Source organism: Hemiscyllium ocellatum, chromosome 1 (assembly GCF_020745735.1).
Source record: "Hemiscyllium ocellatum isolate sHemOce1 chromosome 1, sHemOce1.pat.X.cur, whole genome shotgun sequence".
Classification (NCBI taxonomy): Eukaryota; Metazoa; Chordata; class Chondrichthyes; order Orectolobiformes; family Hemiscylliidae; genus Hemiscyllium; species Hemiscyllium ocellatum.
In genome coordinates this window covers 146,150,871-146,214,937 of record NC_083401.1, presented here as the reverse complement: position 1 = coordinate 146,214,937, position 64,067 = coordinate 146,150,871, and the positions used below count along the sequence as shown (strand labels likewise).

Genomic DNA, 64,067 nt, shown 5'->3' with positions numbered 1-64,067 from the left:
CCATCTGGTTGACTAATGTCCTTTAAGGATGGAAACACCCATCCTCACCTGGTCTGGCCTACATGTGATTCCAGACCCACAACCAATGTGGTTAACTCTTAACCACCTCTGGGCAATTAGGGATGGACATTAAATATTAGCCCACACAGCAATGCCCTCATGGTCAAGAGTGTGGTGCTGAAAAGTACAGCAGGTCAGGCAGCATCCAAGGTGCAAGAGTATCGATGTTTTGGGCATAAGCCCTTCTACAGGAATGAGGCCAGTGGGTCGGGGATGAGAGATAAATGGGATGCGTAGGTGGGATTGGGGGTAGGTAGCTGGGAAAACGATAAGTGGATGAAGGTAAGGGAGAAGGTAATAGGTCAGAGGGGGCAGTGATAGACGGGTCAGGAGGACGGTGCCGAGTTGGAGGCTTGCGACTGGGGTAACATGGGGGGAGGGGAAATGAGGAAGCTGTTAAAAATCCAGATTTATTCCATGTGGTTGAAGGTTCCCAAGGCGGAATATGAGGCTTTCCTCCTCCAGGCGTCAGGTGGTAACAGTTTGGCGGTGGAGGAGGCCCAGGACCTGCATGTCCTTGACGGAGTGGGAGGGGGAGTTGATGTGTTTAGCCAGGGGGCAGTGGAGTTGGTGGGTGTGGGTGTCCTGGAGATGTTCTCTGAAATGATCCGCAAGAAGGCGTCCTGTCTCCCCAATGTAGAGGAGACCACATCGGGTGCAATGGATGCAGTAGATGACATTGGTAGAGGTACAGATAAATTTCTGATGGATGTGGAAGGCTCCCTTGGGGCCTTGGATGGATGTGAGGTGAGTGGTGTGGGTGCAGGTTTTGCACTCCTTGTGGTGGCAGGGAAAGGTGCCAGGAGTGGGGTGTGGGCTGGTGGGAGGTCTTAGAGGTGGGAGAAGGGGTCCTGGTTTGTGAAAGAGATCCACCGGCACCACTAGATTCCCTAGCACAGACGCTATACCTGAACGTCACTTCCGCCCCCACAGTTGCTCCTGTGGCAATCACTTCCAGCCCACTGGAAGGCTGTATCGTTGACTCACTTCTGCCACTAGTGACATCAACAGCCGAGTACCTAACCGAAACGGTGTCCTCACTGCTCGTGATGCCACTTCTGCCCCTGTTAACATAACCATAAGCATTACTTCTTCCCCTTTTGTGTCACTTCCATTGGTGACGTCACTACTGACCCTATAACCACCCCGCTCAAGCAACTACCCCTGCCCCCACTTTTAAATCCAGTCACACTCCAGGTCCTAGCTTCCATCCCTGCCGTGTCTTCACCATTCCCCCAGAACTCCCCCTCACTGAGGACGAACGTTTAGTCCACAGTAAAGGCTTCACCTTTGTCCCTCTATGCTCCCAGTTTAATGAGTCTGACACACGCTGCGACCTTGAATATTTCTTCTGCTGCCTCCATCTCCATACCAACTTTTTTAACCAAGACTCCTGCCCACCACCCACCGAGGACCCCTTCTCCCGTCTCTAACACACCCCATCTACATGGACACCCATGCCGGTGTGTGACCTGCTCTTGACCTCTTCATTTCAAATTGCCACCATGACATCGACTGCCTCAACCTGTCCACCCACTCACCAACTACAACCTCCCACCCTCACAATGCGCAGCCCTCCATTCACTCCAACTCCAATCTCACCATCAAAGGCAGATTCAAGGGGGTGCAGTAGTGGTGTTGCGCACTGACCTCTACACCGCTGAAGCTAGGTGCCAACTCACAGACACCTCCTCCTACTGTCCCCTTGATCATGACCATACCTCTCATCACCAAACCATCATCTCCCAGACCATCCACAACCTCAACACCTCGGAGGATCTCCCATTGACAGCCTCCAACTCATGGTCCATGAACCTCGCACTGCCCAAATCGACCTCCTTCCTAAGATTCACAAACCTGACTGCCCCAGTTGACCCATTGTCTCAGCCTGCGCCTGTCCCACTGAACTCATCTCTTCCTACCTTGACACCTCCTATCCCCTTAGTCCAGGAACTTCCCATCTACATTCGTTACATCGCTCATGTCCTTCACCTCCTCCAAGTTTTCATTTCCCTGGTTCCCAACGCCTCACCTTCATCATAGACATTTAGTCCCTGTACACATCAATCCGCCATGACGAAGGTCTCCAAGGCCTCTGTTTCTTCATCTCATTCCATCCCAACCAGTACCCTTCCACTGACACCCTCATCTGCCTGGCTGAACTGGTCCTCACCATCGCCGAAAGTGAGGACTACAGATGCTGGAGGTTAGAGTCAAGATTAGAATGCAACTTCTCCTTCCACTTCCTCCAAACCAAAGGGGCAGCCAGGAGCACCTGCATGGAACCCAGCTATGCTTACTCGTTTGTCGGGTATGTGGAACAATTCAGCTTCTGCAGTTACACCGACACCAGTCCCCACCCGTCCCTCCGCTGTATTGATGACTGTATCGGTGCCACTCCCACGAGGAAGTTGAACAGTTCATTTACCAACATCTTCCACCCTGACCTCAAATTCGCCTGGACCATCTTGGCAACCTCCCTCCTGTTCCTGGTCCTCTCCATTACCATCTATGGCGACCGACTAACTGTAGACATATACTACAAGCCCACCGACTCCCACAGCTACCTACAACACACCTCCTCCCACCCTACCTCCTGCAAAAGCACCATCCTTTATTCCCAATTCTTCCGCCTCTGTTGCATCTGTTCCCAGGATGATCAATTCCATCTTAGAAAGTCCCTGATGGCTTTCTTCTTCCATGATTGCAACTTCTCTTGCCATGTGGCTGATGATGCCCTCCCGTGCACCTCCTCCACTTCATGCACTAACACCATTGAACACCACCCCACCCAATGCAACAAGGAGAGACACCCCTTCACCTTCCACTCCACTAACCTCCGCATACAAAGCATCATCCTCTGACATTTCTGCCACCTCCTCACAGACCCCACCACTAGAGATATATTTGGGCGGCACGGTGGTTAGCACTGCTGCCTCACAGCGCCTGAGACCCGGGTTCAATTCCCGACTCAGGCGACTGACTGTGTGGAGTTTGCACGTTCTCCCCGTGTCTGCGTGGGTTTCCTCCGGGTGCTCCGGTTTCCTCCCACAGTCCAAAGATGTGCGGGTCAGGTGAATTGGCCGTGCTAAATTGCCCGTAGTGTTAGGCAAGGGGTAAAATGTAGGGGTATGGGTGGGTTGCGCTTCGGCGGTCGGTGTGGACTTGTTGGGCCGAAGGGCCTGCTTCCACACTGTAAGTAATCTAATTTCCCTCCCCACCTCTCTCAGCCCATACCCTTTGCGACTCCCTCGTCAGCTGCACACCCCACACCAGCCCAAACCCCACTCCCAGCACCTTTCCCTGCCGCAGCAGAAAGTGCAAAATGTATGCCTACACCATTCCGCTCACCTCAACCAAGGCCCCAAGGGATTCAGAGAACATCTTTGGGACACCCTCACCCAGCAACCCCACCGCCTCATGACTGAACAGTTCAACTTCGGCTCCAACTCCATCAAAGCCATGTAGGTCCTGGGCCTCCGCCACCACCAAACTGTTACCGTCCAACACCTGGAAAAGGAAAGCCTCATATTCTGCCTTGGGACCCTGCAGCCAAAAGGGATAAATATGGATTTTAACAGCTTCCTCATTTCCCCTCACCCAGTACCAATTCTCCAAGTTGGTACCTCCCTCCGGATCCGTACATTTCTGCCCCCTCTGACCTATCAACATCTGCCTTACCTTCATCCACCTATCGCTTTCCCAGCTATCTACCCCCTCCCATTTGTCTCTTAGCCCCGACCCACTGGCCTCATTCCTGATGAAGGGCTTCTGCCTGAAACATCGATTCTCCTGCTCCTCGGATGCTGCCTGACCTGCTGTGCTTTTCCATCCCCACACTCTCGACCATGAGGGCATTGCTGTGCGGGCTAATATTTAATGCCCATCCCTAATTGTCCAGAGGTGGTTAAGAGTTAACCACATTGGTTGTGGGTTTGGAATCACATGTAGACCAGACCAGGTAAGGATGGGTGTTTCCATCCCTAAAGGACATTAATCAACCAGATGGTTTTTCTGACAATGGAGTCTTGGTTAGACTCTAATTCAAGATTCTTCATTGAAGAAATTCTAATATCTGCCATGGCCAGATTCAAACCTAGCAGACCAGAACACTCTCTGGGAATTAATAATCCAGTAATAATACCAGTAGGCTGTCACCTCCCCTGGTGGACAACTGATGCAGAGGTCGCAATCACCTGACTGCTGCTTGCCACCTCTTCCAGGCCATTGGTACACCACCAATTTTCTTCCACTTTTCTTTTCATTCACAGGATATGGGCATTGTAGGATGGACCAGCATTTTATGCCAATTCTTAAATGCTCATGAGCAGCAGGTGGTTGTGGGAGATGCCTGTAGCTGCCTCCTGGTTCTGCTAGCAATTTCTTTGGGAAGCCATGCTGTCACCAACACTTCTTACAATACTAGTCTGTACGGCTTGCTAGGTTTAAATGGTGAAAGATTAACCAGCCACAAGATGAGTAACAAGAAATTACTTATTCCATAGTCGTAATGTAACAGATTACCATTAGTTTAAGAGTGAAAAGTGGGGCACTGGAAAAGCATAGCAAGTCAGGCAGCATCTGAGGAGCAGGACAGTTGATGTTTCGAGCATAAGCTCTTCTTCAGGAATGTGGATGGGACGCAAGGGGGCTGGGGGATAAATGGGCTGTGGAGGGGGATGGGTCTGGGGGGAAGGTAGCTAGGAAGATGAAGATAGGTAGATGAACGTGGGGGTGGTGGTGATCGTGATAGGTTGGAGCAGAGGGTGGAGCAGCTAAGTGGGAAGGAAGATGGATGGTTAGGACAGTTCAAGAAAGTGGTGTCGAGTTGGAGGGTTGGATCTGGAATAAGATGGGGGGAGGTGAGATGAGGGAAGTGGTGAAATTGAGAGCGATTCTTTGTGGATGGAAGGTCTCAAATCAGAAAATGAGGTGTTCCTCCTCCAGGCGTCAGGTGGCTAGCATTAGACAGTGGAGGAGATGTAGGACTTGCATGTCCTTGGTGGAGTGGGAGGGGGAGTTAAAGTATTCGGACACAAGGTGGTGGGGTTGTTTAGTGCATGTGCCCTGGAGAGGTTCTCAGAAATGTTCTGCAGGTTGGCATCCTGTCTCCCCAATGTAGAGGAGACCACAGTGAAAACGATGGACACAATAGATGAGGTGTTTGATGCATCTACCACTCTCTCTGTAAAGAACCAGCCTCTGGCATCTCCCCATAACCTTCCTCCAAAATAGCCAGATGGAAATGGAGAAACAGACTTGTAAGGAAATCTCAGTTATCTGTAAGAATAATAGGGTAGTTATGGTAGGGGATTTTAACTTTCCAAACATAGACTGGGACTGCCACAGTGTTAAGGATTTAGATGGAGACAAATTTGTTAAGTGTGTACAAGAAAATTTTCCAATTCAGTATGTGGATGTACCTACTAGAGAAGGTGCAAAACTTGATCTACTCTTGGGAAATAAGGCAGGGCAGGTGACAGACGTGGCAGTGGGGGAGCACTTTGGGGCCAGTGACCATAATTCTATTCATTTTAAAATAGTGATGGAAAAGGATAGACCACATCTAAAAGTTGAAGTTCTAAATTGGGGGAAGGATAATTTTGATGGTATTAGGCAAGAACCTTCAAAACCTGATTGGGCACAGATGTTTGCAGGTAAAAGGACGGATGGAAAATGGGAAGCCTTCAGAAATGAGATTACGAGAATCCAGAGAAAATATATTCCTGTTGGGATGAGTGAAAGGAAAGGCTGGTAAGTATAGGGAATGCCCGATGACAAAAGATCTTGAGGGTTTGGTTTAGAAAAACAAGGAAGCATATGACAGGTATAGACAGGATAAATAGAGCAAATCCTTAGAAGAATAGGAGTATATTTAAAAGGGAAACCAGGAGGGCAAAAAGGGGACATGAGATAGTGTTGGCAAATAGAGTTAAGGAGAATCCAAAGACGTTTTACAAATACCTTAAGGATAAAAGGGGAACTAGGGAGAGAATAGGGGCCCTCAAAGATCAGCAAAGATGGCCTTTGTGTGGAGCCGCAGGAGATGTGGGAGATAATAAATGAATATTTTGCATCAGTGTTTACTGTGGAAAAGGACATGGAAGATATAAACTGTAGGAAAATAGGTGGTGACATCTTGAAAAATGTCCATATGACAGAGGAGGAAGTGCTGGATGACTTGAGGCACATAAAAGTGGATAAATACCCAGGATCTGATCCAGAACTCTATGGAAAGCTAGGAAAGTGATTGCTGGGCCTTTTGCTGAGATATTTGTATCATTGATAGTTATAGGTGAGGCGCAGGTAGACTGGAGATTGGCTGATGTGGTGCCACTATTTGAGAAGGGTGGTAAGGACAAGCCAGGGAACTATAGACCGGCGAGCCTGACATTGGTGGTGGGCAAGTTGTTGGAGGGAATACCGAGGGACAGGATGTACATGTATTTGGAAAGGCAAGGACTGATTAGGGACAGTCAACATGGCTTTGTGCATGGGAAATCATGTCTCACAAACTTGATTAAGCTTTTTAAAGAAGTAACAAAGAGGATTGATGAAGGCAGAGCAGTGGACGTGATCCTATATGGATTTCAGTAAGGCGTTCGACAAGGTTCCCCATGGGAGATTAGTTAGCAAGGTTAGATCACATGGAATACAGGGAGAACTAGCCATTTGGATACAGAATTGGCTCAAAGGTAGAAGGGTGGTGGTGGGAGGTTGTTTTTCAGATTGGAGGCCCGTGACTATCGGTGCTGGGTCCACTACTTTTCACCACTTATGTCAATAATTTGGATGTGAGCTTAAGAGGTATAGTTAGTAAGTTTGCAGATGACACCAAAATTGGAGTTGTAGTGGACAGCGAAGAAGGTTACCTCGAATTACAATGGAATCTTGATCAGATGAGGCAATGAGCTGAGTAGTGGCAGAGGGAGTTTAATTTAGATTAGTGCAAGATACTGAACTTTGGGAAAGCAAACCTTTATGCATTTAATGGTAAAGTCCTAAGGAGGGTTGCTTAACAAAGAGACCTTGGAGTTCAGGTTCACAGCTCCTTGAAAGTCGAGTTGCAGGTAGATCGCGTTGTGAAGAAGGCGTTTGTAATGCATTCCTTTATTGGTCCGTGTATTGAGTATAGGAGTTGGGAGGTCATGTTGTGGCTGTACAGAACATTGGTTCAGCCACTTTTGGAATAATGTGTGCCATACTGGTCTCTTTCCTATCGGAAGGATGCTGTGAAACTTGAAAGGGTTCAGAAAAAATTTCAAAGGATGTTGTCAGAGTTGGAGGATTTCAGTTATAGGGAGAGGGTGAATAGACTAGGGCCTTTTTCCCCTGGAGCATCGGAGGCTGAGGGATGACCTTATAGAAGTTTATAAAATCATGAGAGGCATGGATAGGGTAAATAGACAAGGTCTTTTCCCTGGGGTGGGGAGTCCTGAACTAGAGGGCAAAGGTTTAGGGTGAAAGGGGAAAGATGCAAAAGAGACTTAAGGGGCAACTTTTTCATGTAAATGGTCATGTATGTGTGGAATGGGCTGCCAGTGGACATGGTAGAGGCTAGTACAATTGCAACATTTAAAAGGCATCTAGATGGGTATATGAATAGGAAGGGTTTGGAGGGGTATGGGCCAGATGCTGGCAGGTGGGGCTGGGGTTGGGAATCTGGTCGGCATGGACAAGTTAGACCAAAGGGTCTGTTTCTGTGCTGCACATGTCTATGACTCTGTGACTCTAAATACCTTAAAATTATGCCGCCCTATGGTAGCCACTTCTGCCGTGGGAAAAATTCTCTGTCCATGCACTCTTTTAATGCCTCTCATTGTCTTGTACACCTCCATCAAGTCACCTCTCATCCTTCTTCATTCCAATCAGAAACCCCAAGCTCCCTCAAGCTTTCTTCTTAAGACATGCCTGCCACTCCAGGCAGCATACTGGTAAATCTCCTCTGCATCCTCTCCACATCCTTCCTATAATGAGGCAACCAGAAGTGAATGCAATATTCCAATATTCCAAGTGTGGTCTATGCGGGGCTTTATAGAGCTGCAGAATAACCTTGTGGCTCTTAAACTCAATCCCCCTGCTAATGAAAGAAAACACATTGTACGCCTTTTTACACAACCGTATCAATTTAGGTGGCAACTTTGAGGGATATATGGACATGGAACCCAAGATCACTTGTTCCTCCACACTGCCAAGAATCCTGTCTTTAATCTTGTATTTAGCATTCAATTCAACCTTCCAAAATTCATGACTTCACTCTATTCCAGGTAGAATTCCATCTGCCACTTCTCAGCCCAGCTCTGCGTCCTGTCAATGTCTGTTGCAAACAATAATAATCCTCGACACTATCCACAACTCCACCAACCCTCATGTCATCAGCAAATGTACTAATACATCCTTCCACTCCTTCTTCCATTTCATTTATAAAAATCACAAAAAACAGAGGTCCCAGAACAGATTCCTGCCGAACACCACTGGTCACCAAGCTCCAGGTTAATACTTCCCATCCTTTCCCAACCTGTCTTCTATGGGACAGCCAATTCTGTATCCAGACAACCAAATTTCCCTGTACCCCATGCCTTCTTGCTTTCTGAATAAGCCTAAGATGAGGAATCTTATCAAATGCCTTGCTAAGATCCATACACACCTGATCCATTGCTCTACCTTATTCAATGTGTTTTGTTACATCCTCAAAGAATTCAGTCAGACTTTTGAGGCATGACCTGCCCCTCTCAAAGCTGTGCTGACTATCTCTAATCAAATTATGCTTTTCCAAATAATCATAAATCCTATCTCTGAAAATTTGCCCACCATTGATGTAAGACTGACTGGTTTGTAATTCCCAGAGTTATGCCTATTCCCTTTCTTGAACAATGAGATAACTGGTAAAATCTACATTGATCCCAAGTGGCTGGAGGATCCCAAGTCAGAAGATGGGGCATTCTTCCTCCAGGCATCGGGTGGTTAGGATTTGGCAATGGAGTAGGCCCAGGACCTACATGTCTTCGGCAGAATGGGAGGAGAAATTAAATTGGTCAGCCAAGGGCAGTGGGGTTGTTTCGTTTGTGTGTCCTAGAGATATACATTCCCCCTCCTCCCACTTTGTCCGACATCGAAACTTCCAAATTGGCACTGCCCACTTGAACTGACCTACCTGTCCATCTTCCTTCTCACCTATCTTCTCTACCCTCCTCTCTGACCTATCACCTTCACCCACACCTTCATCCACCCATCGCATTCTCAGCTAACTTCCCCCTAGCCCAACCCCCCTCCCATTTATCTCTCAGCCAACAAGCCTCACTTCCAATGAAGAGCTTATGCTCAAAATGTGGACTCTCCTGCTCCTCGGATGCTGTCTGACTGGCAGTGCTTTTCCAGCCCCACACTCTTTGACTTTGATATCCAGCATCTACAGTCCTCACTTTCTCCTGTATCCCGTCCTGCCCAGGAGACTTACCTGTCTTCATGTTTCTAAAATTTCCAGCACATCCTCCTTCTTAACATCAACCTGTTTAGTGTATCAGCCTGTTTCACACTGTCCTCACAAATGACAAGGGCCCCCTCATTAGTGAATACTGAAGCATTGTATTCATTAAAGACTTCCTCTACCTCCTCCAACTCCAGGTGCGAGTTCCCTTCACTATCCCTGATGGGCCCTACCCTCACTCTGGCCATCCTCTTGTTCCTTACATAAGTGTAGAACGCCTTGGGTTTTTCCTTAATCCTACCTGCCAAGACATTTGCATGCCCCCTTCTAGCTCTCTTAAGTCCATTCTTTACCTCCTTCCTGGCTACCTTGTACAGGCTACCTCTGGAGTCCTGTCTGATCCTTGCTTCCTTGCCCTTAAGTAAGCTTCCTTCTTCTTCTTGACTAGATGTTCCACATCTCTTGCCATCCTTGACTAGATGTTCCACATCTCTTGCCATCTAAGGTTCCTTCACCTTACCATCCTTTCCTTACCTCAGTGGACTGTTTAGCACTTGTGGCAAGTACTCCCTAAACAACTTCCACATTTCTGTCATGCTTATGGGCGGCACGGTGGCACAGTGGTTAGCACTGCTGCCTCACAGCACCAGAGACCCGGGTTCAATTCCCGACTCAGGCGACTGACTGTGTGGAGTTTGCACATTCCCCCCGTGTCTGCGTGGGTTTCCTCCCACAGTCCAAAAATGTGCAGGTCAGGTGAATTGGCCATGCTAAATTGCCCATAGTGTTAGGTAAAGGGGTAAATGTAGGGGAATGGGTGGGTTGCGCTTCGGCGGGTCGGTGTGGACTTGTTGGGCCGAAGGGCCTATTTCCACACTGTAAGTAATCTAATCCAAATTTCCCCAAGAACGTCTGCTCCCAATTTATGCTCCATAGTTCCTATGCAATAACATGTAATTCACCCTCCCCTAATCAATACTTTCCCATACACCATCTGCTTCTATCCCTCGCCATGAGTATAGTAAAGGTGAGGGATTTGTGATCACTATCACTGAAATGCTCTCCCATTGAGTGATCTGACACCTGACCTGGTTCATTGCCAAGTAACAAATCCAATATGGCCTCCCTTCTAGGTAGCTTATATACATATTGAGTCAGGAATACTTCCTAGACACACCTGATGAAATCTGCTCCATCTAAACTATTTGAACTAAGGAGGTTCCAATCAATATTAGGGAAGTTGAAGTCACCCATGAAAACAACCCTATTACTTCTGTACTTTCCTAAATCTACTTCCTAATCTGTTCCTCCATGTCCCTGTTGCTATTGTCTGTAGAAAACTCCCAATAAACTGACTGCTCTTTTCCTGTTTCTGACTTCCACCAAATACTGACTTAATAGACAAACCCTCTTTGGCCACCTCCCTTTCTGCAGCTGTGGTGCTATCTCTGATTAACAACGCCACTTCCCCACCTCTTTTCTCTCCCACCCTATTCCTTTCAAAACATCTAAACCCTGGAGTATCCAAAACCATTCCTGCCCCTGTGATATTCAAGTCTCCGTAATGGCAGCAACATCGTAGTCCCAAGTAGTGATCTTTACTCACTATGTTCAACACACTTCTTGCATTAAAATTGGCACTATGTAATAGTGCAGTGTTAGCTAACTGGATTGTCAGTGTTTTGATTTGGAAAAGGCATCCTTCCTATTTTCTTTCATCATTCACTCTCCATACTACCTGACGTATTTGCTAAGACATCCCCTCCTCCTTAAACACATTGATGTGCCACTGCCAATTCTTTTCATTTCAGTCTGGGGTGTTACTTTAATCATTTAATTTACCTGTCTTTTTTAACTACTCTGTATGGACCATTGAGTCATGCTTTCAGTGACTCATCTTGTAAAGACAGTAATATGAGCACCTAATGCCCAAATTAAAGTGTTCGGTCATAAACAAACTGAACAGGAATGAAACCAATAGATTCACTTGGTCAATCCCATGTGACAAACAAAAGAAGCTCCTCTCTTTAAGCATGAGGATATTCATGTAGGAAGCTTGGAAAGTTAAAATGCAACTTATCACTGTCAGCATGATAATATAAAGGGTAAATCATGTTTGACTAAATTACCAGAGTTCTTCAAAGATAGGTGGTTCAATAGTAAGCACTACTGCCTCATGTTGCCAGGGTTTAATTCCAGTTTTGGGTGACTGTCTGTATGGAGTTTCTGCATTCTCCTGTGTCTGCATGAGTTTTCTCTGGGTCCTCCAGTTTTCTCCCACAGTCTAAAGATTTGTAGATTTGGTGGATTCACCATGAGAAATGCCAGGTTACAAGAATGGGATGCAGAGATGGGGCTGGATAGGATATTCTTCGCATGTTTGGTGTGGCTTCTATGGGCGAAATAGCTTGCTTCCACAATGTAGGGATTCAATGGGGGGCTGTAACTGTAGCATGTATGGGCTTCCAGAAGGCATTTAGTAAGATGCCACACAAAATATTAATACACAAGGTAAGATCACATGGGGTTGGGGCTAAAATGTTAGCTTGGATAGAGGATTAACTAACCAATAGAAAGCACAGAGTCAGGATAAATGGGTTTATTTCTGGTTGGCAAGCTGTAATTAGTAGGGAGCCATGGGTTTGATCCTTGGGGCCCAACTATTTACAATGGATATTAATAACTCAGATGCAGGTTAGAACATACTGGAGCCAATTTTGTAATGACACTAAATACGTCAGAAAGTACGTTGCACTGAAGAAATAAGAATTTTACAAATTGATATAGATAGATTAGGTGATTAGGCCAAAATTTAACAGGAGGAATTAAACATGAATAAGTGAGAAGATTGTCCATTTTAGTTGGAAAAATAAATAGGGGTAACTTATTACCTAAATGGAAAGAAACTTCAAAACAATTCAGTACAGAGCGACGTCCATACAGGGTGCAGGACGTTCGTATTCAGTTACAGCAGTTATAAGGAAAGTAAATGAAATTTTAGTGTTTATTGCTACATGAATGGAGTATAAACATAAAGACATGTTTTTGAAATTGGTGAAATTGCAAATAAAAAGAAGCATTGGTGAAACAATATCTGGAGTACTGTGTACAGTAGGAAGTAAGGTGTATGGATGGCGACATTCTAGTTGCATTATTGATAACCTATTAATCTCATGACCCTGGTCATGTTAGAGTCATAGAGATGTACACCAGGGAAGCAAACCCTTTAGTCTAACTCGTACATGCCGACCAGATATCCCAACCCAATCTAGACCGACCTGCCAGCACTCGGGCCCATATCCCTCTAAACCCTTCCTATTCCTATCCCCATCCAGATGTCTTTTAAATGTTACAATTGTACCAGCAATTGTACACTTCCTCTGGCAGCCCATTCCACACATGCACCACCCTCTGCGTGAAAATGCTGCCCCTTAGGTCTCTTTTATGTCTTTCCCCTCTCACCCTAACCTATTCTGGACTTCCCTACCCCAGGGAAAAGATCTTGCCTACTTTTCCTATCCATGACTCTCATGATTTTATATACCTCTATAAACTCACCCCTGAGCCTCCAATGTTCCAGAGAAAACAGCCCTAGCCTATATTCTGGGGATTTGGTTCACATCATGCCATGCAGGTAGTGGAATCTGATTTCAATAAAAATCTGGAATTAAGAGTCTACTGATGACCGTGAAACTGTCACTGGTTGTTGGAAAAACCCATCTGGTTCACTAATGTCCTTTTGGGAAGGAACCTTGTTATCCTTAACTGGTCTGGCTGACATGTGACTTCACAGCAATGTGTTTGCCTCTTAATTGCCATCTGGTAAATCAATTGATTTACCCCAACACATGAAAAAGCTAAAAGAACCTGATTTGTGTTTTTGCTGGAAGGAACAAGGCTTAAGGACTGTAAATTAATGAATGCCATGGACAATGTAGTTGAGTCAGTAATTTAGTTCATGGCATCAATTAAAACTGAAAGGACATTTTTGCAGATTAGCATGTCTGAACCAAGAATATTACTTTCTTACACAAAGTATATTTGTGAAATTAACTTTGAAAAATAAACAATAAATACTGTATTCATTAACTCAGAAAGAGTTGATGTCATATTTACTTTTCAATAGGATTTGAAGGCTACAATGATAAGTTAACACAGGAAACTGTTAAGAAATTGATAGAGCACAATAATTCTTGTACTTTTGTGATTATGGAAATGATATTCACAAAATAAAATGTTCACTGATCAAAATATAACTCAATAATGAGTAACTTTGAAACAGTTTATCTTGCAGGTCTTCTATCTTACTGAGTATTTATTGTGATTCTTCTTCACCATATTCGTTTGGTCTGAATGCATAACTTGTACCATGTATGTCAGAAATAATATATTTATTGAAGCAGGCCTTCATTGTATCCTTCTGATTTTAAACTGCTGCATTCAGTCACTAACTTCCTATAACTGGGCCTTGAAGGAAACCCTCTGTTGATGTTCATAATCTAAGAAAAAGAAATGGTTGTGATATTTCTTGTGTGGATAGGTGATCAACTGTTACTCTCTCTGCAAGGAGAAAATGCACAAGACTGGTGCAATCATTGCACTTGTGAAGGATTATAACGTAACAATCCACCTGTACAAAAAAGTTGCAGGTGTTTGTCAAATGAAGCTAGGCTCTGTGTTTGCAATTAATCCATGGAGGGGGAACCTAAAACAATTGCTGATCTTGGGAGAAGATGTCTATGAGAAGGGTCAGGCAGATATTAACTCTCACAATGGTTGCCTTCACTGGAAGAATTGGTCTATCATGGCCTCCCATTAGAAAGTTTAGAGATTACTGGAATATAATTTCCCTTTCATAAAGGAGTGCAGTCTGGAAAGCTAAGGTTGGAAAAGCTTTACAAGACACAGTTATGAATGTGTCACCGTTAACTATTTGCAATATTCTGTGTTCGCTCAGATCAGTATAGTGCCTCAGGAGATAATTGTCAGACAATGTAGGAAGGACCCATGTCTCTTCCACCTCATCCCTTTCCACCTATCTTTAAGGGCATGGCCCCACAAATGATCCCTGACCAGAAGTCTCAGAGCTGCATGTGGTCATCACAGACCAGTATGTGAGTTAGAGAGAGTGAGTCAGCACAGTAATTTTTATTTGGGGAGTACCGCTTGCTATGTTGGAGTGGCCAGACTCCATGCACTGTGCACCATGCATTCATATAATAATCGGCATTACTGAATGTTGGAGAAATTACTCAATTGAACAGAGACGACACACGTGTGGATCGGGTGAAATTGACAAGCTGTTTATTACAAGCGATATCGCTGGAAGAGAAATTGGCGAGGCTGACACAGAACTGACAGTCTGTTCCCCGAGCAGTTAAGTGCGGGTAGTTTTTATAGGAATACAGTACAATGGTGTGAATTACAGATTGATCAAGAGAAGAATGGAACCGATGGGAGAACAATCAGCTGTCAGGGAGTAGCAATCAATCCGTAATTGAAACAGGAGATTCCGATCCTGTGTCAGAGTAGGTGCAAATGTCTTTTTTCTTGGCCTTGGTGGGTTTCCATTGTAGCTTGGTCACTGGTGAGTTACCTTGGTGCATCTCAGCCTGAGCACCCTTTGTTGAGTTCCAGTATGTGTGAGGAGCCTGGTTGCCCTGAGGGCTTCAGGAGCAGTTGTATTTATTGAGGGCTATGAAGTCTATTGTTGGGCTGTCTCGGGAAGTGTATTCCCCAGTCTGGAAGTGACTTGAGGCATCTCCTGTCTGCTGCCTGGTGTCTTAGTTAGCCTGTTTGGTCAAGGCTGAGGCATTCTGGGTAGTTTCTGTTGTGGCTTAGGCAGACATTGTTCCTTGTGTTCTTTGTGGCCATGTGGGTGGACAGGGAAGCAGATTTACACCCACACTGAACTAGAGAACATTGGTCCTGTATGAAAGCAAACAGAAACTATATGTGGCACCATTCAAATCTGAAAGATTGCATACCCTTTTCTTCATTGTGTTGCCCAATTATCACAAAGAGGCCAGTGTCATTGCAGCGGGAAGGGTAATGCCTTCAGACCCTGGTTGAGGATAGTGTGTTTGAGTGGTCAGCAGAATCTGCCCACAGTGACCAAACAGGCATGGCAGGAGATTTCCATCACTGAAGACAAGAGGTGAACCACAAAAGATCTTGGAATGAGCTCTGTAAGGGCCTGCTGTTCTCTGCCAAGACACATGGTTCTGCAGAAGCACACAGAGTTCCAAGCAATGGCTAAAGCTGAATAGACAATAGACAGTAGACAATAGGTGCAGGAGTAGGCCATTCTGCGCTTCGAGCCTGCACCACCATTCAATATGATCATGGCTGATCATCCTTAATCAGTATACTGTTCCTGCCTTATCTCCATGACCCTTGATTCCACTATCCTTGAGAGCTCTATTCAACTCTTTCTTAAATGAATCCAGAGACTGGGCCTCCACTGCCCTCTGGGGCAGAGCATTCCACACACCCACCACTTTCTGGGTGAAGAAGCTTCTCCTCATCGCTGTCCTAAATGGTCTATCCCGTATTTTTAAGCTGTGTCCTCTGGTTCGGCACTCACCCATCAGTGGAAACATGTTTCCTGTGTGTAGAGTGTTCGATCCTTTAATAATCTGATACGTCTCAATCAGATCCCTTCTCAGTCTTCTAAACTCAAGGGTATACAAGCCCAGTCTCTCCAGTCTTTCAGCGTAAGGTAGTCCTGCCATTCCAGGAATTGACCTCATGAACTATGCTGCACTCCCTCAATAGCCAGAATGTCTTTCCTCAAATTTGGAGACCAGAACAGCACATAATACTCCAGGTGTGGTCTCACCAGGGCCCTGTACAGCTGCAGAAGAACCTCTTTGCTTCTATACTCAATCCCTCTTGTTATGAAGGCCAGCATGCTATTAGCCTTCTTCATTACCTGCAGTACCTTCATTGACTGGTGTACAAGAACACCCAGATCTCTTTGTACTGCCCCTTTACCTAAATTGATTCCATTTAGGTATTAATCTGCCTTCCTGCTCTTGCCACCAAAGTGGATAACCATACATTTATCCACATTAAACTGCATCTGTCATGCATCTGTCCACTCACCTAATCTGTCCATGTCACCCTGTAATCTCCTAACATCCTCCTCACATTTCACCCTCCTACCCAGCTTACTATCATCAGCAAATTTGCTAATGTTATTACTAATACCATCTTCTATATCATTAATATATATTGTAAAAAGCTGCGGTCCCAGCACGGATCCTTGCAGTACCCCACTGATCATTGCCTGCCATTCTGAAATGGAACGTTTATCACTACTCTTTGTTTCCTGTCAGTCAACCAACTTTCAATCCAAGTTAGTACTTTGCCCCCAATACCATGTGCCCTAATTTTGCTCACTAATCTCCTATGTGGGACTTTATCAAAAGCTTTCTGAAATCCAGGTACACTACATCCACTGGATCTCCCTCATCCATCTTCAGAGTTACATCCTCAAAAAGTTCCAGAAGTTTAGTCAACAATGATTTCCCCTTCATAAATCCATGCTGACTCTGACCTATCCTGTTACGACTATCCAGATGTGTCGTAATTTCATCCTTTATAATAGATTCCAGCATCTTTCCCACCACTGAGGTCAGAGCTGAAAATGTGTTGCTGGAAAAGCGCAGCAGGTCAGGCAGCATCCAAGGAACAAGAGATTCAATGTTTCGGGCATAAGCCCTTCTTCAGGAATCATTCCTGAAGAAGTGATTCCTGAAGAAGGGCTTATGCCCGAAACATCGAATCTCCTGTTCCTTGGATTCTGCCTGACCTGCTGCGCTTTTCCAGCAACACATTTTCAGCTCTGATCTCCAGCATCTGCAGATCTCACTTTCTCCACCACTGAGGTCAGACTAACTGGTCTATAATTTCCTGCTTTCTCTCTCCCACCTTTCTTAAAAGGTGGTACAACATTAGCCACCCTCCAATCTGCAGGAACTGATACCGAATCTATTGAACTCTGGAAAATAATCACCAACACATCCACGATTTCTTGAGCCACCACCTTCAGTGCCCTGGGATGTAGACCATCAGGCCCCGGAGACTTATCAATCTTCAGACCAACAGTCTCTCCAACACCAAATCCTGGCAAATATAGATTCACTTAAGTTCAGGTCCTTCAGCCACTGTTACCTCAAGGAGATTGCTTGTGTCTTCCCCAGAGAACACAGATCTGAAGTACCAATTCAATACTTCTGCCATTTCTTTGTTCCCCGTAATATATTCCCCTGTTTCTGTCTTCAAGAGCCCAATTTTAGTCATAACCATTTTTTTGCCTTCCACATACCTAAAAAAGCTTTTACTATTCTCCTTTATATTTTTGGCTAGTACCTCATTTTTTCTCTGCGTATTTCCTTCTTAGTAATCTTCTGTTGTTCTTTAAAGCTTCCCAGTCCTCCGTTTTCTCATTTATCTTTGCTATGTTATACTTTTTCTCTTGTAACTTTATATGTTTTTTAACTTCCCTTGTCAGCCACGGCCACCCATGCCTCCTCCTAGGAACTTTCTTCCTTTTTGGAATGAACTGATCCTGCATCTTCTGCATTATACACAGAAATATCTGCCATTGTTCCTCCACTGTCATTCCTGCTAAGGTATTGCACCATTGAACTTTGGCCAGCTCCTCCCTCATAGCTCCATAGTTCCCTTTATTCAACAGAAATATTGTAACTTCCGATTGTACCCTCTCCCTCTCAAATTGCAGATTGAAGCTTATTGTATTATGGTCACTACTTCCTAATGGCTCCTTCACTTCGAGGTCCCTGATCAATTCTGGTTCGTTGCACAATACCAGATCTAGAATTGCCATCTCCCTGGTAGGCACCAGCACCAGCACCAGCTGTTCTAAGAATCCATTTCGGAGGCACTCCACAAAGTCTCTTTCTTGAGGTCCAATACCATCCTGATTCTCCCAGTCTACCTGCATGTTGAAATCTCCCATAACAACTATAGTAACATCTTTGCAACAGGTCAATTTCAGCTCCTGATTCAACTTACATCCGATACCCAGACTACTGTTTGGGGGCCTGTAGATAACTCCCAAGAGGGTCTTTTTACCCTTAGAATTTCTCAGCTCTATCCATACTGACTCTACATCCCCTGATTCTAGGTCCCCCCGCGCATCATCCCTTACCAACATAGCCACCCCACCCCCTCTGCCGTCAGTCTGTCCTTACGATAGCACGTGTAGCCTTAAATATTCATTTCCCAGGCCCTGCCCACTTGAAGCCACATCTCAGTTATCGTATCTGCCAATTTCCAAAAGAGCTTCAAGCTCATCCATTTTATTTCTAATGCTTCGTGCATTCATATATAGTATTCTTAATTTGTTACTGCCCTCACCCTTCCCATGTTGACCTTATGGTGGTAGGCATGACTCATATTGTCCCTCCATCATTAGGGCTGAAGTGGGGATGATCGCCAATGATTGTGCAATGTTCAACACCATTTGCAACTCCTCAAATACTAAAGTAGTCCATGTTTAAAGATAGCAAGATTTGGACAATATCCATGAGTGACAAGTAACATTTACACAACATAAATGCCAGGCTATGATCTTCTCCAAAAATAACACCACTTGACATTCAATGGTGTCACCATCACTGAAACCCCACTATCAACATCCTGGAGGTTGCCATTATATAGAATGTCAACAGGGCTTGCCACATAAATATAATGGCTACAAGAGTAGGTCAGAGGCTAGGAATACTGAAGTGAGTAACTCACAGCCTAACTCTGCAAAGCCTGTCCACCATCTACAAGACAAAATTCAGGAAGGTCCATGTCCCACATATTAATAGTAATAAAACAAACCTCTCCTATAACATGGACACTTGTATGCCAAAGGTTCTCCTCTAGGGCTATGCAGTTATGGGTTGAAATGTGAATGGAGACTATGATACATTGCCAGATTCAAGAGCTTCTTGATGGCACTAACTAATAGGCTGACACCAGGCACCTTGCATCTTGTACAGTCTATGTTAATTAATTCATAGAGTGTGGGTGTTGCTGGCTGGCAGAGATTTTCCATCCCTTGTTGCCCTTGAGAAGGTGGTGGTGAGCTGCCTTTTGAACCGCTGTGGTCCATGGTACTGTGGGTTGACCTATAATGCCTTTAGGAAGATAACTCCAGGATAGTATCCAAAAGACAGTGATGGAATGGCAATATATTTCCAAGTCAGATTGGTGAGTGGCTTGGAGGGGAATGTGAAGGTGATGGTGTTCCCATCTATCTGCTGCACTTGTCCTTCTAGATGGTAGTGGTTGCAAGTTTGGAAGGTGCTGTCTAAAGATCTTTTGTAAATTTCTGCAGTGCATCTTATTGATAGTTCACACTGTTGGCAGTGGAGAGAGTGGATGCTTGTGGATGTGGTGCCAAACAACTGGATTGCTTTGTCCGAGTTGATGTCGAGCTTCTTGAGTGTTTTTGGAGCTGCAACCATCCAGGCAAGTGAGGAATATTCCATCACACTCCTGACTTGTGCCTTGTAGATGGAGGATGGGCTTTGAGGAGTTAGGAAGTGAGTTACTCATTGCAGTATTCCTAGTTTCTGATCAGCTCTTCTAGCCATTGCAGTAATAATGGCTAGTCCAGTTTCAGTTTCTGGTAAATGGAATCCCCATGATGGGATTCAGTGATAGTAATGCCATTTAGTGTCAAGGTGTGATAATACATCTTGCTGGAGATGGTCATTGCCTGGCATTTCTGTGGCACAAATCTCACCAGCCACTTGTCCTAATATTTTCCAGGTCTTGCATTTTTGGCATGACTGCTTCAGTATCTGATGAGTCATGAATAGGACATGGTGCAAACAAAGTGAAGTCACAGGTGGACAGGGCAGTGAAGAAGGCTTTTGGCACACTGGCCTTCATTAGTCAGGTCATTTAGTATAGAAGTTGGAAAATTATGTTGCAGTTGTACAGGACATTGGTGAGGCTGCACTTGGAGTCTTGTGTTCAGTCTTGGTCACCTTGCTATAGGAAGCATGTTATTAAACTGGAATAGACAATAAACAATAGACATATATTGTAGGAGTAGGCCATTCTGCCCTTCGAGCCTGCACCACCATTCAATATGATCATGACTGATCATCCTCAATCAGTATCCTGTTCCTGCCTTATCTCCATAAACCTTGATTCCATTATCCTTGAGAGCTCTATTCAACTCTTTCTTAAACGAATCCAGAGACTGGGCCTCCACTGCCTTCTGGGGCAGAGCATTCCACACATCCACCATTCTCTGGGTGAAGAAGTTTCTCCTCATCTCTGTCCTAAATGGCCTTCCCTTATTTTTAAGCTGTGTCCTCTGGTTCGAGACTCACCCATCAGTTTCCTGCCTCCAGAGTGTCCAATCCTTTAATAATCTTATATGTCTCAATCAGATCCCCTCTCAGTCTTCTAAACTCAAGGGTATACAAGCCCAGTCTCCCCAATCTTTTAATGAGTGCAGAAGAAATTTACAAGGATGTTGCCAGGACTCAAGTGTCTGAGATTTAGAGATAAATTGGATGAGTTAGGATATTTTTCTTACGAGCTTAGAAGACTAAAGTGTGAATCTTATAGGACTGCATAAGATTATGAGAGGGTAAATGCACTCAGTCTTTTCCCAGGGTTGAGGAATCAAGGGCTAGAGGGCATCAGTTTAAGGTTAGAGTGGAAACAATTAAAGGGAACATGACGGGCAACTTTTTACACAGAGGACGGTATGCATATGGAATGAACTGCCAGTGGAAGTGATTGAGATGGGTACAATCACGACATTTAAAAAACATTTGGGCAAATACATGGATAGGAAATGTTTAGAAGGATGTGGGCCAAGTGCGGGGAAATGGGGGTGAGCATGGATGGGCATTTTGATCGACACGGATCAGTTTGGGCCAACGGGCCTGTCTCCATGCTATAGGACACCATGACTCTGACTCTATCTCCACTTCTTACTTTAAAATGGAGGAAAGGGAATTGATTAAACAATGAAGATTATTTGTGTTAAAGACAGTACCCTGAGGATTTGCTGCAGTGGTCTCTTGGAGCTGTGATCACAGATCTCAAGCAACTACTTTTTTTGGATAGGTATGATTCTGAACAGCGGTCAAATATTAGCCTTGATGTAAAAGGCCTGTCACTTTCATCTCACCTCAGCTCTTTTTGCTGAGTGGTCCTGGAGTGACCGAATCTGAGCATCAATCGGCAGGTTATTGCTCAGCAAGTGCTGCTTCATAGTACAGATGATAACACTTTCTATAATTTTACTGACGATCAAGAGTAATTTTAATTTGTAATTTTTCACATTGTTGGATAGATGCCAGTGCTGTAGCTGTACTGGAACTTTAGTTTGTAGATTATTTTGGAGTATATTTCTGCTGCTGCTCAACCAATTCATGGTCATTATTTGCTTTTTTTAACTTACAAATTATTGTCAATTAAAAATGCACATGATGGATTTCAAGTCCAATTTCCCAGAATATCACATTGATGTCTGGTTTATACATTCAGAAACAAAACCACTCTGCTATTACCTACACTTGTTGTGGAGGCATCTATATTAAAAGCATTGTGGAGTTGCCACATAAATTCCATGTTGTATTTGCTTAAAGGTTTCACAGACTTTACCATCTATTGACCTTTGGTGTGTCAACAAACATCAGTAAAAACCAAGAATATCAGAAAGGCCTGGGTGGTAAATAATCAACAGGTTCTCCACAATTCAGGTAAACAGGCTTCCCACTTACACTGACTGATTCTGATTTTGTAGGTTTGAAATTTGGTAAGGGAGAGAAAAGTGACATTTCCTCAAACCTTGCTGCAGAGCTAGAAAAATGAGAGTTGAACAAGCTTTTGGTTTGTTTGTATGCTTCATGTTAGTTGACTGGGTAAGTTTTCCTTATGAATAAGTCATAGACAGAGGAAACATTATGAAGGTCCATGGGCTGTGATTTATATCTTGGGTGTAGGCCAAACTAATGACTCCTTAGTAGTAAATTTAGAAAGTAGTTGTGAACTGCAACAGTTCAGAAGTACTGCTCTTTTTGAAACATGTTCGCTGTTAATCTGTATTGAATTAGGTGAATGTAATGAAGTGAAATGGGGTGCGATATTCCTTTGTAGGTTGGTCCTTGTGATTGGGATTTGCAACAGGATGTAGGTTTGGAAAATGTAAGAATCAACTTTTGAAAGAAAAAATGTTCTTGTCATTTGAGTATAATGACATTATCTCCATGGAAAACAAAATATTTAATTAAAAGTTATTGTCATATCTTATGCCAAATTATCATCACCAGTGAAGTGAGCTTAAAACATATGCAATTATTATCCAATGTGTTGCTAAGGCTTCAGTTATACAGCTATTTCCACATATACAAAGTAGTTTTGGGTGTAGGCTGATGTGAAAATTGTGGTACAACATTGTGGGCGGCACGGTGGCACAGTGGTTAGCACTGCTGCCTCACAGCACCTGAGACCCGGGTTCAATTCCCGACTCAGGCGACTGACTGTGTGGAGTTTGCACGTTCACCATGTCTGCGTGGGTTTCCTCCAGGTGCTCTGGTTTCCTCCAAAGATGTGCAGGTCAGGTGAATTGGCCATGCTAAATTGCCCGTAGTGTTAGGTAAGGGGTAAATGTAGGGGTATGGGTGGGTTGCACTTCGGCGGGTCGGTATGAACTTGTTGGGCTGAAGGGCCTGTTTCCACACTGTAAGTAATCTAATCTAAACATGGAAGCGAGGTTCCATAGAAATATCAAGTATCCTGAAGTAGGAACAAAAACTGAAGGTCATCTCATAACAATCTGACTTGGCTCCAAATGCATTATAACTCCACTCTGGTACAAAGCCAAGGTGGCAGACTGAAGCTTCTTCAGAAGATTAGAGGGGAGGAATTACTCTCACCTGCTATTTCCTAGTATTATAAACTAATCATCATGGAGTCTATTTGCTTGTGCCGTGCACCTTGGTTTCTGAACTCAGTATAATTGGCAGGTGGTTGCCGGTTAGTATAACTTCAAGCTACTTCACTCCAAACTAACAAGATATCATGAGATATATATTTAGTGCTCATATTTTGAAATAATGAAATTTTTGAAGGAACATCAGGCAGTTGATACGCTCCACTCTATTGACACCTAGTCAAAGAAGATGTAAGCTCCCCTCATTTCTGTAATACTGCCCGATGGAAGTGAATGTATTTATATCCCACCATAGTGATGTGTTCTGTCTGTAATTAAATAGGTTCTTTTAAATGCTTGTTTTGAACAGTGAAAACATGAAACTATCTCCAATGTTTAGAAGAATATCATACGTTTTATTATGCAAAGCCATAAATGTTGTCTGATCATGATTGTAAATTTAGTAAAGCAATGGCATCTGTTATCGATGAGTGCATTTTATTTTCACACATAAGCTCCCCATTGTTCAAGAGAACATACCATGTCAATGTTTGCAAATCAGTGTTGAATATGAAAACAATGCCCTTTTTATTTATTGTGATTGAAGATTCAGTCCCAGTCCTCCTTTGTGCCACGGGATCCTCAAAGTGGTGACCAATTTAAATCTACACAGTGTCCAGAAAAGAAATGGCAGATTTGTATGGATGGTGACTGGGTAAGTGATACAGTTGTCATTTCTTTTTTTTGAGAAATCATACATCGGAAATAGCTAAAATATGTTACAATTTTGCCTTAACTCAATAGGGCTCTAAATGTCCATCTGGATGCAAAATGCAGGGATTAATCGAGACTGAGAATCAACAAAATGATAACAGGATCCAAGACCTTCAACGAATGTTAGACATGTATTCCACAGCATTTAGGAACACATATATTACGGTGACTGAAGCTGTCAACAGAATCAGACAGAATCTGAGCAGGATGGGTGGTGAGTGGTTCCTCTGCTCATATTTCTTAAAGAGTTCAGCTTTAATCTCCACACAAATTAAATTGATTGACAAACTCAAATTATCACAATAGCACATTCTTTGAGGATTTCCCCTCATAATTCTAGTCCCATTCAATTTTGATTCAGGAAATGCAACTTCAAAGTTCATTTGGATTTTGTTCAAACTATTAATTTATTTTAAATATACACATGCAGAACTCTATGAAAATCTATCTAGAAAAATTTGTTTGTCATTTTTTTAGGACTTGGGGACACTTATTATCAGTTGGTGGATTATCTGAATTCCAGACTTACCATCTTGCAGAACAAAACTAAAGATCAAAATCTCAGGTTAAAACAACTAAAAAATAACATATTAGAACAATTCAAGGTTGTCTTAAGACTGGAGGTAAGGATTTTTTTTCACACATTTCTGGGGTGTGGGCATTGTTGGCTGGGCCAATACTTATTACCCGTCCCTACTTGCCTTTGAGAGGGTGGTGGTGAGCTGTTTTCTTGAACTGCTGCAGTCTATTTATTACTTATTTTGATAGTGTAAGCTTTTCATTTTGAAAGTTGCAGGTATGAAAGTCTGTCGGTTATATTTACAATATTAATACTGAGGATTCTTTCTTCATCATTAACATCATACACGGCAGAATTGATTGAATGGGATTTTCAAAAATCCTTGTCACAATTTCTGTTCAAAGTTCCAGTTTTTCTGAACATTGAATTACTTTGGCAGTGTTGAAATCCATCCAGAGAGAAAATCTCCTTAAAACTGGCAGCCACTTGATAATTGGTTCTCAACATTTAGTGACCCTGACCGAACAATATTTATAGTTAATCATCCAATAGTTGCCCTATGAAGGTGACAATGGGATTTTTTCCTTGAATCACAGGTAATAAGTAAATAATAAATAATAATTCTGATAACAAGGGAAAATGTTGTTTTCTATCTTAATTTTTTGTACTTATATGTTAACTTTCTATGCCTTATGTATAACAATACCAAGATCCCTCTGAATATAAACATCTTCCCATCTCAATATTTAAAAATAATCTGTGTTTCTATGTTTTCTTCCAAAGCTTCATGACTTATCACTTACCCACATTCCATGTGCTCTATTTTGCATGACTCATTTAACCTGGCCCTACCAACTTTATAACAATAAGATGCCACTTCTTTGCCCACTCTCCTATCCTGTTCAAGTCCTTCTGCAGCATCCCTGTCTCCTCAACACTATCTGTCTCTCCACCTATCCTTGTGTCATTTGCAAACTTAGCAACAATGTCTTCATTTCCTTTGTCCACAATTTTAACATATAAGCCAAACATTTGTGGTCCCATTAGGAGCCCTGAAGAACTCCACTAATCAATGGCTGCCATCCTGAAAAAGGCCCCTTTATGTCCACTCTCTGCCTTCTGCCAGTCAGCCAACCATTCTATTCATGCCAGAACCTTGCTCATAACACCATGGGCTCTTATTTAGCAGTCTCCTGTGTGGTACCTTGTCAAGGCATACTAGAAATAACTTGTAAGCATTCCTTTAGCCATGATGATTTCTCTTTAAAAAACACGGTTTAACAGAAGTCATTTTGGAATAATGGATTTCCATTTACATTGGGAGAATTTACAAGTAAACGATGTAATGCATTGAGCTTTCATATTCTGAAATTGTTTATTGGGCTGAGGTGAAACACTCATTGCTTGGGGGAAGAAATATTTTTCTTTTAGTTTCAGGTTGTCAGTTCTTCAGGATTCTTAGCTGTAGCTCAATATGTAAGTCAGTTGCTCCTGAGAAACAGAAATGATAGTTTAGAATAGTTAAAAGTAGGTTTACTGGAGGTCTTTGGTTAAAACCCTGGACAAGTTATGTGAAGACCCAAATCCCAGTTACACAGTGAATTGTGCAACAGACTGTCATCATTCTCATGCTCAGGAGTTCAAGCCAAAACTAGAGAAGATGTTCTCTCTGGTGTTTGTATATTCTTATGGCATATTGTTGGAATTGACAGAATTATATCTTTAACATGTGCTTCGAAAACATTAAATGTTTGTTAATTGTAAATAATTTGATTCATTCTATTTTATCTTCATTTCTTTTGTATAAAAAACTTCTGTTTTATAGTTAAATCCAAATCTGCAGCATTGAATCCAAACGAGAAAATGCTGGAAAATCTCAGCAGGTCTGGCAGCATCTGTAAGGAGAGAAAAGAGCTGATTTTTTTGAGTCTAACTGACCCTTTGTCAAAGCTAAAAAAAAGCGGAGAAATAGGGAGGTATTTATACTAGGCTGCGAGAAGGTGAGTCATGGTTCCAGAGGCAAAGATAGTAATAAAAGATAGCAATTTTCTGCAGCATTGTATATTCCCTTCAAGGAGATACCACCTCAGCAAAATAAAAAGAAAATCCATCAAGTCAGAGTTCAGTATGAGATCTGACTTGTCAAACAATAACATCAGCTCTGATCATTAAACATTCAAAACCTCTACGGTCTTCTTGCAAATCTTACACTTCTCCCACATGTAACAGATGTAATTATAACAGATTCTGTTCACTGTGTGTAATATATGTTATGAATGAACATAGATGATACCCATCATTTGTTTAATATGTTTGGACCAAGGACCATGAAATAGGTCTTTATTTTCATAAGATGTTTTTGGAACTGGGTTTCAGGATTTCATTTTAGTTAAGGAAGACATAGAAAGGCACAAATGTTTAGATGTTGACTGCCAATACAGGTAGCTCGATTTAGGAAATTTCCCCACTCTGTAAAAATGCCATCTTAGTAAATAGGCTCTTTTGCACCCTGCTTCAGTCCAACCACATGGGTGCAGGATAGAGGCAGGCCCACTACACCCAGAAACAGACCTGAAGTAGCAATGAAAGCTGCTGAGTACTAGGGTAGCATGGTTATTATTCTTTTCACAATCTGCCTTGGTTCTCTGAGACTTTGGCCAGGGTTTGGTTACATTTTAGGCACTACAGTTCTTGCCCCATCACATCCACTAGGCCCACATGTCAACTCAATGCCAATTCATGCTTCCATCACACATCCTTATATTCCCCATGCTAACTTCCCCAATGTGCATTATATGAAGAGCCAATTAATCAAACATAGTTACACTTTCAAAAAAGTAACGATCTTGAGAAAAAGTGGTTTTCCGACAATAGTGATTGACAAATGTGTCAAAAAAACCAACCTTTGATGTATCAATAACAGAAACTTTAAGCACCTGACACCTCTTAATCTTTTGCAAATTGACATTGAGACAATGATAAAACAGATTATAGACAAAAGTCAACAGTTCTTTTGGACCTGTACAGACAGACTTATTCACATTATCTTATTATAAGAGTCTGTGTTTTCAATCAAGCGTCATAATGCTGTTTAAGGGCATGGGAGTGGGTGGGCCATGTGTTGCAGTATTGGCATGTGAACTATAAGATTTCATGGGTATGGGTGGTGGGAAGGAGTTGCCATTGAACTATAAGGTATAAGCTATAAGGTGGAAGGTAAGAAACATGACATAAACTTTCAGAAGGTTCCCAAACCTAGACTCTGGTTCATTGGGGACATTGAGGGACATTGAGCCATGACTCATAAGGATGGCATGGTGGGACATTGATTAGCACTGCTGCCTCACAGCGCCAGGGACCCGGTTTGATTCCTGCCTTGGGCAACTGACTGTGTGGAGTTTACGCATTCTCCACGTATCTGAGTAGGTTTCCTCTGATGCTCCAGTTCCCTCTCACAGTCCAAAGGATGTGCAGGTCAGGTGAAGTGGTCATGCACTTAACACAATGGACAATTTAGCATTAGTCAGGGGTAAAAATAGGGTGGGAGAATGGGTCGGGTGGGTTGCTCTTTGGAAGGTCAGTGTGGACTTGTTGGGCCAAATGGCCTGTTTCCATACTGTTGGGAATCTAATCTAATCTGTGGGCGGCACGGTGGCACAGTGGTTAGCACTGCTGCCTCACAGCACCTGTAGACCCGGGTTCAATTCCCGACTCAGGCGACTGACTGTGTGGAGTTTGCACGTTCTCCCCGTGTCTGCGTGGGTTTCCTCCGGGTGCTCCGGTTTCCTCCCACAGTCACAAAGATGTGCGGGTCAGGTGAATTGGCCAAGCTAAATTGCCCGTAGTGTTAGGTAAGGGGTAAATGTAGGGGTATGGGTGGGTTGCGCTTCGGCGGGTCGGTGTGGACTTGTTGGGCCGAAGGGCCTGTTTCCACACTGTAAGTCTAATCTAAGTCTAATCTAGTAAGTCTAATCTAACCCTGTAAATCTGGCCGAATTTCATTAAATCTGCACAGTGCTCAGAGGTGTATCATTTGCAATGGAGCTGGCCAGAATGGGTGTTAAAATCATCACCAGTGAAAATTGGGGGTTCTGGAAAGGGAATATGAATCACAGAATTGAGTCCTATCTGCTATGCAGAATCACTCTCATTCTGTGAAAATCAGGGCCAAAGATTAAAATGTCAAAATGGATCATTTGATCCAATAATTTATAATCATAATTATCTAATTGTAAATCACATTTCCCCACCTGGCTCTCAATATCTCTTGGTCCACATTCCCTTCATCCCCCATTCACCCAATGTAAACATGCTTCTGTTTCAATCGCTAACCTTGGAAGTGAAGTCCATTGTCTCACAAGTCTCCGTGTAAAGACTTTCCTTTGGCTGTCTGTTTTGTGCTGCTTACAATTAATTTTGCACCCACGGTCTCTTTATTCTTGAGGCCAGTTAATGGGAAAAATCAGTGGGCATTGTGTAAAATGGGTGACCAATTCACTACCAACTTTTTTTGTACTACTGCCAAAGAATAATTTCACTCAATAATCTTAGAGTCGGTCCATGTTCTCCTTTAAACAGCTGATCGATACGCTGCTGATTTTTGTAGGCCTTCAATAATGACTCAGTAATGTAATTCATCCAAGAGAATCCTTGATTAGATTCCCTACAGTATGGAAACAGGACGTTCAGCTCAACAAGTCCACATCAACCCTCCAAAGAGTAACACACCCAGACCCATTCCCCTACCCTAAATTTACCCCTGACTAATGCACCTTGCACTATGGGCAATTTAGCATGGCCAATTCACCTGACCTGCAACTCTTTGGATTGTGGGAGGAAACCCAAACAGATACAGGGAGAATGTGCAAACTCCACATAGACAGTTGCCGGAGACAGGAATCAAACCCGGGTCTCTGGTGCTGTGAGGCAGCAGTGGTAACCACTGAGCCACCTTGCAGCCCAGGTTATCTCTATCACTATTCCTTTCACTATCAGGTTGCTCTTTGGGAATTCCATGGCTTTGAGGATGCAAGGAGTAAAATAGAAACTCTCATTCTTCCCATTAATAATTAGTATTGCTTGATTTGAATATTCCTTCTTCTTGTTAGGTTGACATTGGCATCAAGATACAATCTTGCAAAGGGTCTTGTGCAACATCAGTTGTTTACAAAGTCAACAAAGAGAGCAATGCCCGAATGGAGAAATCCCTTCAATCAATGACAGGCATAAAACTGGACAGGATTGTGGATGTCAAGCCAATACATAAGCTGAAAATGACTTTGATGAAGAAATCTAAGAAAGGAACTAGTTTCAAATTTGATATTGATCATGAATATCCTAGGTTCTGGGAGGATGTCCATACTGGGTTAATTAACATAGAGAATGACGTACCACATGCAACTTCACATCTAGATCCTGACTTTTACAAAGGTTCATTCTTAACTTCTACGCCAATTACTCCAAACATTATATCCACTATCAAAGATGTCGACACTCATACAACTAGCATGAAGGGTAGCATTGTGCCCTTAACCCATGGACTAAATAGCACAGAGAAAACCTATGCATCCCTAAAGCATGGTAGCCTTGATAACAGAATTGAAGAGCCACTTTTCGCAAATGTTTCAGCCAAATCAAACTCTTCATATAGTTCCTATGCCACAAAAACAAACCACTCCATATCTGGTTCTAAAATTGTCATAAATCAAACTTTCACCAAACATAATGACACACAGACAGTCAATCAAGGTGCTTTTTCTTATTTGTCATTCCTCAATTCAGGACAAATAAATTTAAAAAAAATATCATTGCAGCAAAGAAGTAAGGGCTCTTTTGTTAATTTACCTCAAAAAAAGGCCAACCGTTCTAGTGATTTCATCAATTATTCAACTTTAGGGCATTTTAACAATTCTATAACAACTAACAACAGAAAACATACTTGCGCTTCAACCAAAGAGGTGACAAGTTCCAAAGACAATGCACCTCATACTGAATCTGTTAACGGCAGCTGTGGCCATCAGTCCACCAATACAAAGGACTCTAAGGGTTTTTCAAAAGTCTCCAATACCACCCAAGTTACTTTGGACTCAAACTCATCTTTTGATGATGAAATTGGAGAGGAATTTCCGAATTTGCATGCCCCTAGCTTTAAAGTACAGAAGATTGAAGACTACATTGGCAAAGGTATGATTAATTATAATTTAAGTTAAAATTTGTTGCCTTTTTTCCCACAGATCAATATGCAGATCAAATCAATGAACTGTGTTATATATTTTTCGTGGATAGGCATTCCTGATTGATGACTGTAACTTGTTTTGCAAACAGTAAAAAACAATTCATAAGCTGATAAAGTATAAGGTATATAAATGTTTGTTGAGTATGGAATTTAATTGTTTAAAAATATCTAAAAAGCCTTCTGGAAAGTGTGTTTTGTGATGCTGACAACCAGATTGCAGGGAATATATGTTTAACAATGGCTTATTTATTTGTGTCCAACTCAAACTGCTGTTCAACTACTCTCAATATGTCCAATTTAACATGCATTTTAACATTTGTTTTCAGATTGCAATGACATCATACAAAAGCATGCATTTGGTGATGAAGATGGTTTATTCAAGATAAAACCTACCGGCTCTGCTGGCGTAGTGACAGTTTACTGTGATCAGAGCACTGGACTGGGTGGTTGGGTATTGGTTCAGCAGCGAATGGATGGATCAGTTAACTTTAACCGATCCTGGGCTGAGTACAAACAAGGGTTTGGTAGCATTGATGATCAAGGCCATGGAAATATTTGGCTGGGAAATGAAGTCCTCCATTTACTCACACAGAAGGAAAACATCTTTCGTGTAGAGCTAGAGGACTGGTCAGGGAATGAGGTGTTTGCTGAATACACTGTAACTGTGGGATCTGAATCAGAAAGTTATCGGCTGAACATTGCCGATTATGGAGGAAATGCTGGGGATGCATTAATATCAGGAATATCTCTGGATAGTGAACATACCTCCCATGCAAGCATGAAATTTAGTACTTATGACAGAGATAATGATAAATGGGAGGAGAACTGTGCAGAATTCTATGGAGGAGGTTGGTGGTACAACAGTTGTCAATCGGCTAATCTAAATGGAATTTATTACAATGGGGGACTGTATGATCCCCGTAACAACATGCCATATGAAATAGAAAATGGGGTGGTATGGGTCCCTTTCAAAGGTGGCGACTACTCCCTTAAGGTGGTAAGAGTGAAAACTCGATCAAAAGCTTCAAGTTAGACCAAGAGATTCAGTTTCAGTTGTTAACTAGTACAAGTGTTATGTTTGACTTGCACAGAAAAATTGACCTCTTATCTGGATGTTTTGACTGGAATATTGGAACACTTGAATAAATTGTTGAAAGATCTGTGCCAACATTAAATAAATGGGTAATCATATTTCATCTAACAGATAATCATGAACAATGTCTTCATTGTTCACTCATTTTTCATTCAAATACATTCAAGAATACATGTCAGTTGTGTAATTGGGCATTCAAGGTCCAATAAATTCAAAATGGTACAAAGCCATGAAGACTAAAAAGCAATTTGATTCAATAGACCTAGTGGGATTCAGTTGTGACAACAGATTCAATATCATAACCCACGAAAAATTGTCTTTAGTTTAGATTAGATTAGACTAGACTTACAGTGTGGAAACAGGCCCTTCGGCCCAACAAGTCCACACCGACCCGCCGAAGCGCAACCCACCCATACCCCTACATTTACCCCTTACCTAACACTACGGGCAATTTAGCTTGGCCAATTCACCTGACCCGCACATCTTTGGACTGTGGGAGGAAACCGGAGCACCCGGAGGAAACCCACGCAGACACGGGGAGAACGTGCAAACTCCACACAGTCAGTCGCCTGAGTCAGGAATTAAACCCGGGTCTACAGGTGCTGTGAGGCAGCAGTGCTAACCACTGTGCCACCGTGCCGCCCACGGTGGCACAGTAGTCTTAGTATTCATTGACTCCTGGAAAGCAGGAGCGACGAAAGGATTAGTCTTAATTGCATGTTGTGTGAAGGTTTCAGTCCAATTAGTAGCAGTCATGCTCTGGACTTCAGAGATTATGGAGTCACTTTTGTTGTGCAGTTTCATGCTCCATTCAATGTTTGGGTTTGAAGGCAGATTGGTCAATGAGAAGGCAGGATCAAGAACTGTTTTTAAGCTAAGGCTTCTTTGGAATTCTGTTTTGTTGCATATCAGTATTAAATACATGGCAATTTGAGATATATCTGCTTTAATATAACTGATAGATTGGTGAAAGTCTATCTCTACTGAGTCTCATGTTATCAATTTAATTGAATTTCATCTTATCTATCGATTGATCTTCAGTCAACCTGAGTCGGCCCCATGCTGTGCAACTTTCACTTTGTAGGAAACAGATCTGTGGCATTACCATGAGCCTGTTCCAGTCTCCTAATGCTCTGATACACAGAGTTTATACTTAATTTGAGATAATATCAGGCAGACATTCTAGTGCATTACTGAGGGAATGTTGCAATGTTGGAGGTGCTTTCTTTCAAATGATGCATTAAACTAAAACACTTTTTGCCCTGTTATATTCTATGGCATTCATCTGAGGAAGAGTAGAGGAGGTACCCCAGTGTCTTGGCCAGTATTGATTCTTGCTTCCTTGTTTGGATACAAATTAATTGCCTCATTTTATACCTTATGACAGTCACTTTTCACATTTTTTTAACGCTTTTTGGTAAAGGCAAGATTTGTTACCCATTCCTAATTGTCTCTGACTTCACTTCAGAAGAATTTCCTTTGCAAGGAAGTGTTTGGGATGTCTGATGATCACACAAAGGAATACATAAAATTTTTAAAAAATCTTTGTTTTAAATATAATGCCCCTTGAAACAAAAAAAAAGCCACTTAACACTAATTACCTGGATGTTAATATCAATGAGGACAACCTGAGACAGAGGGGTTTATGAGAACAGCAGGAAGAAATTATAAGGAGAAGATAATTGTATGCAAAGGTTTTGAAACTTCTTTTGAGTATTTTAACCAACAGTTTCCTTCAAGGTGTGATGTGGCATAGTGGTAATATTATTGGGCTAGCAATCTAAATGTGCAAACTCAAGTGTTACAGATTCAAATTCCATTAGGCAACTCATGAAATTTAGATTCGATTCATGAATAAACTCTGAGATTGGATTCAAACCTTATCATGGTGACCATGAAGCCATCATCAGTTAACATAAAAAGATCTGGCTGACTTTGGAGAAGGAAATTTGCTGTCCTTATCTGGCTTGATCTCCATGTAGCGCCAGATTTAGTTCAAGAAGATTAAGGACTGATGAAGAAATCTCAGCTCACAATGCCCACATCTCACGTGGACCCAGCTGTCACAACCATTCTCCATTTATCATGACACACCTTAATGGGCTAAATACATTCCTTTTCCAAAGGGGGCAAGTGTTTGTGTACAAACAAATGTGAATTGTATCAAGCACAAGTGAGTCACCTTGCAATTCTGATCAAAATCTTTGTAGAGTGATAATGTAATTGCTAGTACAATTGGGACTGTTTAGTAAGTGTGATCCAATTACAAAATCACATTTAGTTTTGGAAAAGCAGGTGGTGATCTTCATATTCATTTGCTGCCCTTGTCTTCTTAAGTCATAGCTGTTATGAGATTGGAAGGTGCTTTTGGAACATCTTGTAGATGGTGCACATGGCTGCCAATATGCACTGATGGTGAAGAAAGTGAATGTTGAAGGTGGTGGATGGAGCTCCAGTCAAGTGGGTTGCTTTGTCATGGATGGTGTCAAGCTTCTTGAGTGGTATTGGGAGTGTACTCATCCAGGCACATGGCAGTATTCTGTTACATTCCAACCCAATCAACACAAAAATGGAACTTAATTACGCTGTTCAAAATACCTGCAACATCCCATAAACACCCCTTTGGTAAAAAAAGTAAAATCAAACACAGGTTTTACAGGAGAGATGACAGCGAGAGAATCAGCATTGAGCTGTTTCTTTTCCCAGCAGCTGTTTCTCTGGGTTCCCAGTTAAAACCCGACTGGTAGCTGTAAACAAATTAGCTTGCTAAAACCAAACCAAGGAGAAAGTGAGGACTGCAGATGCTGGAGATCAGAGCTGAAAATGTGTTGCTGGAAAAGCGCAGCAGGTCAGGCAGCATCCAAGGAGCAGGAGAATCGACGTTTCGGGTATGAGCCCTTCTTCGACTCCGTTCAGACCACATGGACTCCGGACTACATTCAGACCACACGGACTCCGGACTACATTCAGATGCAATCTTCTTCCTGACCTCTCCACCCCCACCCCCACTCCAGCCTATCACCCTCACCTTATCACCCTCACCTTAACCTCCTTCCACCTATTGCATTTCCAAAACCCCTCCCCCAAGTCTCTCCTCCCTACTTTTTATCTTAGCCTGCTTGGCACACTTTTCTCATTCCTGAAGAAGGGCTCATGTCTGAAATGTCAATCTGAATGTTGCAAGTGTTCCTTCCATGTATAACTAGAAATTACCACTGAGTAATCTGCCTGGCACATTTTTCACACCAAAAGGCACGACTTTAAACTGATATAGTCCATTTGGCTTCATGAAAGCTGAAATTCACTTTGCTCTTTCTGACAAAGGTAACTGCCAGTATCCTCTGAGCGAGCCCAATTTAGAAATATAAGTTGCTTGTCCCACCTTTTTAATACAATCTTCCAAGTGCAGAAGTGGAAAAGCATCAGTCTTTATAACTGCATTGACTTTGCCATAGTCTGGTTTTACTATGAATACGTTCCAGTCACTGTAACTCTCTTCAATAATGTCATCTTGGAGCATACAATCTCCTTTTGAACCTGTGCCAAGTTTAGAGGGTTATGCCTATAAGGATGTTGCTTAATCAGAACAGGAGCATTTCCTTTATCTACATCATGCATAATTAGGTTAGTAATTCCCAGCTTATTTCCAATTATCTCCCCATGTGATTGTAAGAACTTTTTCAGGTCATTTTGATTTTCCTTTGGAAGGTAACTCAGTAACCTTTCGCAATGTTTGACAACTTCCTCATTGTCCAATTTAATTTGAGGAATGTCCAATTCAGAATCCTCTGAACTTGGCTCCTCCCTCTGTAGTCTCCTTTGGCTTTCCTTCCCTATCAAAATACCTTTAGAGCATATTCACATGACACACTCTGTGAGATTTCTTTCTGTGTGAAGTTCTTATCAAAAATTCACCTCACGCAATTTCCTATTGGCTTGATAAATGTTGCTTTTAAATGTTCACCTATCACTGGAAGTAACACTAACACCTTGTCTGCTTTCTGTTTCATTGTATGCTGTGAGGCTTTTAAATGCAGTCTAGCCAACTGCCCTGCTCTATTTAACTGTTCCCTAAAATTTGACACATAGTTCAAATATGTGGTCTCTAAATTGTGACTTATCAATTTCTCCTTAATCAATCTTAGCAATCCTCTCACGTCATAGGCAAAGATGAATTTAAATGGATTTAGTTGATTCATTTGGTGCATCTCTGAAGCAAATGGTACCCCAATCATCTGGATAGTCTTGACCATAAGGCCTCAACATGGTCTTTAATGTCTGATGCCACCTTTCTAGTGCTTCTTGCGATTCTGTAAGTTTTGTGTTAGATTTGAATTGTTTATTCCTAAGCCATCCATAATTTCCTTGAATAATTTTAATGTAAAGTTTGACCTTTGATCTGATTGTATGTCTTTGGGCAGTCTGTATCTGAGTAACTCTTCAACAATCCTTTTAGCTGTGATATTATGTAATGTAATGGCCTCTGGAAATCCAGTGGATATATTCATTATTGTTAACAAGTACTGATTCCCACTTTTTGTTTCAGGTAGGGGTCCTATGCAATCAATTAAGACTCTAGTCTTCCAATTACCTGACAGGTCTGGCAAAATTCAACTATATCCTTGTGTTATCTGGGTCAGTAAAAATGATTATGTATTTTAGCTTGAGATTTTCATACTACTAAGTGACCCCCTAGTGATAGCTCACGTGCCACCCGCAACACCTCCTTTCCAGAACCCACTGGCAATACGACTTGATAAACTTCTGCCCATTTCTCATCTGCCTGAATGCGTGATGGTCTTCATTGCCTCATTAGGGCATCATTTTCAAGATGGTAGCATTCAGGGATACATTTGGATACTTTTTCCATGTGTGCCTTTTGATACAATTGCTTTAAATTTTCATCTTTCTGCTGTAACTCAGTTAATTCATTTCAGCTAGAGATTTCTGCTTCGTCATTATCTGCTCCTGATTTGTGTCAACCATTTGATCACACAAGGTCTCTGCTCATTCCACTTCAACTTTCTCATTGCCACACTTTGATCTCTCCTGTTTTAAATGGTGACTTTGTGACCTCATTACCACACAGTCTGGAAACATTCCAGGAAAAATGATAGTTCATGTGCTACCCACAACACCGTCTTTCTAAAACCCACTGGCAATACGATTGTCATAGAGAGATGTACAGCACAGAAACAGGCCATTTGATCCAACTCACCCATGCTGACCAGATATCCTAACGTAATCTAGTCCCATTTGCTAGCACTTTGCCCATATCCCTCTAAACCCTTCCTCTTCATATGCCCATCCAGATGCTTTTTAAATGCTGCATTTGTACCAGCCTCCACCACTTCCTCTGGCAGCTCATTCCATACATGCACTATACCCTTTTTGAAAAGAATTGACCCTTAGGTCCCTTTTATATCTTTTCCCTCTCATCCTAAACCTATGCCCTCTAGCTCAGGATCCCCCACCTCAGCGAAAAGACCTTGTCTATTTATCCTATCCATGCAACTCATGATTTTGTAAACCTCAGCATCTGACGCTCCATGGAAAACAGCCTCTGCCTATTCAGCCTTTCTCTACAGCTCAAACCTTCCAACCCTGGCAACATCCTTTTAAGTATTTTCTGAAACCTTTCAGGTTTCACAAGGTGCTTCCAAAGTGTGGTCCTGGAAAAACATGGCCAGTCAAGTAGCACCCAAGGAGCAAGAGAGTTGATGCTCCAAGCACAAACTCACCATCAGGAATGTGAGGGTGAAGATGTTGAAGAGTTTATGTTTGAAACATCGACTCTCCTTTTACTCGGATACTGCCTGAGTGCCTGTGCTTTTCCAGCACCACACATTTTGACTCCACCCCTGATTCAGCTCAACTTCTCCTGAAATTCATATTCATGCCTTTCTTACCTCGAGACTTGACTATTCTCACATGCTTGGCCAACCTCTCTCATTCTCTGCTTCATAAACTTAAGTATATTTCCAAACTTCTGCTGCTTGTTTTCGAACTGATGCCAAATCCCTTTCATTTATCATCCCTGTGCTCACTGATCTCCCAGTTAAACAACATTATTGATCTCCCAGTTAAACAACATTTTGATTGTAAAATTCTATTTCTGGCTTTGAAATCCCTCCATGGTCCCACATCACCCTATTTCTGTAACCTTCTCCAGCCTCACAATTATCCAATATGTCTGTAATTCTTTAGCATTGCTGACTTTAGTCGTTTTGCCAGCTGTGTTTTCAGCTGCCTGGGTATTGAGTTTGTTCCATAAACCTCTTTGCCTCTGCACCATGCTTTCCTGCAATAATAAACTATAATGTATTTCTCTGACCAGAATTTTAGTAATCTATCCTAATATCTCCTATGTAATGCAGTGTCATATCCTTGCTTAAGAATGCACCTATGAGCTGCCCTGAAATGCTTTAATATGCTAAAGGTCCTGTATAAATACAATTTGTTATTGTTAATATGTTATGAATGCAAATCATATATTTGCTCATAGTTGCTGATTTGTGGGCAGCAGTTTTTTATGTGGGGGTTATTGGTGTCAAGCACAAAGGATCAAAGCTGGTTTATGGTAACCAGCAATTCAGCTGCATAAAAAAAATGTAAAATACGATTTTGGCAATGAAGATTTTTAAAACATGTTGCACCAATAACAATGTTGATAGTTTTAATGTGTTGTGTGTTGGCATTTCAACAAAGATCTTACTTGTTGGTACTTATAAACTTTCAATAACACTTATTAATTCACCTCTTCCAACTTCTTTCTTTCCTTTTTAAAGTTTTGGATACTTCCAGCTTTTGGAGTTTAGCCCCAATTTGACAAAGGATTGGAAGAAAATATTTATGGCTTTGAAGCTTGGATTTTTAATTGTAAACCTTGCAATGCCTTTTGCAACTTTCTACTTCTTCGACTTCTGCCCATTTTTCATCTGCCTGAAAATTTGATGGTCTCCATTTTCTCATTAAAACATCATTTTTAAGATAGCAGCACACCAGGTTACATCTAGATTGTTTATCAATGTGTGCTTTTTGAAATAGTTGGTTTAGTTTCTCATCTTTCAGCTGTAACTCAGTTAATTTCTCTGAACTAAAGATGTCTGCTTTGTCATCTATTTGCTACTGTTTTGTCTCAACCATTTGATCAAACAGAGTCTCTGCTAATTCCACTTCAACTTGCTTATCGGCACTCTTTGATCTCTCCTGTTTCAATTGGTGACTTTGTGAACTTGTTACCACACAATTAGGAAAAGTCCCAGGATATGCTTCCTGTAATAGTTCAGTTGCCTGAGCTTCCACTGATTTTTCAACCACAGTAGGTAGCACTCATACCTGTGAACCAGCTATATTGTGCTACTGAGACTTTATAAAGCTCTGGTTAGGCCCCATTTGGAGTACTGTGTCCAGTTTTGGTCCCCACACCTCAGGAAGGACATACTGGCACTGGAACGTGTCCAGCGGAGATTCACACGGATGATCCCTGGAATGGTTAGTCTAACATATGATGAACAGCTGAGGATCCTGGGATTGTATTCATTGGAGTTTAGAAGATTAAGGGGAGACTTAATAGAAACTTACAAGATAATACATGGCTTGGAAAGGGTGGATACTAGGAAATTGTTTCCGTTAGGCGAGGAGACTAGGACCCCTGGACACAGCCTTAAAATTAGAGGGGGTCAATTCAGAACAGAAATGCGGAGACATTTCTTCAGTCAGAGAGTGGTGGGCCTGTGGAATTCATTGCTGCAGAGTGCAGTGGAGGCCGGGACGATAAATGTTTTCAAGGCAGAGATTGGTAGATTCTTGATGTCTCGAGGAATTAAAAGCTATGGGGAGAATGCGGGTAAGTGGAGTTGAAATGCCCATCAGCCATGATTGAATGGCGGAGTGGACTCGATGGGCCAAATGGCCTTACTTCCACTCCTATGTCTTATGGTCTTATGGTCTTATATTGTTAGTAAGGACAAACTGAAAGTTCATCCAGTATTCCTACCATGACTTCTCCAGCTTTCACTGGACACCTCACTTTACATAACTGAGCACTTCTTGTCTCACTTTGAATTTCTGTTACCTATTTTTTCTGGTAATAGTCATTCAGAGATACATATCTCCTCATCTTTCACCATCAAAGATTGAGAGGAACCTGTATCTCTTCATATTGTAACTTCTTTACCCGCTGCTCCTGGCCTATGCAAGTAAACTTTATCTTCACAAGTATATGTGCGTCAAATAACTTCAAAGTTCTGTGCATCTGTTGGTAAGGTGACAAGTGTTTTCTTTCAAGTTTTATTTTTTCAGCTGTCTATTTGGGAATTTAGAATAGTGGGAATGGAGGTTAGGGCAATTGAATGTTCTTCCTGCAGTCTGTGGGAGGTCACCTCTAGTGTCCCTGCTGACTTCATTTGTTGGAAGTGCAACCAACTCCAGCTTCTCGAGAACCGTGTAAGGGAACTGGAGCTGGAGCTGGATGAACTTCGGATCATTTAGGAGGCAGAGGGGTTTATTGAGAGGAGTTACAAGGAGGTAGTTACTCCACATTTGAAGAAGGTAGATGGGTTACTTCAGGGGTAGGAAAGGTAACAGGCAGGCAGTGCAGGGGTCTCCTGTGGTGGTTCCCCTCAACAACAAGCATGCCGTTTTGGAAGCTGTTGGGGGAAGAGAAGATGATTTATCAGGGATAAGCAATGGGTCGCAGGTCTCTGGCGCAGAGTCTGTCCTTGTTGCTCAGAGGGGAAGGGGGAAGAGGAGTAGACCTTTCGTCATTAGGGACTAAATAGTTAGGGGGACAGATCGGAGGTTTTGTGAGAATGAGAGAGATTCACAGTTGGTGTGTTGCCTCCCAGGTGCCAGGGTTCGTGATGTCTCTGATTGAGTTTTTGGGATCTTTGAGGGGGAGGGGAGCAGCCCCAAGTCGTGGTCCACGTAGGCACCAATGACATAGATCAGAAGAAAGGTGGGGATCGAAGGCAGAAATTCAGGGAGCTAGGGTGGAAGCTTAGAGCTAGAACAAGCAAAGTTGTTACCATTGGTTTGTTGTTCGTGCCACATGCTAGTGACACAAGGAATAGGGAGAGAGTAGAGCAGAATGTGTGGCTACAGGGATGGTGCAGGAGGGAGGGTTTTAGATTCTTGGATAATTGGGGCTCTTTCTGGGGAAGGTGGGACCTCAACAAACAGGATGGTCTTCACCTGAACCAGAGGGGTATCAATATCCTGGGAGGTAAATTTGCGAATGCTCTTCGGGGGGTTTAAACTCATGCGGCAGGGAGATGGAAACCTGAATTTTAGTTCCAGTGTATAGGGGGTTGAGGGTAGTGAGGTCAGGGATGGATTTGCAAGGTCACAAGAATGCACCGACAGTCAGGATGTTGGTTTGAAATGTGTGTGCTTCAATGCCAGGAGCATCCAGAAGAAGGCGGGTGAACTTGCACCTGGGATTTCGATGTTGTGGCCATTTCAAAGACATGGCTAGAGGATGGACAGGAATGGCTGTTGCAGATTCTGGGATTTAGATGGCTCAACAAGAACAGAGAAGATGGTAAAAGAGGAGAGGGTGTGGCCTTGTGAATCAAGGGTAGTACTACATCAGCTGAGATAACATTTGAGGACTCAGCAACTGAGGTAGCTTGGGCTGAGGTTAGAAACTGGAAAAGAGAGGTTACCCTGTTGGGAGTTTTCTATAGGCTTCTGAATTGTTCCAGGGATGTAGGGGAAAGAATAGCAAAGATGATTCTCGATAGGAGCAAAAATAACAGGGTAGTTGTTCTAGGGGACTTTAACTTCCCCAGTATTGACTTGGACTACTATAGTTCAAGTAGTTTAGATGAGTCAGTTTTTGTTCAATGTGTGCAGGAGGGTTTTCTGACACAGTATGGAGACAGGCCAACAAGGGGTGATGCCATATTGGATTTGGTACTGGGGAATGAGCCTATCCAGGGCTTTGGAGGTAGCGGAGCACTTTGATGGTAGTGACCATAATTCAATTATGTTTATAATAGCAATGGGGAGTGTTAGGTATATATCACAGGGAAAGAGGTATAACTGAGGCAAGGGCAATTATGATGTGATTAGGCAAGATTTAGGATGCATAGGATAGGGAAGGAAACTGCAGGGAATGGACACTCTTGAAATGTGGAGCTTATTGAAGGAACAGCTACTGCGGTCCTTGATAAGTATATATATCTATTAGACAGATAGGTAGTTGTCGAGAGAGGGAGCCATGGTTTACTAAAGATGTTGAAGCTCTTGCAAAGAGGAAGAAAAAGGCTTATGTGAAGGTGAGGCATGAAGGCTCTGTTAGGGGGCTTGAGAGTTATAGGTTAGCCGGAAAAGATCGAAAGAATGAGCTAAGATCAGGGAGGGAACAAGAGGAGCTGGTGGTGGATAGGATCAAGAAAAACCCTAAGGCCTTCTACAGGTATATCAGGAATAATATAATCACTAGAGTAAGATTAGGGCCAATCAAAGATAGTAGTGGGAAGTTGTGTGTGGAATCTGAGAATATAGGGGAAGCACTTAGTGATTACTTTTTACAGCATTCACATTGGAAAAGGGCAATGTTAGTGAGAACACAAGTTAGATGGGATTGAGCTTGATAAAGAGGATGTTTTAGCAATTTTGTAGGATCTGAAAATAGATAAGACCCCTGAGCCGGATGGGATTTATCCTCTGATTCTCTGGAAAGCCAAGAAGGAGACTGCAGAGCCTTTGTCTTTGATCTTTTCAAAAAAAATTAGTAGTGCCAGAAGACTGGAGGATAGCAAATGTTGTTTAAGAAGGGGAGATGAGACAACCCTGGTAATTATTGGCCAGTGAGCCTTACTTCGGTTGTGGATAAGGTGTTGGAAAGGGTTATAAGCGATAGGATTTATACTCATCTGGAAAGGAATAATTTGATTAGGGATAGTCAACATGGTTTTATGAAGGTTAGGCCATTCCTAACTAACCTCATTGAGTTCTTCGAGAAGGTGACAAAACAGGTGGATGAAGGTAAAGCAGTTGAGGTGGTGTATATGGACTTCAGTAAGGTGTTTGATAAGGTTCCACACAGTAGGCTATTGCACAAAATATGGAGTTTCAGGATTGAAGGTGATTTAGTGAATTGGATCAGAAAGTGGCTAGCTGAAAGAAGACAAGGGTTATGGTTGGTGGGAAATGTTCATCCTGGAGCTCAGTTACCAGTAGTGTGCCATAAGGATCTGTTTTAGGGCACTGTTGTTTGTCGTTTTTATTGATGATCTGGATCTGAGTGTAGAAGGATGGGTTAGACACTAAAGTAGGCAGAGTTGTAGACAGTGCTGAAGGATGTTGTGGGTTACAGAGGGACATAGATAAGATGTAGAGCTGGGCTGAGAAGTGGCAAATGGAGTTTAATGTAAAAACGTGGGCGGTAGTTCACTTTGGAAGAAATAACAGGAATGCAGAGTACTGGACGAACGGTAAAATTCTTGGCAGTGTGGATGAACAGAGATATCTCAGTGTCCAGGTGCATAAACCCCTGAAAGTTTAGATTAGGTTAGATTACTTACAGTGTGGAAACAGGCCCTTTGGCCCAACAAATCCACACCGACCCGCCGAAGCGCAACCCACCCATACCCCCACATTACCTATTACCTAACACTACGGGCAATTTAGCATGACCAATTCACCTGACCCGCACATCTTTGGACTGTGGGAGGAAACCGGAGTACCCGGAGGAAACCCACGCAGACACGGGGAGAATGTGCAAACTCCACACAGTCAATCGCCTGAGGCAGGAATTGAACCCGGGTCTCTGGCGCTGTGAGGCAGCAGTGCTAACCACTGTGCCACAGTGCTGCCCAAAAGGTGATTTAGTTGATAGGGTTGTTAAGAAAGCATATGGTGTATTGGCATTTTTTGGGAGGGGGATTGAGTTTCAGAACCGTGAGGTCATGCTTCAGCTGGACAAGACACTGGTAAGGCCGCACCTGAAGTATTGGGTGTAGTTCTGGTCACCGCATTATAGGAAGGATGTGGTAGCTTTGGAAAGGATTCAGAGGAGATTTACTAGGATGCTGCCTGATATGGAAGGAAGGTCTTATGAAGAAAGGCTGAGAAAACTGAGGCTGTTTTCATTGGAGAGAAGCAAATTTAGAGGTGACTTAATCGAGATGCAATAGATCATCAGACAGTTAGATAGGGTGGACAGTGAGAGCCTTTTTCCTCGGATGGTAAAGTCTACACCAGGGGACATAATTTTAAATTGAGGAGTGATAGATTTAGCACAGATATCAGGGGTGGTTTCTTTATTCAGAGAGTAATAGGGGCATGGAATGGCCTGCCTGCAACATTGGTAGACTCACTGACGTTAAGCGCACTTAAATGGGCATGGAACATACATATGGATAATAATGGAACGATGCAGGTTAGATGGGATTCAGAATGGATTCACAGGTTAGAATAACATTGAGGGCTGAAGGGCCTGTTCTGAGCTGTAACGTTCTATGTTCTGTGTTCTATGTGCTTTAAGAAGATCTGGCACTTCCTCCTTAACCAACCGCTGACCAGGTTGTACATTCTGGTGCAGCTTCTTAGCCCACTGTGCTTTCCATTACCAGTCTAATAAAACTCACTGACCTATCCTGTTTTCCTATATTTGGGCTTCCTAGTGCTTTTCCTCACCCCAACACTGTGATTTCATGTGGCCTACTTTATTGCAGTGAAAAGCTAGAAATTTTTAAACTTTTCTTTCCCCTTCAAAGGTTTCCTTTTTACCATGTGGTAAGTTATCCTTATGATCTTCACGGAGACCTACCTTTCCCTTCCATATGAGGATTTCTCTTTTCCCCAGTTTCTTTTCCTCATGGATTGAAACTGATTTTGGAAGCCAAAACTTATGAACCAACTCATAATCATCAGCTATTTCAGCTACCAATTTTGCTGTTTTAAATCTCCACACATGTTCACTGGCCACTGCATTGGTTTGGCCACTTTTTCAAATGAGATGGAAAATGTTTCTACATCCTTTTCATCAAGTTTAGGCAATGCTCGAATATATTTAGACAGATTCCTACCAGAGCTGAAAATGTGTTGCTGGAAAAAGCGCAGCAGGTCAGGCAGCATCCAAGGAACAGGAGATTCGACGTTTCGGGCATAAGCCCTTCTTCAGGAATCCTGATTCCTGAAGAAGGGCTTATGCCTGAAAAGTCGACTCTCCTGCTCCTTGGATGCTGCCTGACCTGCTGCGCTTTTCCAGCAACACATTTTCAGCTCTGATCTCCAGCATCTGCAGTCCTCACTTTCTCCTCGAAGATTCCTACCAGGCCTTTGGATGCCATGGCTTTGGTTACCCTCACCTCTTCCTCAGTAAGTTTACCTTCAACCTTCATCTCCATCCTTTTATACTGACCTTCCTGTATAAGTGCCAATTTCTGAAGTTCAAATTCCCTCACTTTCTTCCTTTCCTCTTTCTCCTTCTGTCTTTCTTTTCTCTCTCTCTTTCTTGCTTTTTGTTTTGCCAAAGTGATTCTGCCCTTTTCTTTTTTGTTGTGCGAGAGCCTTTTGTTCTTTTTCTCTTTTCCTGCTTTTAATCGTAATTCAAATAGTTTCATTTCTTTTTCTCTTGCTGCTAACTCACAGACAAGAGCGGTGTGGAACACAAACAGCTCACAGAGAGAGGAGTAGGAGACCAGTATTCTGCAAGAGATTTTACCCACTTAGGATTTTCATTAAAAAACTTCCACCTCCCCCTCAACCAACTGCAGTGTCTGCTGTGACTGCATTTTACCAAAGAGCTGGTGGTTGAACAATACCAGGTCCTCAGTTTACAATTTCAGAGCAGTGAGAGAACAGCCATCAAGGAAACCATCTCCCTCAATTTCTACAAATTTGATCCTTCCAGGCTGACCTTTTCTGCCAATGCCAACTTCCAAAGGAGCTCCTCAGAAATGTCCACCTTTTTCCTCAACCAAGGATTCCCCAGCACCATTGTTGACTGGGCCCTCAACCATCCCCTGCACTTCATCACTTAGCCCTTCTCTTTCTTCCCATACTGCAATAGGTCCCTCTGGTTCTCACTTACAACCCCACTAGCCTACAAATCCAAACAATCATTAGCCACCATTTCTACCAACTCCTGCAGGATGCCATGACCAGACATATATTGTCCTCCCTCCTTTACCAATCTGCAAAGACCATTGCTTCTGGAAAATGTTGTTCCACTCCACCACCATTCCTAACACCTCCCCACCGTCAGTTCCCCACAGCATCTTTCCATGTTATTGCAGAAGGTGTAACACCCATTCGTTTGTTTCCTCCCTCCTCTGTATCCAAGGCCTCAGATGTACCTTGGAGGTGAAGCAGTGACTTGCCAGTTCTTCCCTCAACCTAGTCTACTGTATTTGCTGCTCACAATGTGGTCTCCTCATCACTGGAAAGATAAAACGCAGACTGGGTGACTGCTTTGCAGAACACCTGCACTCTGCCACAAAAGTGACCCAGAGTTTCCAGTTGCCTGCAACTTCAACACACTACCATGTTGCCACATCAGGCTTTCTGCCTCAGGCTTGCTGTAATGTTGTAGCAAGTGTAAGCTTGAAGAACATCATCTCACTTTTCACTTTGTGGATCCTGCAGCCTCTCAGACACAAATTTAAGTTCGATAACTTTAGAGCCTGATTCCATCCTTCCATTTTGCTTTACCCACCCCCACTGCTTGGTCCTGTCATGACATTAGATTAGATTAGATTAGATTAGATTACTTACAGTGTGGAAACAGGCCCTTCGAACCAACAAGTCCACACTGACCCGCCGAAGCGCAACCCACCCATACCCCTATTTACCCCTTACCTAACACTACGGGCAATTTAGCATGGCCAATTCACCTGACCTGCACATCTTTGGACAGTGGGAGGAAACCAGAGCATCCGGAGGAAACCCACGCAGACACGGGGAGAACGTGCAAACTCCACACAGTCAGTCGCCTGAGGTGGGAATTGAACCCGGGTCTCTGGCGCTGTGAGGCAGTAGTGCCGCTCACTGTGCCAACGTGCCACCCACAAATTGCACTCAGCACAACTCCCCCAATCTTTCCCACTCTCAGCTCTCATTATTACTTATTCAGCTTCTCGTCCAGCCTGGCCTGCTGTCGATAATCCCCTTCATATTTCTCCCTCTCATTCTCTGCCTCTGGGCTCACCCCTCCTTGCACCTACACCCATGCTCCTCCACCCAAATTCATCTTCAGCATAAATGCCATTCCTTCCGAGCTGGACTCAAAATGTGAACACTGTCTTTTTCCCACAGATGCTGCCAGTCCTGAGTTTCACCAGCAATTTCTGTTTTTGCTGCTAAGATCTTTTAATTTGCCTTTCATTGCCTTCCATCTAAGAGGACACAGAGGCCCAGTACGTCAGGAAAGGGGATTTACTGTCCTCTGTCTAAATAAACAGACATGGGAGGATAAGGCAGCCATGTAACTTTGTCTTTGCCAGGGCAGTTGCTTCAGCATGGGGTTGAGAGCCTTGATAAAAACATTGCAAACCCACATATCACTGGGGAGGTATAATGAAATCAAATTGGCTATCACTCACTCAGCATGTAATGGTGTGTTACCACACCCAAATCACTACCTAGCACCAGTCATGATGCTTTCTTCCCCTGCCATTCCTTTGCTGAAACAGTGTCTCAGTCATCATGTTGAAGCAAGATAACTTCCCAAATGCTATCATGACTCCCCATCACAGCCTTGCCACACATGACCAATGCTCATGATGAAAGTCACTGAAGTCAGCACTGGTGGCACGTACAACATGCTCTTAGCTGGATAGTTAACAACATCAATAACAATCATTGGCTGATGATCTTGTCAATTAGAATGTTCTATGTACCGGATTGGCTGCTTCGGGTACAGACCATCCAGATTGACCGGCTGATCAGCCAATGGGTGTAGGCCTCCCTAACAGGTACAGCAGCAGATTTCTCAGGCCATGACTTAGAACCAAATCATCAATCCTTCATTACTTCAAAAAGTTGAAATTCCCTCCCAAAGAGTTGTGGATGTTCCTACACCAGATAGACTGCAGGGAGTGTTGCCAAACGAAAAGTCCTACTGGTGCAGGTGCACAGTTGCTTGTAACTAGAGTTGTAAGGGGAATGGTGGTGAAGAAGGTATTTGGCACGCTTGCCTTCATTGTCATAATAGGAGTTGAGATGTCACATTGTGGCTGTACAGGACACTAGTGAAGCTGCTTTTGGAATACTGCACCTTGTTCTGGTCATTCTTCTCCAAGAAGGAAGTTGTGAAACTTGACAGAGTGCTGAAAAGATTCACAAAGATGTTGCCAGGACTGGAGGGTTGGCATTATAGGGAGAGTCTGAATAAACTTGAGCTTTTTTCTTTGGAATATTGGAAGCTGAAGGTTGACCTCACAGCAATTTATAAAATCATGAGGGACATGGATAGGATGAACCACCAAAGCATGTTTTTCAAAGCTCGGGGAGATCAAAACTAGTGGAGATAGATTTAAGGTGAGGGGGGAAGATTTAAGAGGACCTAAGGGGCAACTTTTTCATGCAGAGGGTGGTGCACTTATGGAATGGCCTGCCAGAAAAAGCGGTAAAGATGGGTGCAATTACAACATTTAAAAGACGTCTGGATGAATATACAAATAGGAAGGGTTTATAGGGATATGGGATAAATGTTTGCAAATGGGGCTAGGTCAAATTGGGATGCCTGATCAGCATGGATGAGTTGAACCAAATTGGGATGCCTGATCAGCATGTATGAGTTGAACCATTTCCATGCTGTATGACCCTATGATTCTATAGTGGCTCACTGTTATCTGTTAAAGGGCAATTCCAGAAGGACAAAGAATGTTGGACAAGTCAAAGATATCTGCACATTATGAAAGAATGACAAACAAAACAAAACTGAATGCTTTTCCTATTGGTGAAGGGTAGTAGCTTGAAAGATTCATTATTTTAACACAAGTTTTCCAGAATGAATAGCGTAGATTCAGATTGGATTCATATACTGTAAAACTAATGCGGTGTGAAATTGGGCCAATATAAAAATGACTATGGATCCAAAATTGCCTATGCCCTGCCTGGTGGTTAAGTTATAATGGGAGCTGTTGCAAATACAAGATTCCACCTTCAACATTCAATCAACAATGGAAATCATTTTGCCAATGGGCATATTGACCTATTGAGTCTACCCATGGTTCCACAGTGATAGATTTGGAGGCAAGATAAGAGAATAGGAGAAAGCTTTATGAGAGATCTCCCTGATCTATACCCTCCACAGTGAAGAAGGGTGAAAAATTGCAGAGGGGACATTGAGGTTTCCGGATGCTGGAGATCAGAGCTGAGAGTGTGTTGCTCGAAAAGCACAGCAGGTCAGGCAGCATCCAAAGAGCAGGAAAATCGATGTTTCGGGCAAGAGTCCTTCATTAGGAATCCTGATGAAGGGCTCCAGTCTGAAATGTCGATTTTCCTGCTCCTGAAAACTTGCAGAGGCAAGCAGTCAATCTAAGTGTTGGGTGACCAATTGAGATTGATTCTTTCCAATGATTTTCTTGTTTCAGAATGGCCTACCCACCATTTCTGGAGGCAACTCTCTATGGCATCCCAGGGGCCATTGGACCTATAGATTCCATGGTTCATTGTAGATGTCACATGAAGGAAAAGGTAGCCCCTATGGTCCAAACATTCCAACCAAAGGTTTTCATTGTGGTCTCTCTTCAGAGGTACTTCCATGAGCACCCACCTTTCCAGACAGAACTGTTAAGAGTCCAGTTCCCAGTTCTCTGACTGGACCAGCAGAACAGGAGTCTACCCATCATTTCTAGTTGGATACAAACCTGGAGGCGGTCAATAGGGAGGCCAAATCCTGAAAGCTGTGCAGCCAGTCTCACTGTTAAAACTGAATACAGGACTCTTCATTTCATCCCAATGTGGAGATCCCAAAATCATAGTAAAAACCTGTCCAATCTTTTAATGGTTTACATATTTTAATGCATTCAGGAATTCACAAACATTTTAGACTTGAATACTCATATCATAATCTTCTCAATAGCATACTGAGAGATTAGAAATTTTAAAGAAAGGGTATGAAATCTTCATAAAATTTATTTTTGTTTAAAGCATTTCTGGGCTTTTTATCCTATGATTTGGGTTCAAAGAATGATTGAGGCATTTGTTCCTGTGCACCACTTGATGAGATTGCTGGCCGGATTTTCATGCTCATTTTCTTCATAGAATACCAAGATCCTCTTGCATCCATCCACACAATCCCGTCATCAGTGCCATGTTTTGCCAAAGCTTTTGTGTAATTTCCACCCCAATAATATCTCCCATTTGGATTTGCAGAATGACAGCGATTATACCACCAGCCGCCACCATCTTCTCTGGCACATTGTTTGTCTGGGTTTCCAGGTTCCCTGTCAATGGTAAAACGATGTCAGATCCCCAATTTGTGTTGAAATACATTGAAATGGTACAAATTCCCATTAGATTAGTAAAAGGAAAGGAAAAGGACAAGATTCCAATAGACAATGTGTTAATGCGGTTTTTAGTAACCCATTCCAATATAACTCCTTAGTGGATTTTGTTCTTTTGGAAACAGATGTATTATCTGCTATTAGATTAGATTACTTACAGTGTGTGGAAACAGGCCCTTCAGCCCAACTAGTCCTCAACGACCCACTGAAGCGCAACCCACCCAGACCCATTCCCCTACATTTACCCAACACCACGGGCAATTTAGCATGGTCAATTCAGCTAACCTGCACATTTTTGGATTGTGGGAGGAAACCCACACAGACAATGTGCAAACTCCGCACAGAGAGTCACCCAAGGCAGAAATTGAACCATGGTCTCTGGCACTGTGAGGCAACAGTGCTAACCACTGTGCCACTCACTTTGATACTACTGCTAACAGTTTGATATGATTTTATAAACAGAGGTCCAGAATTATTTATTTTAAATTGGTTCACCTCTATTTTAAATTTCACCTTGTCATTTTACACAACTATATGATATGATTGCGTGGCATAATTTTAAAGCCCATATTCCTGACTTATCCAGAATTCCATGAGCCCTCTAGATTTTGAAATTAAACTGAAAAATCCAAGCATGGTAAATGCTTTAAGTGTTACCACTCATAAATAGGCAAGCATTACATTAGGTTAATTCTTAGGTCACTTAAAAAGGCAAAGAAATAAAATTTTAAAATGTAAGATGCATTTTGCTAGAATTATATGTTTACTAAGTTTATTTGAATTTTTAAATTGATATTAATTGCAGCTAGAGCATCTCGGATTGGACTTGTCAAGAGGGTCAATCAATACGTTTTCCCAGAGAGCAGAATCACATTCCAAAGCAGATTCTGTTTATGTTATGAAGAGTCAGACCTGACTTGAAAAATCACATTTTTCTCTCTCTAGAGATGTTTCCCAACCTGCCCAAATATCTCTTGCATTTTTTTGTTTCTGGTTCTGATACTCAAATTACATCCTGTACCTTTTGCAGCTGCCACATATACCAACACTGAGGTTGCAACATAAGAGCACTGCTAAACTTGGAAAGAGAAATTTTGCTCTGTTAATGAACTAAATAACACGTTCAGATAGAATTATTTCGTGCAAGTTTTTAAAAAGTCACTAATCCATTCATAATAAATCCAGAATAATCAATCCTTAGCTGAGGGTCAGTCAGATAACTTAATCTAAATCAAAGCATTGTGATTACACATACCCAGTTCCAATTTAGGCTGAGCAAGCATCTTGTAAGTACCAAATTAAAAATCCCCCAGCTCTGTCATGCCACAGTTCCACTGGCCCTAGCTCCAGACTTTGTCAATTTGCGCCCAAATAAAAGGTGGGTACCAAAATATCACAAGGTGGTTCACATGAGGAATGGTGATGCAAAGAGAAAAGAATAGGGAAGGTGTTCAAAGGCAAAATTAAAGGATGAGTATTTTGAACATTTTTAACGTTGTATGATTGGTAGTGAGATGAAGAAATATCAAAGGGGAATTTCAGGTTATAAAAATATAGGAAGCTGATTGCTCTATTTCCAATGGGTAAAATTAACTGCTGGAATATTGCTGGTGCACCTACATTTTGGATGTATGTGTTGGCAAGGAAACTTCTGAATTTAAATACCAAAGACAACATTTGCCCCTTAGACTTTTAAACTCACGCAAAACTGGTTAAAAACTTGAATAGTGAAAGAAATAAGCACAACCTCTTTCTCAAGACTTACCATTCATCGTTATCTCTATTATATGTACTGAACTTCATGTTCTGATGAATTGTCATTGTCCTGTTAATGCCGATGAGCATTTTAGCCCCTTCCAAAAGAGTATTGCCAGCATTTCCTGAGTAGCCATTAACTGTCAGGCGATAATGGTTGACCTCATTTTGTACAGTAAATGAGGCATAATGGGCTGTAAGTTGCTCATTCTCCCAGTCTTGCATCTCAAAAAAGAGCTCTGTGGGCTTAGATCTTGTCAGTTGACTGATTCGATCATTTCCCAGCCAGTATTCACCTGCAAGGAAGTTTAGAAGCAGAACAACTTTGATTCCATAGAACGGCAGCAAGAATAAAGTATATTGCGCTCTAATACACAAAAAGGATTTTTACCCAGATCGGAGTTTTACCCTATTCTCAATTCCTGATTGGGGTTGTGTTAAAAGATCTCAGTTGGCTTAGTCTTTCAGGGTTTATTCTCTTAATCATAATCTATTGGCCAATCCTGAGAAATGTACAAATAGGGATGTCTAGTGAGAATAAGATTAAATTTAGCTTCAGATACATCTTCCCACAGTTGCATAGCCAGCAGCACTCCCGCTTGCAGCAAAGTCGCTCGTGTGCAGTAAAAATTATAATATTTCACAATTAAAAAATTGTGCCAAATCCCTTGAAGAAGTCAACTTTTTCATTGGGACAGAAGGGAAGTTGAGCAGATGGATCTCACTAATACATATTTTCACTTTTTAAAATGAGCGAGAAGTCTTGCTCTGCCGTTATTGTATCTTAGCATAAGTATCTTGGCTGAAGATGGTTGAACTTGAAACGCATTAAAATTAGTGCTGCACTTCCTGGCTTCAGGAGGGAAAACCAGGGCAAGCAGTTCACCACTGGATAATGTAAATGAAAGAACATCCGATAAAAATAAGATTATCTCATCTGTGATGCTTCCTTCAAATAAATAAATTGCCAAAGCACATTATCGGAGGCAGTTGACACCTTCAGGAGAGAAAGCAAGAACATTAACAACAGCTAAAACAAAGTATATGCATTGAAAATGACTTGCACAATATTTTATCATTTTGATTTAATTCATTATATTTCTGACCTATTTGCAAAGCCATGCGCTGCTTTGAAGAGGTAAGGTTACCAGATACTCATGTCAAAATAAAGGTACCATTTGTACCTATTACTTCATTACAAGTTCATCCTGAACACTGTGGGCTGTAATGGTTCATGAAGACAGCTCACCAGTATCTTCTCAAGGGTAATTAGGAAAAAGCAAAAATATTGGCTGAAGCCAATGATGTCCATGTTACATGAACAAATAAAAAAAATATAAAACATCTGAGAAGATATAAAAAGATAAAACTCAAAATTGTAGGCAACAATTAGGAGTCCTGAAAAATGTGGGATAAGTCCATCATAACTTGAAAAGGTAGATAAACATGGATTCATTGTCCACTACCCTTATCTACTATGCCATGTGCTTCGCAGCCAGCAACACATGAGGATGAGCACCTCGCCAAAACCTTCCCATGCCTCAACTTCTCGCCTTTAAACAACTGCCAAACCTTAAACAGACCAGTGTTCACTGAAAATTGCCCAACCTTCAGGACAACATCATCATACTCAAAAAACACTCTCTCATACACACGTTCTCCCTCATCAACCACAACATCATACAACCCTGTCATGGCAACCACTGCAAGACGTGTCAGACTGTCAACAAGATACCACCATTACACATGGTGACACCACTCACCATGTACGTGGCAGGTACTCATGTGGCTCAGCCAACATTGTCTATCTCATACGCTACAGGCAAGGATGCCCCAAGGCATGGTACATTGGTAAGACCAAACAGACACTATGACAACCTGTGATTCAAAACCGCACAACAATCACCAGACAGGGTGTTCCCTCCATGTCAGGAAACACTTCAGCAGACCAGGCCATTTGGTCTCGATGGTAGGGTGACCATCCTCCAAGGCAGACTTTGGGACAAGCAACCACACAAAATGGCCAAGCAGAAGTTGATAGCCAAGTTCGGTACCCATGAGGATGTCATCAACTGGGACTTTAGGTTCATGTCACCCTACAGGTGACCACACCACACTTTCCATTCTCTCACACACACACAAGCACACATTCATACACTTTTACATACTCACATTCTCAAAAAACCCTCTCTCATGCACACATTCTCCCTCATATGCACACACATACACGTCCCACACTCAGACCCCCACACACATCCACTCACAGTCTTATACTCCATCACACTCACACACACATTTTACCAAACTTGCACACACACAAACGCATACCCTCTTACGTACACTCACAATCACACGCACACACTCACATGCACACACTAACTGTCTCTCTCTTTCTCTCTCATGCATACACATACACACATATAAGTCTTTGGGGTGAATTTGTATTTGCAGACTTATATTTGCAGAGTTAAAAATCACACAACACCAGGTTATAATCCAACAGATTTAATTGGAAGCACTCTAGCTTTCAGAGCATCACTCTGACATATGCTTCCTTCTTTTTCTTAAGCAAACTCTTAATTTTTTTTAGACATCCAGCATTCCCTATATCTGCCAGCCTTCCCTTTCACCCTGACAGGAATATACTTTCTCTGGGCTCTCATTATCTCATTTCTGAAGGCTTCCCCTTTTCCAGTCGCCCCCTTACCTGCAAACATTTGCCCCCAATTAGCTTTTGAAAGTTCTTGCCTAATACTGTCAAAATTGGCCCTTCTCCAATTTACAACTTCAACTTTTAGACCTGATCTATCCTTTTCCATCACTATCTTAAAACTAATAGAATTATGGTCACTAGGCCCGAAGTGCCCCCCCACTGATACCTGCACTGCCTTCACCTTTAATGCATTGTCTGAGCTGAGATGTCACCTTTTTTGTATAAGATCTTAAGTTATCTCAAGAATATAATTTAAAAGAAATTCTGGGATTTACATACTAATGAACTGAAACCTGCAACCCATTCTAAAAGATGAAAGACTCAACAACAATCTTGTTTGTTCAATATATCATTTCAGTTGCATGACACTGCAATCTTTTGCAATACTTCTGTGCCTTATGATCCTGTTCCATAACTACCTGATGAAGGAACAGTGTTCCAAAAGCTGGTGCTTCCAAAAATAAAACCTGTTGGACTACAACCTGGTATTGTTTGATTTTTAACTTTGTCCACCCCAGTCCAACACTGGCTCCTCCATATCATACGTTCAACTGGCTATTTGTGAATACCAGGTATCAGCTGTCAACATTAATAGATTTCTCACCATAGAATCTGAGAATACCTACAGTGTGGAAGTAGGCCAAATGGCACATTGAATCCACACTGACTCCCCAAAGAGCATTCCCATGGTTCATCCACCTAACCTGCATATCTTTGGACTGTGGGAGGAAACCGGAGCACCCAGAGGAAACCCACGTAGCCAATCACCTGAGGATTAAACGCACCTAAATGTTTGTTTACTGTAGATATACCCCTGATTTTATACATTTCTGTTTGTTTTCTCCAGGTCATGGAAAACTTGTGGACGTGAGATTCGGAAAGCAGCCAATTTATTTTCAGGACTTCATAGAAACATTTTCGATAAAATAGCTCCTATAGACATAATTAAAACAGAATTTACAAAGCTTTTGAGTCTGTTTGTGGGACCCAAGGACTATATGAGGACAAATTTATGCTCAAAACAGAAGGAGACAGTGGCATAGTGGTAATGTCACTGATCTGACAACCATAGGTAGGTTTGAATCCTATCATGGCAGAGGTGAAATTTGATTTTAACATTAAAAAAAGTTTAGAATAAAAGTTAGCCTAATGGTGAACATGTAACCACTGTTGATTGTTGCAAAACCTCATCTGGTTCTCTAATATCCTTTCAGGAAGAAATTTTGCCACGCTTATCTATTTGTGACCCTTAACCACATGCTGGACAATTAGTGATAGGCAATAAATATTAGTGTAGCCAGTGCTACCTATGCCTCAAGAAGGACTTTTGTTTTAAATGACTACAATTGAACTTTTATTTTGTAATGATTTTCCTTGAAAATTTTCATTTTGAGTTGGACTTGTTACTGCAGTAAGCTTTGCCATGATTTTTTGAACAAGTCGTTAATGTTTATGAACAATTTTAACAAACTCACCTGGGGTATCGCAAAACCCTTTTCCTGAATCGAATGCAATATTGCCAAATCCATTTTTGTAGGCATCCCAAGATCTGCCAAAATCAACACTACCATCCTGTCTGTTTTGAATCAGTGCCCACCCTGGAAAATATTTTTATTGTTACAAATCAAAAAAGTATTTGGAAGTTATATAAGTCTCTTATACATCATTCATATAATTAAATGATATACAGAAGCTAAAATAATTTGCTAGAAAATAATATTTTATGTTGCGCAAGATAGGTACCTCCTTCTGCTGTTACCATATCACAGTAAATCTTGTAGGGTGCTTTAGAGGAGTCTGGTCTGATTAAGTACATTTGAGATTCTGTACCACCTTTCTCATAAATGTCGTTACATTCTGCAAAATAAAAATGCATGCAAACTCATATTGTCATAGTGAAAAAATGGAGAAATATAGCAATAAAAAGGAATTGAACGTTATGACAAATCTTTACCTTTCCCTGATGCCACTGGGATATTACAAGTAACAGTGCACGGCATCTTACAGTGATCTATTTGTGTCAATACTGCTCCTCTAAGAACACGCAGCTTCTGGTTGAGAATCTCCAAAACAGAATGCATCGTATTGATGGTTGATGAAAGCATGCGGTTGTTTACTGTGTTATTTATCAATGCAAAATGGTTTTCCAGCTCTGTATTGTATGAATCCAGTACTTTATAATTCCCTGCAGAGGTATACATGCATGAGTATGAATTGTATAAACTTTCCATTGGTACCGCGACTCAGGTTTATTTTCCAGGATTGATTGAACAAACCGATGTTGGCAGAATGGATTGCTCCCTAAAGTAGAGGGAATCCATACCTGTGTACTGTGTTTCTCGCCATTGCATTTCACGATCTACATTTTCAATGTAAACATGCATCGTGTTTGTAGACTGAGTAAGATTTGAAACTTCCACTGCTAAGTTATCAATGGCTGGTTTTATATTCTTTTCCTCCTTCAGAAGCCTAGTCCTCAGTTCACAGCCAGTTGGACACAATGTTCCCTTAAATGGAAATCGATAAAGGGATATGAGAAAGCTTATAACAGAAAGATCAGGAAAATTGAATTGCTTGTTGTATTATTGGGTAAAAAGTTTTTAGCTTTTAGTTGGAATGACATTTCAACTTGTTCTCTGACATTCAATTTTCTTAAGTGATAAAAGATAACTAACTCACAATTTTTGCATCTCTCATATCACTTCCAAATACAAAGATTTCAACTAATTAGGTAAATAGGTACTTAGTAATCTGGATACTTGGGCCATGTTAGTAACCCCTCTCCAGAAAGCAGCAAGCAAGACAGAGTTCAATCAAACTGTGCTCTGCTTGACCTATCCCAAGCCTTCCTGTATTTTTGGGTTCAGGTCATTGCCAGATGCCAAATGCTCACGAGAACCCTTTCTTTGGCAAGGCCTTTCACTCAGAATCTGCACTGGTCAAAACTGTGGTCCTCCTGGCTACTAGCTCCACACAGAAATCCATAGGCTGCCAAGCACAAATTCCCTTTGTCACTCCTGTGACAGGAAAAGCACTTACTTTCTTGACTCCTCAATTTTTTGCCTGTCTGTTCTTCTTAGATCTTTCAAAGTACAGCCCCAAGAGCACCCACCGATAGCAGTCTTAGTGGCATTGCTGGGCAGATGCTTCAACAAAGTAATCTGTGCAATGCCAAAATATTGGTGAATTGGCCCATCATCACTTCCCTTTTTTATTCCTACTTTGTGCTTATGGACAACAAATCATGTCTGACATGTTGGGGGCATGAACCCTCACAATCACAAGTGCTTCATGGAGGTTGGCCTTTGATTTGCAAGATGCAGTGGCAATAGCCATGAACAAGTTAATTGGAGACCTTTAGTTTCCTTGTTAGAGCATATTATTGGCATACACTACTGCTCAGGCAATCTACCACCCATTGGTCTTTGGGAAATTCTGTTATTTTAAAGAATTTGAGGCATGGATCAAGTTTTTTTCTGACGCCTTGGCAAAGTTTCATGTGATTTTGCGTCAAAGGCATCAGTCTCCAAATGTGATGCACAATGACAGGAAGATATAAATAATGTTCCTAGGTCAGCACAATTAAGGAACTGAGGTGAAGAAACATAAGACACCATTTGACTGACATTGGCCATAATGTAATGCAGACTCTCCCCAGCCAGTTACATTGGCTTTCAACTAGCTTTTTGTACTTTACACCTGCAGTATTCCTGACCACCTTGACAACCAAGCTTCATTCTCTACCAGTTCTCTCCAGTGTGTCATACTGTTTGTCCAACATCCATCAATGGTTAAATTACACTTTCTTCCCTTTGCTTTTGGGAAGACTGAAACCACCATCATCACCCACAAATGTTATCATGATGCTACTAAATCCACCATTTTTACAGTTATTCCCTCAGGATCTATCATATTGCCAGCAATTTCTTTTTTAAAGCTAAGATGAGATTTCAACTCCATATCGTCTCCATATCAAAGGCCATCCAGGCAAACCATCCTAGGCAAACATAAACAGTGTTTCAGCTCATCTGCCAGACAGACCCTGGCCGAATCTTTGCTCTGATGCCAGAAGCAGTTCCAGTTCCTGTCCATACATCACACCAGCACATGTCTGATGCAAGTTTTGACCAAGAGACCAATTATGGCTAAAGGTACATTAGCTGTTCAAATGAAGAAGACAGGATGGTACACTGTCTAATTACAGGGGTGCAGGAGTTTGGCGGGTGAGGGGTGGGTTACAAGGAAGTCCTGAAACAATGACAGATAAGCAGCACCACCATCTGATTTGCCAGCTGCTGATGTAATGCTGATGTAGACAGGATAAATGGATAGAGTCACAAGATGGAGTAAGTGACTGAAGACTTTCTGAAAAATTTGAAACATCAAAAAAAAGCTCTCATGAGGTCTCACACACTCACTACCACTAGGGGAGGTGAGTTCAGGTTTGGTATTGGTTTCAAGTCTGATGTTGAGGGCCCACCACCCTTTATTAGCTGCAATTCAATGAAAATCCATTGCTGCCAGATATTGCAAAATGGTCCAGCTTTGAAAAGTGGACTAATATCTTCAAGTACTGTAGATGGTAATCCTGGCAGCAGCCACTTAATTGGTCATTGCTGGTAAAGTTAACCCCACAGGCCCACCACCCATCAACTCAAGCTTGAGATCTCCATCTCGGTGGTAAAGCTTTCTAGATGCTAGATTCAATCCAATGCACTGCATCCTGGAAGTTGGCGGGCCTTACCTTTTCTGGATTTAAATGAGTGCATCCTCCTGCATCCAAGTTTATACTCTCCTCAACAATGGCAGATCGTTGTGTGGATGGAGTGGGCTGATTTCTATAGCCCGTTTTTCTTTCATAAGTTCTTCGACCACTGGGAAGTGGTTGAGTTCTTCTGTAGGTGCTTTCGCCTCCAACATGTGGTCTGTGTCCACGAGGCTATGGAAGAGAACATTGAGCTACATGAATTGCTGACTGCTTTCTGAATCCTTACTTTTTAATTTTAATTCAGCAAAAATCTGAGAGTTAGAAAGGCTTTGATAATTGATGTGGAGGTACCTGTGTTGAACTGGGGTGGACAAAGTTAAAAATCACACAACTTACCAGCTTACAGTGCAACAGGTTTATTTGGAACTACAAGCTTTTGGAGCATGGGTCCTTTGTCAGGGAGCTAGTGGGGCAGAATCATGGGACACTGAATTTATGGTAAAAGATCAAAGAGTCATACGACTGATGTACTAGATAAACCTAGATTGCTGTTAAGCCTTTAAACATTTAGAATGGGAATGCAGGTTTCAATGGATTCATATGTAAATCCTAGAATTTCTTTCAAGTCACAGTCCCGAGACAACTTAAGGTTTTATCAGTGAATGAGAAAAGGTGACATCTCAGCTCAGACAATGCACTGAAGATGTGAGATCAGAGTCTGTCTGTAACCCAACCTTGAGTCAGACTGGTCCTATTTCCAAAGTAGGAATTTATAAAATGTCACATAGACTGATTCTGTGCTTTGGAACAAAATAGAATGTATCTGCAAATGCGAATGCACCCCATGGACATATGTGTGTGTACATGTATGTATATGTGTGAGGGAGACGGTTAGTGTGTGCGTACGTGCGCGTGTGTGAATGTGTCTGTGTGTGTGTGTGAGAGAGAGGATATGTGTGCATGTGTATGCGTTCCTTGTGTGTGTTTGATAATGTGACAGAGTATATGCCTGTGAAAGGAAGTGTGTCTGACTGAAGGTTGGGATACAGACAGACTCTAACCTCACAACTTTTATGCATTGTCTGAGCTGAGATTTCACCTGCTTTCATCCACTGATAAAACCTTAAGTTAACTCAGACTGTGACTTGAAAGAAATTCTTGGATTTGCATTTGAATCAATTGAAACCTGCATCCCCATTCTAAAGTGCTTAAGACTTAAAGGCAATCTGCGTTTGTTCAATACATCGCATCAGTTGTATTGATTTTTTATGATAAATTCTATATTCCATGATCCTGCCCCATGAGGTAACTGACGATGGAGCAGTGCTCCGAAAGCTTTCAAATACACCTGTTGGATTGTAACCTGGTGTCGTGTGATCTTTAACTCTGACAACTGAGCCCATTTTGTCCTGACATATGAAACCAACACTTGCTTTGACAATTAAGTAAATCACTGGCACTGAGTTACAAAGCCAGCTCAGCTATTACCTGTATTAAGTAAAAGCTCAAAGCAGCCTCAGCCAGTTAAACATATGTGGAAAAATCTTCTGGCTAGCATTATAATGTTGCTGTAAATTTTAATATTAGCTTGCTAGTTGATAGGCTATTTATTCACGTTATAGTGTTAGGCTGGGAATTAAGTTGCATGGTACTAGCCCATTAAGGATTAATGTGTCCATTTAACAAATTAAGTTAAATTAATTAATTAATTTAACTAAGGAATTATTCAGTTTATTTGGGGGACTGAACTCTGCACTCATGTCTGTATATCATGGAAGATAATTACAGGCACTACAAACTTTTGAATGTTCAATTTCACTTAGTCATAGAGTCATAGAGCTGTAGATCATGGAAACAGACCCTTTGGTCCAACCCATCCATGCCGACCAGATATCCTAACCTAACCGAGTTCCATTTGCCAGCACTTGGCCCATACCCTCTAAAGCCTTCCTACCCATCCAGATGTCTTGTAAATGTTGTAATTGTACCAGCCTCCACCACTTCCTCTGGCAGCTCATTCCAGCTCATACACGCACCACCCTCTGTGTGAAAAAGTTGCCCCTTAGGTCCCTTTTAAATTTCTCCCCTTTCACCCTAAATTTATGCCCTCTAGTGCAAAAGTGAGAACACTTTGTGAGTTGAGACTTAAATCTTGTCGTGACCTCACACTCAAAATCAAATTTAGATTATTTCAGATGCCATTGTGTATTACTGAATAGCTTTATCTCCTTCGTACAAATGGTATAATGCCAAGTTAACTGAGCCACAGGACATAGGCAATTTTAACTCATATAGGGGCACTCTACTAGTACTCTTTTATTACTCGTTCTGTGGATTTCAACTTGATCAACAATGGGAGATAAACACGATCCTTATTTCCGAACGTTAGAAACAAATAAATGTTTGAACTTAGCAAAAGAATACTAGAGCACAAATGTGAGCGCTGTGCAGAGAATCACTATAAATCACAATACAGCACAATATTTTTCACATATCTTACCCCAAGAGTTGGTGACTCAGCACTTGGTGTCTCAGACTGACCCGTCTGAGTGTCATCAAAACCATAATCATAGTCATCAGACTGTGCTTGAACTACTGTAATGCAGAACAAAAGCACCAAAGTCAGTTTCATGGTGCTAAAGTACTGTGTTCTCTTTGCTGGTTTCCCACTACTTGTCTTTTCTCTCAAAGCCTTGCTCCAGTATTATTCTTTTTTTATATATTTCAGCCACTGGACTTGGGGAATCGAGGACAGGGATTGGAAGAATCGGTTGCCACATGATCAATTTTTATCAATTAGTTAATATTTAACAATACCACTTGCATATGTAATCCGGTTAATAATTAGAACAATAGTATCACCCTTCCTATTGTAACACATACAATTTGCAATAAACTACAACTTACAAACTGACAAATATTCAAATGTCTGGGGATTACTTTTGTTTCAATAATATAAATCAGACTTTTTTTTAATGCACCATGTATTGCATCATATCTGTTGGCATATTTTAATTGCAGGTTCCAGGAACTGGACAATTAATCAATAGTACTCAGGATGAGCAAGGTGAAAATGGCGTCCTGTTCCAGTTTGTCATTATTGACAAGGTTAACATTGTAATTGCTAAGGTTTTCTAAAAATCTTTTTTTCATGTTCAGTTTCCTTTGATAATAACACATAAAGGCATATATATTATTCTCGGTGGTCAACAAAAAGTGTCAACTATTATTATGCTTTAGTTTTTCTATTGGATTTTAGAGTGCAATTTTCTGAGATTAGGAAGACATTTTAGCACAACACTTTCCAAGGGATTCACACAGCAACTAGATAACTTCCTAATCAGATCCAAAAATTGACTCAAAGGGCAGCACTGTTATCGAAATGTGAAAGATAGCCAGGGAAGCCCATGGTGAGATGTGTGGCACAATTGGGTGGCCAGCGCAGCAAGGCCCACCCTGACATTAACATCATCTCACTCCACCTTTTCTGCTTTTTGCAAGTGGCCTGGCAAGATTCTTACTGAGTAGCAATGAAATACCAGTTGATCAGGATTAACACATGTTAAATGACTTGTTAATGCCACAACTCGCCTCATTAATATTTAGCCACCCACCTTACTAAACTCGCTAAACAAACTAGGCATGGAAAAGCTTTACAAGGAAGCCAGGACATGTACCTGGTCAATTCAGCTGACCACTTGCTCCAAACAACCTCCATGTTGGAAACCTGGCATCAATATCACAGGGCACGTCCCATGGGTACCAATCACATGCATTCCATGTCTATGGATGTTCACATTTGACATGTGCAAATCTCTAAGAATCCTCATCGCACATTTCCAATCAACTTACAGGAAATGTTTTCAATTCAATGCTACAGCAGCAACTATCATTACAAAGCGACAGCTCATACTCTCTGGCTCAGGAATATGTACCCAGCTCATAGACTTGACCAGACTACATCTTCTGGCTCATTGCTCACTGTCATTGTGCTATCTCACTCAGAGCCCATCTGGATGCTCACAGCATCTTCACTTTGAATTGCCTTTTAGCATTTTGTACCCTCAGTCAAAGATACCAGGCACTTATTACTGCTGCCTTGCCATGCGTTAACACGGGCACAGAGCAGGGAAGGTGAGTGCTGTAACATGTTCATGCTCTGACTTCACCAGCACTCTCTGTACAGCGTTCCTCAAACCACATGGTTAATAACTCTATTCGTCACTTTCCGTCAGTCACCTCCTTGCATTCCTATCTGAACAATCAATATTTGCACTCACCCTCAACATATTCACATACTTTTCATATCACAATCAGTCACATGCCACAAATATGGCCATTGCATTCTCTTCACAAAATGTATTCCTCATAGTTAGTACTTGACTTTCTCT

The 64,067-nt window shown here is 42.0% G+C and overlaps 2 protein-coding genes across 2 annotated transcripts; one reads left to right on the top strand and one right to left on the bottom strand.

The window, feature by feature from the left end:
- Positions 1 to 24,242: 24,242 nt before the first annotated feature.
- Positions 24,243 to 31,973, top strand: fga (fibrinogen alpha chain). The gene is made up of 2 exons (XM_060828799.1): positions 24,243 to 24,399; positions 31,267 to 31,973. Exons 1-2 carry the CDS (start codon positions 24,243 to 24,245, stop codon positions 31,971 to 31,973), a joined length of 864 nt encoding a protein of 287 aa, XP_060684782.1.
- Positions 31,974 to 50,163: 18,190 nt separating this feature from the next.
- fgb (fibrinogen beta chain) lies at positions 50,164 to 62,308 on the bottom strand. The gene is made up of 8 exons (XM_060828664.1): positions 62,177 to 62,308; positions 59,713 to 59,907; positions 57,292 to 57,475; positions 56,923 to 57,153; positions 56,712 to 56,825; positions 56,444 to 56,566; positions 52,266 to 52,551; positions 50,164 to 50,440 (listed from the first exon to the last, which is right to left on the bottom strand). Exons 1-8 carry the CDS (start codon positions 62,306 to 62,308, stop codon positions 50,164 to 50,166), a joined length of 1,542 nt encoding a protein of 513 aa, XP_060684647.1.
- Between the last annotated feature and the right edge of the window lie 1,759 nt (positions 62,309 to 64,067).

What these genes read in the sequence shown, in the direction of transcription:
- fga (XM_060828799.1), top strand. Translation starts at nt 24,243, where the DNA reads ATGCAGGGATTAATCGAGACTGAGAATCAACAAAATGATAACAGGATC. An exon ending in GAATCTGAGCAGGATGGGTG is followed by an intron (nt 24,400 to 31,266) that starts GTGAGTGGTTCC and finishes ATTTGTTTTCAG; the next exon opens with ATTGCAATGACATCATACAA.
- fgb (XM_060828664.1), bottom strand. Translation starts at nt 62,308, where the DNA reads ATGAAACTGACTTTGGTGCTTTTGTTCTGCATTACAGTAGTTCAAGCA. An exon ending in TATGGTAACAGCAGAAGGAG is followed by an intron (nt 56,567 to 56,711) that starts GTACCTATCTTG and finishes AATATTTTCCAG; the next exon opens with GGTGGGCACTGATTCAAAAC. An exon ending in AGGGTTTTGCGATACCCCAG is followed by an intron (nt 52,552 to 56,443) that starts GTGAGTTTGTTA and finishes ACTTCCTTGCAG; the next exon opens with GTGAATACTGGCTGGGAAAT.